Raw genomic sequence first — 72089 nt, 5'->3', positions numbered from 1 at the left:
TGTGAGTCGCTGGTATAGAGTTAACAATGGTAGCTACATCGGGCACCAAAGGAGCTAACGAAATAACCTTTATTAATCTCTCGTAAATCTTGTGTTAGCCTCCAGCATTTTTTATCTGCCTTCAACACGGGATTAATCGGTGTATTATAAGGCGAATGTGTCTCGTTTAAAACACCTTGTGACAATAAATTGTCAATAACTGGAGCAATGCCAACATTCTTCTCTTTCGACAATGGATACTGTTTAACAAAAATCGGATAGTGTGTTTTCATTAATGCATGATACGGTTTTACCTGGATTAAACCTGCCTTGTCTTTGTGAGTGGCCCATAATTTAGGGTTAACTTCACCTAAATTTGGTTCATCAGGCAGGACCTCTGTACTACCCTGGAAGAAATTTTCCGGATGTGGCTGTGGCTCGGTTAAGAGCATGAGGACAGAAGGAAAAGACAGTGAAACATTGGCTTAAAAAAACAGAATTTCCATTCCCATTGTATGCATCATATCTCTTCCTAAAAGGTTTAAAGGCGAGTTTGGAATTATTGTAAAGCTATGATAAAAATTTGTACCAGTCGGTGTCAGCACAGGCGAAAGGTGAGTTACAGGTCATGAAATTGGAACTCTATCTATTCCCTAATAGATGAACTTCCCCTTTTTCCTAGGACCTCCTCATTGAGTTTTGTGCTGAGGCTGGAATGCACCACTTCCTGTTGCAGTGAAGAGCATAACGGGTTAACTAAACCTGGAACATAGTAGAAACCTCTAGCAGCATCTAAATCTCTAGAAAAAATCTAGATGTGACACAATTTCACTACATAATGCCAAATAATCTAAATAAGGATTAATCCAATAACCATCACTATTCCTATACATCCAATCTTTGGGATTTTCTTCCGGCAGTAAGCGAGAGATGTTATGACCCAACTTCTTAACACAGAACAAAGAACAGACACACAACACTTAATACTCAGACAATACACACAACACTAGGCACCAGGGGGATTGCAGTCTTCAAACAAAAGAAGTATCAATATCGCCTATATTAGACAGACCATAAAAAATGTTTTCTAATCTTGCATTTTACGTCTAAGGTGAGGAAAAAAATGTTGCGACGGAATCATCCCACAAAGGAAATTGTTATCATTAATTAAACAATTAATGCATAACCAAGACACGAACACACATGCAGCCCTATTGGCTGGCAAATGGAACAATCCCCGCAAACAAGGATGTATCCTAAAACTATCCCACTTCTGACACCAAAACTGTTTGATTTTTATCATGTCCAAACGAAACTTAATTCTTGGAGAGGTTTTCCATACAACCTGCGATGCCCGTAGGTCTTTCTAAATTCAGGGAAGAATCACACCGCACACAGCAAATGTTCTTCTTCAGTTTATTGCAGGCAGCAGACATGTATATATACACACAGAGGGGAGAAAGCTGACCTAAAGTTGTTTCCTGTTTAGACAAGAGGATATACTAGCCGGAAACTGCACTACGAGACAAAACATCAGGATAAGCTGAAAAACCTACATGCAGAGCAGAAGATACAGAAAGTAGAAGTGTTAAAGAAGAATCTGACATTTCAGCAGATGTTTTTCACCAGAGCAAAATCACAAAGTGAAGCTGCTATAAAAAAGCAAGTTTTATTGTGGCAGAGGGGAAATCAGAAACAAATCAGCCCAGCCATTTACAAAGGGAGAGTTTCTGAAGAGCTGCATGATTAGGTTTGCGACATCTTGTGTTTGACAGGAGATATGTTTATGGAGAGCAAAATATTTTAAGTTATTTAAAGTTAAAGTTTTTTTAATGGCATAAAAGCAAAGAAATCTGATTGTTTTGATTTGCACCATGTTCATATTTCTAACTTGTATAATTTTGACAGGATATATTTTTTTAAGTTTAAATTGATTTATTCTGGAATAATATTCCTGTCTTTTTTTTATTCATATTTATGTTCAAAAACTATTGTTTTAATGCGTTCAATAAATGTTTATCCTGTTCAGCCCGCTACCTAAAGTGTGCTTTCAGTTTTGGCCCCCTGTGCAATCGAGTTTGACAACCCTGATCTATAGGATCTTTACGAAGGGAGTGTGTAATGTACACAAAATGTCTTTGTGAAAATATATATATATATATATATATATATATATATATATATATATATATATATATATATATATATATATATTTGCCTGTTATATGCATCAACCTGAAAAAGAATATATGCACCATTCTGTGTGCTGTTATTCTTGATCAAAAAAGACCATAATTGTCCCATCTAACCATGTTTTCTTTTGAATTTCATGCAGTTTCAGCTACCTCTCCAATCAACCTTTTCATCATTGTCATCTACCGGCCTCCTGGTCCTCTTGAAGACTTCCTAGAAGAGATGGACACACTCCTCAGTACTTTCCCCTCTGACAGCACCCCTCTGACAGTTCTTTGTGACTTCAACCTCCCATCCGACAAACTTCAGTCATCTTGCCTTTTCTGAATACCTTCTCCTTGACATATAAGAGCTGCCCTCAAACACACAAGGGGGAAATGTCCTGGACCTGGTTTTCACCCGCCCTACTCCAGCTACAGACATGACTGCCACTCCACTTCCAATCTCTGATCATCACCTGGTTTCCTTTTTAATCACTCTTCCTATTCAACCTAAAAATAATTTACGTCTCTTTTATCCGTCCTAACCTTCACTCTTTCTCTCCCCCCTCAGTAGCTTTCTGTACTCCTTCATCTCTTCCTGACCCTGACTCCTTCTGACTCCTTCCCTGACTCTTCTCTACCCTTAGACGTTGCTACGGACTCCTTCCTCATCTCTTTCCTCAACCATGGACCTCCTTTGCCCCTTGACTACAAAACCCAACAAGACTTCTTGTCCCACACCGTGGCTGTCAGACGTTTTGTGCAGCAATCGACGAGAACTCAGATCTGCAGAGAGGAAGTGGAAAAAATCACAACTCGATGTAGACCTCACATCTTACCGCGCACTCCTGACCAAATTTTCTTTGGAGGTAACTTCTGCCAAAACTGCCTTCTACAAGGAAAAGCTTGAGGCCTCTGCACAAAATCCTCGTAAGCTTCACAACATCTTCTCTTCACTACTTAACCCCCCTGCTGCACCTGCTCCATCCTCACTGACTGCTAATTACTTTGCCTCCTTCTATAATGAGAAGATTGAGAAAATCTGCCAGACTATCACTTCCTCCCCAACAATGACCACACAACACAGCCAACAATCCACTACTTCTCTGTCAAGCTTTTCAACCTTAACAGAAGATGAGATAATGCAAGTCATCCAATCTTGCAATCCCACCACCTGTCCTCTGGATCCAATCCCTTCAACTATGCTTCAGACCATCACACAAGATCTCCTGCCCTTCATCTCCACAATCATCTATAAGTCATTAACATCTGGCTATGTACCAACTACCTTCAAGCAAGCAAGGGTCAACACATCTTGAAGAAACCTGCTCTGGATCCATCAGACATACAGATAATGACAGACCGGTATCACTTCTCTCCTTTCTTTCTAAATCTCTGGAACGCACTGTTTTTAACCAACTGTCTGTCTATCTCTCACAGAACAACCTCCATGATCCGAACCAGTCTGGGTTCAAAGCGGCACATTCCACAGAGACGGCCCTTTTGGCTGTGTCTGAGAAACTGCATGTTGCTCGGTCAGCCAAGCTGTCATCTGTACTTATCTTCCTGGACCTTTTTGCAGCATTTAACATAGTCAACCACAAGACACTTTTGTCAACCCTCAAGAGCCTCCGTATCTGCGGAACAGCATGGGAATGGTTTGCTTCCTACCTGGAAGGTCGCTCATACCAGGTAACATGGAGGGGATCCACATCTGCCCCATGCAGACACCACTGGTGTCCCACAAGGCTCGGTACTTGGTCCCCTCTTTTTCTCCCTCTATACCCACTCCATTGGTGAAGTCATATCTTCACATGGGTTTTCTTATCACTGCTATGCAGATGACACTCAACTAATCTTTTCTTTCCCTCCATCAGATACCACAGCTTCTGCTCAAATATCAGCATGCTTGACAGACATGTCTTCATGGATGAGTGCTCACCAACTAAAACTCAACCCCAGCAAAACAGAACTGCTGGTCATCCCAGGTGATTCATCTCCATGTCAAGATCTCCAAATAAAACTTCATGACTCTCTGCTCTCCCCTTCAGCCACTGCTCATAACTTTGGGGTTACTATGGACAATGAACTGTCCTTCTTCCCACATGTTGCTAATGTTGCTCGTTCTTGTCGATTTCTTCTCTATAACATCCGAAGGATTCGACCATTTCTGTCCATACAGGCTGCCCAGGTGCTTGTTCAGTCTCTTGTCATTTCAAGACTTAATTACTGCAACTCTCTGCTGGCAGGTCTTCCCCTGAACGCTTTCAGTCCTCTGCAAATGATCCAAAACGCAGCTGCACGACTTGTGTTCAATCAGCCCAAGTTCTCTTACACCAGTCAAATCAGATTCAAAACACTGATGCTTGCCTACAAGGCCAAAAATTGACTTCATCACATCTCGCACTGCACCATGCTGTCTGAGATCCTCCAGCACTGTTCGACTGGTACCACCTTCTCTCAGAATAAAAGGTAAGTACACTTCAAGGCTCTTCTCTGTTCTGGCACCGAGGTGGTGGAATAAACTTCCCCTAGATGTCCGTACAGCAGAGTTCCTGACTATCTTCAAGCGACGCCTGAAGACCTACCTCTTCCTGAAATACTTAAATTAGCACTTTCCAAGTTTGTAGAATTCAAGAGTTATATTTATATTAAGTTTGTAATCTTGCGTACCAGTGTAGATTTATTCATTACTAGAGACTCAAAGCACAGCAGAGTTCCTGACTATCTTCAAGCGACGCCTAAAGACCTACCTCTTCCTGAAATACTTGAATTAGCACTTTCCAAGTTTGCTTTGTAGAATTCAAGAGTTATATTTATATTAAGTTTGTAATCTTGTGTACCAGTGTAGATTTATTCATTACTAGAGACTCAAAGCACTTTTGTATGTCGCTCTGGATAAGGGCGTCTGCTAAATGCCACAAATGTAAATGTAATAACTTACAGTAATGTTGCCACAAACATAATCTCATAAGTCCCATCTCTCTTACTATCTTTAATGTCTCTTCCTGTATTAAAATAACTACACACACATGCATTCACAAAGCACCTTCACTTCTCTTCCTTTCCTCCTTCTTTCTTTCACACTCTTCTTTACTTACATATCCCTTTCTCTCCTACCCAGCCAACATTTTCATGTGGGCCCCATGCAGGTTTTTGATGGGCTGTCACTTGGGCCCTGCATGGGCAACCCAAATGGGGCCCAAAGAAATTTGTCCATTGGCTCCACATAGGCCCCATGTGTGTTAGCCCAGAGGGGCCACTGATGGGTCCATGGTGGGCTCTAAGTGGGACCCGTATAGGTGTTTTTTATATGGGCTCATTTGGGTCCCTAATAGGTGTTAAAAATGGAGCCAAAGTGGGCTACAAAAAGAACTCTTATGGGGCCCACATGACTCAATCATGGGTCAACCCACAAATGGCCCCTTTATGGGGTTATTGTGGGACCACATTGGGTGAGATTTTGGTCCCATTTATTAATTTCATCATTGATTTCTGTGGGTGAACTTAATGTGCTAATCCACTGTCAAACCATTTCAAACCTCAGTTACAATGTAAAACTGTGCCTGACCAAACAAAGAACTAATATTAGTTGATTTTATGTGCTGCTTACGGTGGGCGAGAAGTGCAAAACACATTAACAAATCCGAAAACAGATAACAAATGCAAAACCAAAACAACAAATGCAAAACCAAAACAACAAATCCGAAAACAAATGAACAAATTCCAGGTTAACAAATCCGAAAATAAATTAACAAATCCAAAAAAACAAAAACAAAATTCAGACAACCTGGAAAAGGCAGGTCTAGTTTGTGAATGAAAACGTACCGATCATTGGACAAGTTACCTGTCATTCAAAATATACAGGAAGTATGAAATCTTGTAACTTTGTTTCTTGTACATGTGTAAAGTTCTCCTGTTAAACTTTTTTTAATTATTTCGATTAGTGCACCTTTAAATATAAAAAATAACAGAAGTAAACATTGGCAAGGAGAAGATGGAAATAATTTAAAGCTACTTTGAGGAACGACATTCATATGCAGTGATGTTGGCGATGCTGCAGTATATCATGACAAAGATTAATTTCTACACTTTTACACATGTTCCAACTTTCTCCTGCCGCAGACCATTACTTCAGACGCTTTATGGTCTGATATCCATAAATGGCTTTATCCAATGGTTTCCCATCTAAGAAATTTCACTGTGAAGGACATTATTTTTGGTGACTTTCTTGTTAATAATATACTTCTGATGGAAAAATTTTATATACAAAATTAAAATACCAAGGTTTTTTTTTTTTTTTTGCATTTTGAAATGAGTTTATTTCTTTCACAAAAGCCCTAAAAGTGATTAAAAAGAAAAATGCAATGAATCTTTTGTCCTTCATAGAAAAATATGATTTACAGAATAATCCATTGCCCTGTTAAATTTTTTTTTTTTTTAACTTTAATTTTATTGTTATAAATTGTATTTATTTATCAATTTTTTCCCTCTTTCCCATAAATGTGTATATATTTGTATTTTCATGCACCTGTTCTGTGTATTGTAATGTAAATTGTACCTATTATTGCCATGTTGTTTGTATATGTTTAATTACATAATAAAAACATAAATAAAGAAATAAAAAACAAAACTGTTGTACTTCCTGTATATTTTGAATGACAGGTGTCTCGTCCAATAATCGTTAAGTTTCGATTCACAAACTATACTTGCCTTTTCCGGTTTGTCTAAATGTTGTCGTTGTGTTTTTGGATTTGTTAACGTGTTTCGTGCAACAATTCAGACAAACCGGAAAAGGTAGGTATAGTGAATAAACACAGATTATTGACGAGACACCTGTCATTCAAGATATACAGGTAAATGACAGGTGTCTCGTCCAATGATCGGTAAGTTTCTATTCACCAAATATACCTACCTTTTCCAGTCGTCTGAATTTTGTCGTTGTGTTTTTTCGGATTTGTTAATTTGTTTTCAGAATTGTAATTTTGTTTTTGAATTTGTTAATTTGTTTTCGGATTTGTTATTTTGGTTTCGCATTTGTTATCTGTTTTCGGATTTGTTAATGTGTTTTGCACTTCTCGACCACCGTAGCTGCTCTAAGTTTAAAATTACATGGTTGATTATTTGAACTGTGAAAAATAAATGACCAACTCAGAATGTGTAAATCACATTTCATTCAAATTAATTCAAGTAAACAACAGAGGTGGCAAAAGTACACACATCCTTTACTTAAGTAGAAGTACAGATACTCATGTTTTAAAATAAACTTTTTTACTCAAGTGAACGTAAAGAAGTATTGGTTCTGACATGTACTTAAGTAAAAAGTAGTTATTACTTCTACCTTTTAGCTGTTAACTGGACCTCACATCATATTAATTAGATAGATAGCTAGATAGATAGATAGATAGAGCGGGGAAAATAAGTATTTGACACATCAGCATTTTTATCAGTAAGGGGATTTCTAAGTGGGCTATTGATACAAAATTTCCACCAGATGTAGCTATCAAGCCAAATATTAAATTCATACAAAGAAATCAGAAAGTCATCTGCATTGCTCAGGAGTGATTCTGGTCTATTCTTTTACACAAATGGTCTTTAAATCTTGAAGGTTCCTTGGGCCTCTTTTATGAACTTTGATCTTCAGTTCTCTCTATAGATTTTCTATGGGATTTAGGTCAGGTGATTGACTGAGCCATTCAAACAACTTGATTTTCTTTCTTTGAAACCACTTCATTGTTTCCTTGGCCTTGTGTTTGGGATCATTGTCTTGCTGAAATGTCCACCCTCTTTTCATTTTCAGCTTTCTGGTAGATAGCAGCAGATTTTTATCCAGAATGTCCCGGTACATTTCTCCATTCATCCTGCCTTCAATGATATGAAGTCTGCCAGTACCCCTTGCTGAGAAGCAGCCCCAAACCATGATGCGTCCACCTCCAAACTTAACTGTTGGTATGGTGTTCTTGGGGTGGTGGGCAGTGCCATTGCTTCTCCAAACATGGTGTGTAGAATGACTACCAAAAAGTTTAATTGTGCTTTCATCTGACCATACTATAGTCTCCCAATAATCCACAGGCTTCTCCAAATGCTCTTTTGCAAACTTTAACCAAGCCTCAACATGCTTTTTGTTCAGCAATGGAATCTTGCGTGGTAAGCGTGCATGGATGCCATGGCGGTTCAGTGCATTGCTTATAGTTTTCTTTGAAACAACAGTACCTGCCGATGCAAGGTCTTCCTGAAGTTCTGCCCGAGTGGTTCTTGGCTCGTGGCGATCTCTCCTGATTATTCCTTAGACTCCTCAGACAGGGCTCTTACGTGGAGCACTTGATCGCGGCCGGTTTATGGTGAACTGATGCTCTTTCCATTTCCGGATAATGGCCCCCACAGTGCTAACAGGAACATTCAGCATTCTGGAAATACACCTATAACCATTCCCATCAAAATGCTTTGCAACGATAAGATTACAAAGATCTTGAGAGAGTTCTTTGCCTTTACCCATCATGAAGTCTTTCCTGTGTGCCCTCTGGGTAATGAGAAGCTTTTATAGGCCATCAATTAGGACTAATGCAGCTAATATCAATTAGTACTGATAGGGGGCAGGGTTTCTCTCCCAATATTGACAGATTTCAGGTGATCTCCTGGCTTTCTATGCCATTTTGCACCTTGTTATCTTCATGTGTTCAATACTTATTCCCTGTGTCATTTCACTTTATTTATTATGACTCAACTTGTATACTTAAATGTTTTAATTTCTTTGTATGTACACAATATTTGGCTTGATGGCTACATATGGTGTTTGATTTGAGACTTGGCGCAGAAATTAAACAAAGGTTTACTGATCTAAGTAAAGAAAGGATGTCGTGGATAAATTTTTTTAAAAGGTTTTAATTTCGCCTCTTTTATATTGATATTTATTTGTGTTAACATTTTTTATGAAAAAGGTAAAAACAGAAATGCACGCTAAATCGATAGCGCGTTAATAAAATGTAGTGCCGTTTACAATAATTTAAATGTTGACAGGCAAATATATATATATATATATATATATATATATATATATATATATATATATATATATATATATATATATATATATATAAATATATAAATAAATATATAAAATACAAAATGAATTAAAAATGTTTTTACCAAATGAATGTGTCCAGGTGGAACATACACATATAGAACACAAGCAGAGAAAAGATGATGATGATCAGGAATGTGTCTGTTCTCAGTCATGTTTACATCACTGACTCACCACTGTCTCATCCTCGTTAACCCCAAACTTCTTACTGCCTTCTGCTTACTGATTCTTATCTTCGTAAACTAGTCTACATCTGTGGTGTGTGAGAGTCAGGACTTTATACACCAGTGGATTGAAAAAGACGCACAATGACAGGAAATCGGTTGTTCGGCTGAAATCGGCACGCAGTGAAAATAAAAAAATATATATTTCACCAAATCAATGGATTAAACCTAAAGTAACGAGCCGGTTTTGAAAATGTAAGAAGAAAAAAGTACAGATATTTGTGTAAAAATGTAATGAGTAAAAGTAAAAAGTTGTCTGAAAAAAAAAATAGTGGAGTAAAGTACTGATACCAAAAAGATCTGCTTAAGTACAGTAACGAAGTATTTGTACTTCGTTACTTCCCACCTCTGGTAAACAAGATACAGGCATAACAGAATTACTGAGTAAAATAGTTCACTGGTGGGTCTATGCAGATTCATCAGCTGCACACCTACAAAACAGTAAAGAAAGAGATGACAGAAATGGCAATTTAATACATTTTAAAACATTTTAAAATACTACTATTCACAGCAGCATCTAAAAAAACATGCATCAATATAATTAAGACATATCCTAGAATCTCATCAGTGAATTGTTCCCACCTCTGCCTCGCACAGTAATAACCTATTGTAACACTGCAGGGGCCTAGCCATCATTTCAAAAGTGTTACCTGGGTTTTTTTGTTGTTTTTTTTCAGTTAACCCTTGCGTAATTGACAGGTTTTATTTTTTTTTTATGTTTTAATATTTATGTACAAAATACAAAAATGTACTTGTGAATTGTGTAAGAAATAGGAAAAATCTTTTGCATTTAAACAAAATATCCCTGGTTGCCAAAATAATTCTGTAAAAAATGCATTACAATTTAAAACTGTACATTTTAATATAAAATTTTGCAAGCACTTTTAAACTGCACCACCTTATAGACCATTGACTTTGAAAAACTGCAACCCAGTGTACACAGATTAGGGATGTAAAAACTGAAACACCAAAGTAGATATCCCTTAAAATATAAAGTAAAGAAAGCGAAAAAAAAATAAAAAATAAATAAATAAAAGTGCATTAAAGGATTTATTAACCACAAAGCAGCAAACATACATCTCTAATTTCTTAACATAAATTCGTAATGTGTACTACTGTTTATACACAATACAATCAAGAGAATGCGACAGATTAATGATTCTCTCATTTGAGCTGAAACAGGGTATGCAAACAAGTGGGTAAAATTTAGATACAGGAATGCTACTTAAAAATCACAAAAGCAATAATGTTCTGTAGCAGCTGTATACAAACTGAATGCATCTTTAACAATATTATTTGAAACATTTACTTGCCTCTTAATCTGAAATAACTGGGCATAAAAGGTGAAACTGTCCTTCAAGTTGAGTGTGTCTCAAGTCAGAAAACTGACTGACATTAGTCCATATTCAGACATCACGCCACTCATGATCTGAAAGTTCCTGAATCAATGTAAGAACTCTTGGGTTGACGGGAAGACAGGCTGTGTTTGTCTTCTCAACTTTGGTGCCCTTCTCCGGGTTAATGGAGAAAAAACACCTTGGTAAAGCAGAAAAAAGGTGATCAAAAACAACTTCACAATCTTTAATTTATTTGATGATTAATCTTTTAACAAAGGTCAATAAATTATGTAAAATGTACTACTCATAGTTTGTTTACATTAATGAATTAACATTAACTAATGACACATTAGTTGTTAATGCATTAACCTAAACAAATTATGAATATTAATTCTATTACAACTGAATTAGAAATGCAATTGTTCATTGTTCAATTTAGTTCACAGTGGATTAACTAATGTTAACAGATACAACATTATGAAACATAAGTACATTTAGAAATGAATATTAAGATTTATAAATGTTATAAAAGTATTATTGATTGTTAGTTCATGCTAACATAGTTAACTATTGTTACCAAAGAAATCGTATTGTAAAGTGAAATAAGTGAAAAATAGTAAAGTTTTATATTGGTAAACAGTCAAAGTGACAAGGGCCCTAGCCCCCAAGCCACTGCAGGAGCTACCTTAAATTTGTTTCAAATCAATAAAGTGAAAATGTTACATTTCACTGTAACAGCAAAATAATTCAGTGTTCCCCTATGACAAACCTCTTAGGGTACCTGTAACGATGCTGATAAAGTCAATAAACAATAAACAAAATCATATAAAGTTTATCCAAAAAGACCTACCTCAGCAAAAACTCCAGAGTTGATGCCAGTTCTGATGGGTAATGAATATTTAAGCAATAATAGCTCCCAAACATCAAGCAGAAGGCAGTGATGAAAGAGGTGATGTTTTGAAGTACAATGTTCCGATCCACACACAACATAAACCTCTTCGAAGAAAAGCAGGACTGACCTAAGAAGAAAACTTTTTTAAATTAAATTATAAAAAGAAATTACAGATAAAAAGAAATACCAGATAAACTGAAAGAAATGGGCGAAAAACATTAACTTAACACACAGAACAATGGTGGGATGGTGGGGTCAAATAAACGTGGTTCATCTCTACTTCCCCTGCCAGGCATATGTCCTCCACGTAGCAGAACTCTGCATCTTCTTTCTCGTTAAAGTAAGACAGCAAAAGCAGCAACATTTGTTTTACATCTTCAGAGCAACCAATTAGCTCTCCCCTCATCACTTCAAACTTTGTCACTGCCTGTAAGAACTTTTTGTTTTTCTTCACACCAACAGTATTTAAGTAGTTTATGAGTCGTTTGCCCTTCAAATCCAGATTTCGTGTGAACGTTACTTGAAGACCAATTCCAGTAAGTTCCTTGAAGTGAACTGCCATGCCAAGTTCACTGAACCAAAACGGCCACTCTTCCAAAAGGCTTTTTATATTTTGCCCCTGGTTGACTTGTTTACGCTGTGTGTAGAAAGTCAATTTCATTAGACGTTTGATTCTTGTAGATTTACAGTAGGATGCTGAGACATCACCTTCAGGTTTTCTTTCTCTTCCTGCTGGCTCTCAGGGGTCTCTCTCCAAGGGGCATAAATTTTACATCCCAGTTAATGCACCCGTAAGTATCCTGGATTGTTGCTCTCTTCTCTGGAGGTATTTCGTCTGTGTCAGACTCATCAACACGATGCTTTCGTTTTCTTATTTTAGGGGTTGTAGATTGCGTCACATTTATAATCCTATATTGCAACTGCTTAACTAAAGAATGGTATCCTGGCCCAACCACATTTTCCTCTATTACATTTTGCAGAGATTTAGGATATTTTGACACCATCTTTTTGGCAACTTCAGTAGAATGCCTTCTACTTTGGGCAGAACCTTTTCGCATCATCTCAGTCACCACAATCCGGACCATTTCTCTTCTCATTCTTGAACTTCTCAGCTTCTCAGAATCTCAGTTTCCAAGCAGCAATGACATTTCAGGCTTGAACTAGCCTCAACGCTGATAGCAAATCATCTTCCTCTATAAAGTTGAAATCCTCATAAGTCTCCACGCCTAGAGAATGCAAAGTCTCTTCTAAAATATCTTTAGTCACCTCTGGAAGGTCAGGCAAGACCTAATTGATGGCAGAGCTTAGAAATGTTCTCTCCGAGTCAGTCATTTCTGGAATCAAGTTAGAAGTGAATATAAGAGAGAAGTAATACTACATTTATGACAAGTCTTAAATTTTGAGAATAGAATATGTTTGCGGATTTAATTGCCTGCACATCTAAAAGTACAAAAAAAAACACGTTCATATTTTCAATATGCAAAGTGCAAAAGTTTAAGGCACCTTAGTTTTTTTTACCCAAAAAATTTTTTTTAAGCCAGTTATTTATATATTTTGCTGTAGTGTGTCAGTAGGAAATCAGTTTAAATTTCCAAACATTTCTTTTGACATTAATAATCCAGTAAGATTTTTGTATGCACAAAAAGTTACAGAATCTTATGCTCTACAAAGTGATCTGATCGTACATAATTGAGTCCATCTGCAATTGCACAAAGAAACAGAAAAAGAGACATACTAAATACAGAAGAACCGTGGCAAAAATCGGGAAGATGCTTGAAGAAACGCACCTGCAAAGCTACAGTACTGTGAAGACTGTATTTTGTGCAGCAACTGATGCCAGACTCTTTGTTCATACAAAAGTTTCACTGGATTATTAAAATTTGTTCAAAGAATTGTTTGGAAATGCAAACTGATATTTCCTACTGATACACTACAGCAAAATATATAAATAACTGTCTCAAAACCATTTTTGAAGGTTAAAATAGCAAGGTTCTTGAGACTTTTGCACAGTCCTGCATATGTTCACATTTTATTCGCTATATTTATATAGCATTTTAGTATTGTTTTTTCACCACTGTGCCTAAAACATTTTTATATCGACAGCACACTGTGTTTTAGTGGAATGACTTGGTGCCCATTAACAATGTATGATGACAATGGATAAAAATCCACCAAGTCATTACTGCTGACATTGCACCCTGGTACTTTGTTTTGTCACAGAGTACAGGTGGTATTCAGAATGATAGTCAGCTTTGTGCATTTCCATCACAAAATACACAGCTGCATCATTTTGAATTAAAATAATAAGTAGTTCTCCAAACTCAGTGGACTCACCACTTTTCAACACAAGGAAAAGACCCTTTTTATATGATGTACCTCTGTACATTATGTCTGTGGATACACAAGTATTAACTTCTGAAAAGCTAAACTCTCACACTGCATGTTTAATTGATTCACTGTAAAGGTTGGGGTAAAAAGTGCAACCGTCTTTGACATGCAGAAGCTGACTGCATCCTGGTCCAGCTGAAAGATATGCTTGAAACATCTGATGTCTTTCAGATAATGTTTGGCAGATGTTTTTGAAGTTTTTCAAATGTCTGGCACATCTCTTGAAGTAGCTGTGTTTGCTTTCGAATCGCATTGTCCACAATCTAATCAAAGGGCCAAATTTAAAATTAGTGCTGGGTAGTGCCTCAAAAAGTGATGTTTTGGTTTTAGTGGACACTCCGGAAATAAAGACTTTCTTGATTCCAAGTATTCTTGGATTAGAATGTCAAGATAGGCTACCTGTGCTGATGAAATCTTTTGTGCACAAATCAAATCAACAATATCTTTAAGCTGGAGCGTTAGCTGCCACACATCATCATCTGGATTTTGCACTTTGTCACCAATTAAAACAGGAAGCAACCTTAAGAAATTCCAATTCTGAACAGCTTGTCCGGAAAGCTTGGGCACCTCTGAGTTGACAGCACATGGCTTTGGGAGAGCATCAGTTCCTTTGTATTTGAACTGCTTGATGCATCTGTTCAAAATTGAATATGTAAGCCATTGCCTATTTTTAATGAAATACTTCAAGTACAATGCAATATCATAGGCTAAGACACCCTCAAAAATGTCATGGCCTAAACAAGGTGGGAGACCAGGCTGGCAAACATGAAAAGATTTCAGAGTATTAAAAACAGAGTTTACCTTTATTCCTTTGCTGCCTTGACTGTTTTTAGTATGTTGATCACAAACAGCAGAATCTTAACTTTCAGAGGTGCGCTGTGGACCACAAACACTTGGGTCATCACTTTGAAATTCACTTTGTGATTTCACAGTATCGGCAAAAGTATTGAGAATGACTGAAATTTTCAGTAAATCCACCAATGCTGTGTGAACCCAAATTATCACCCGCGATAGAATACAGAGCACCTTTGACTGTTTCAATACCTACAGTTATTCCGTTTTTCTCCAAATCTTTTAAATCCATTAATAACTCTGAGAAAACCTTCACACTTCCAAACTGTTTAAGATCTTTCTCTGCACATAACAAGACAAGTGACGTGATCAGTATTGGACCGTACATGCGGAGGTAAATTTACTACTGAAAGATACACTGCAACTACTTTGTGCTTTTCCTTAGCAGAACCAAATAGATTGACAATTTCAAAGGCATCCTGGTAAAGAATTACTTTTAGGCATTTTGAATTTTCAAGGAAGAAATGGTTGCACTCAAAGTTTTTGCCATCACTTATGTCACCAAAATCAGTCACAAGATGTTTCTGACACTGAATACGTCCATAATTCTGATTTCAATAGATTGCTTAAAGTTTGTATCACAGGTATGTAGTATGCAAACCTTTGTGTCATATTTTCATCATTGCCTAATAACACTTTCTTAGGCTCTATGTATTGGAACATTTTCTTAAATGTTTGAGCCCTTGAATATGTTGTTCTCAGTGGTCCCTGATGACAGAAAGAGAACAGATCTGAATTTTTTACACATACACAGACTTTCCTAACAATATCATCTGTTAGACATATTTCATCATTCAAAAGTGAATGTAGTTTACTTAAGGTGTAATCCTGTCCCAACTCGTGTACATTCTGCATCTCTTCAACAATTGTCTGTATTGTTGAAGCTGGAAGCAGGAGCTGCCCTTGCAATTTTAGGTAGAATAAACACACAGTCCTTAGAAATTTTTTATTGAAATTCTGTGGTTATTCACTGGCTTCAGGTGTTGCATCATTCGGGCTCTGGGAAGCATCTTCACATGCAGTGGCGGAGGAAGACTGAAAAATAGCTTCCCTGTAAATCTCACTTATGCTATCAATCGAACATGCTCTATGTTTCCTGGACATATGAGTAGTAAACGATGATTTAACAGTGAACATTTTTTTTACAACCTGTTACAGGACACACCACAGGTCGCCTCTCCACTATATGCTCTATTAAGTGGTGTTTAAGTTCTTTAACGGTGTGAAACTTGCGGTCACACAGCGACATGGTGCATTTACATACATACATACATTACAACTGAGCAGGGGAGGGCTTTTTGCTCAAGGGCCCAGCAGTGGCAGCTTGGTGGTGGTGGGATTTGAACCTGTGATCTTCTGATCCACCTCCCCCCCATATTCAGCTCTTAGGGAGCTCATTCAAAACAGCACATACACGGCTTGACCAAACATGTAGAATTGATGTGTTTTTGATGATTTATGACTTTCTAAAACTATTATTTTTGTTAAACTTGTTTTATCTTTAAATATTACATGCATTTGTAAAATGTGCAAACTCGATTCCAAAAAGTTGGGACACTGTAAAAATTTTGTATAAAAAAGGAATGCAATAATTTACAAATCCCATAAACATATATTTTATTCGCAATAGAATATAGATAACAAATCATATGTTGAAAGTGAGACATTTTGAAATGTCATGCCAAATATTAGTTCATTTTGGATTTCATGAGAGCTCCACATTCCAAAAAAGTTGGGACAGGTAGCAATAAGAGGCCGGAAAAGTTAAAAGTACATATAAGGAACAGCTGGAGGACCAATTTGCAACTTATTAGGTCAATTGACAAAATGATTGGGTATAAAAAGAGTCTCTCAGAGTGGCAGTGTCTCTCAGAAGTCAAGATGGGCTCAGCAATTCCCCCAATAGATAGTGGAGCAATATCAGAGAGGAGTTTCTCAGAGAAAAATTGCAAAGAGTTTGAAGTTATCATCATCTACAGTGCATAATATCATCCAAAGATTCATAGAATCTGGAACAATCTCTGTGCGTAAGGGTCAAGGCCAGAAAACCATACTGGATGCCCGAGATCTTAGGGCCCTTAGACGGCACTGCATCACATACAGGAATGCTAATGTACTGGAAATCACAACATGGGCTCAGGAATACATCCAGAAAACATTGTCGGTGAACACAATCCACTCTGCCATTCGCCGTTGCCGGCTACAACTCTATACGTCAAAAAATAAGCCATATCTAAACATGATCCAGAAGCTCAGGCGTTTCTCTGGGACAAGGCTCATTTAAAATAAACTATGACAAAGTGGAAAACTGTTCTGTGGTCAGACGAATCAAAATTTGAAGTTCTTCTTGGAAAACTGGGACGCCATGTCATCCGGACTAAAGAGGTTAAGGACAACCCAAGTTGTTATCAGCGCTCAGTTCAGCAGCCTGCATCTCTGATCTTATAGTGTTGCATGTGTGCATGTGGCATGGGCAGCTTACACATCTGGAAAGGCACCATCAATGCTGAAAGGTATATCTAAGTTCTAGAACAACATATGCTCCCATCCAGATGTCGTCTCTTTCAAGGAAGACCTTGCATTTTCCAACATGACAATGCCAGACCACATACTGCATCAATTACAACATCATGGCTGAGTAGAAGAAGGATCCGGGTACTGAAATGGCCAGCCTGCATTCCAGATCTTTCGCCCATAGAAAACATTTGGCGCATCATAAAGAGGAAGATGCGACAAAGAAGACCTGATACAGTTGAGCAACTAGAAGCCTGTATTAGACAAGAATGGGTCAACATTCCTATTCCTAAACTTGAGCAACTTGTCTCCTCAGTCCCCAGACATGTACAGACTGTTATAAAGAGAAGAGGGGATACGACACAGTGGTAAACATGGCCTTGTCCCAACTTTGTTTGAGATGTGTAGATGCCATGAAATTTGTAATCAACTTATTTTTTCCTTAAAATGACAAATTTTCTCAGTTTAAACATTTGATATGTCATCTATGTTGTATTCTGAATAAAATATTGAAATTTAAAACTTACACATCATTGCATTGTGTTTTTATTCACAATTTGTACAGTGTACCAACTTTTTTGGAATCGGTTTGTAATAATTTTAGTATTTTAACACTGTCTTTTTGTAGTTTTAACTGCATTCTGCTGCTTTCTGAAATACTGAATTTTTTTCTATTTAATTTTTAAAAAGCTGTACATTTTCCCCAAAATATATTTTGGGTATAATTGTTTTAATGCATACTTTTTGTAAAATGTACTGGTTTGTTTGGTTGAGTACTTCACTTATCATTACTGTGAATTTAACACAGGTTAATTATTTTTCACTTTACAAAAATTCGATGTTGTTGTTTTACACAAATTCAGTTATTATTATTAATTTCACAGACATTTTTTACAGTGTACATTAAGGTACACATTGGTACTCTAAGGTAGTAATGTGTACCTTTTTCAGTATAAAGTACAAAAATGGCCTTATAATGGTACTAAAAGTATATTGTTTACATATTTCAAATTGTATTTTGTGTATGCACAGTACATGGCACACAGTAATGGATACTTGCACATTCAAATAATACTTAATTTTGTTCTATTCTACAGTCCATGTTTCAGGAATAAAACAAGTCATTCAAAACAAACATTTGAAAGAAAATATGTATTGAACTCAACTGACAAACATGTCAAGACCCAATATCAATTATACAATGAGATGAAAAAAACATTTAGTGTCACTTTTAAGCTTCCTGGCTGGTTTGTTTAAAAGTAGTAGCTTTTTACGCAGTGTTAACGCTAACATATATCTCAATATATAGAGCTACTTAAAACTGCCAAAACGAAAAATTAGTGCAATAATGAAAGCGCACCCCATAAAATAAAAAAAGTTCCTATCAGCCTACTGTAACGTTTCCCTTGTCATCCACCCTCATTCACCGGACTACATTACCCATCATCCTTTGCACCCCGTCATCCACCATGTTTGTTTCCCGTCTTCACCTGTCTGTTCACCCGGACTCTATTTATACTCACCACTGTCTTTACTACGTTGTACAGTATGTATGTGTAATTTACCTGCTCCTTATTATTAAAATTACATCTTTAATGTTACTCTCTGTCGTCCTCGTCTCTCCGTGTACATACTGTGACACATACTTGATGATATGTAAAATTAGCAAAGTTAAACATGCTGAAAAATCTCAGTTCAACATTATCTTTATTCTTATTTGAAGGGTTTTGACAACACATTAGTTAAAACAAAAGACGTTATAAAAGAGTTTAAGGAAAATACACAGAAAAAAGTGAACGTTTGTCCAAGCAGCTATTTTTCCTTATAATCCTTTAAAACTTGCTAATTATTCAACAAGAGCAACAGGCAGAGCTACTAAACATTGTGCAACACAATTCGGATACCATATGCCAACTTACACTGCGTGACTTTTTTGTAAAAAATGAGTGAAGCGGTTTTTGCCGTTTTGAGCTCATCGCAACCGAATGTTGGATCGCGCGCGGGACCGCGGATGCGACTCCAGCTACTGTACTGTTGCGCGTGATGATGACGTGACAAGTGAGTGACTGATTGCAATGGATACGTGAACGTCATGTATAGACTATCTTGTCTCTTCGGATTTAAAATCACTCTGCATTTGTATACATTGCTCCATTAAAACCTCAACATGTCGTGAACACACTACTAAAAAGTGAGGGGGACGAATTTACTTTTTATTAAAAGTGCGGGGGACATGTCCCCGTCATCTACGCCCCTGGTTTAAATAACAATGATTTTTATACATTTATTAAATGACCACGGACAGACGTTACTGAACTTTTTAAAAATCCTGAGAAAAAAAAATTGAACAGAATGTGAGGGTGTCAAGACATGATTCAATAGCTGTTTCGGTGAACAGATTAAAAAGGTTTAAAGACATTACAACACGATGTTCTTTAATGATTATTTAAAACAATATGTATTGTGAAAAATGCAATACAAATAAAAATACCTAGACAAAATGCATTGCTGCAGTGATATGCTGGCAAAGTAAAACAAAAAGCATACAATTTTGACATTTAAAGCAATTTTTACCTAGCATATAATGTCTATTCAATGCTTTTCTGCAACAGTGTAATGTCATTTACCAAGACAGTTTTAATCAACATAGTATTTTTCAACACATTGTCAATAGTTTTTACTTTCTCAAAGAGCCTCATGCCAAATATGCCTACTTCCCAACTATATAGTATGCAAAAAGTACACAGATTACCTACTACTTCTATCTAAATTCTGAGGTAAACATCCAAAACATCCAATTGTAGATCTGAGGTCACTTCAGCTTTCCGTATCTTTGTCCTGGCAGTGGGATAATCAGCTAGAGAAATGTGATTTAGTGTACATTCAGAATTTACATAAATTGATTAATTCTTTAAAAAAAATTTTTTTACCACATGAACAATCTTTTAATAAAATTTTACCCTCACCAGCTTTTTCCAAAACCCGCACTTGGAATTTTAACCATCTTCTATCTTCTTGTGGGCCTCTTCCCTTTTGAACAAATCGGTCTATGTTGACAGTGGAGGAAGGTGGCCAGTAACACGCCTCTTTCTCTGGCCCAGTAAACCAGTTTTTTGGGATAATGGCAACAGTCCAAGAATCCAGAAATTCCATTATAGCAAAGAACAGCATTTTGCTATATAAAATAATTGCATTATGTCAGCAATCATGTAGTAGAGGCAAAAAGCTACAAAAGCTCCATTATATGGAAGAAGCAGCATTTTCTTTGTTATTTCAGTTACAGGTACAATTTGAAATTGTCCATTTAATTCATGCACAACTCTGATTCCCAGAGCTGAAGAGTCAATAGGATAATTAGAAAATGTTTCTATGTTTGTAAAAAAAATCATACACAAAATACATGTCCCCAGATGAACTGTACAAAATATTGTTTACAAGGCATATTTGTCCATTCAAGTCAAAACAATTGTCACCTGTTTTACATGAAAGAAACATTTGTTTCCCATAGTACTGTTTGTACTGTTTGCATCCTTCAAATCCCTGAGGAACAGGTCCAGAAAGCTAAAGTTTTTTATGCTTAGGTACACTAGCCACCTGTTTTTTTGCCTTGACTTTGTGATTCTCATGTACAAGTTTTACTACCATCTTTTTTATTTTACCTAAAAGGTTTTTAAAAGAAAAACATGAAATTTGATCTAGAGGTCCATATTTACTTGCATCCTGTGCTATATAAATTAAACTATGTACATTATTCACAATAAACTCAGGCCCATATATTTCTGCAAAATTTTCAACAAAAACATTCAGTAACTGACTTGCATAATGAGAAAATTCTGGGCTAAGAAGGATTCTCATTGCTCATGAAGTATTGGGATAAACTATGTGATAAATTGTTATGCAATACAACAGGTCCAGTATATAAGAGGAACAATCTGAATTCTGTGGCTTTCCATATGGCCACTTCAAACAGGGATCTGGGCAGTGTTGTGCTAGTTACTAAGAAATAGTAACTAGTTACAGTTACTAGTTTCTTCATTCAAAAAGTAACTCAATTACTTTGTTGATTACTTACACCAAAAGTAATGCGTTACTGTTTAAAGTAACTTTTTAGTTACATTTTTAAAGAACTTTCTTTAATGTTCCCATTAATGCCCTTTTATGCGTTATGGTCTATACAAACACAAAACTGACTTAAACACAAAGTAATTGGCTTCTGCATCATAAAAGCTGTTGTGTTGAGCCCTTAAAAATGTTCCTTTCACAGCTTAAATATGAAAACTATCAACAATGTACAACATAACACCAGGTTATCTTCTAGCTTCGTTGAGGCAAGTCTTTTCTGGAGGTGCTTCGACAGATTGGAGTTGCTGCTATCATAGTAGATACGACCTTTGAATCTGAAAGACACAGCTTACATTTAACTAAAAAGTTAAACACACAAAAAACCCACACCCCTGACCTCATATTAAAAGCATGTTTACCTTAGTAAAAGTGCGAGAGAGTAGCTACATTATGAGGTGTTCAGCATGCCTGGTATGAAATGTGTGTGTGTGTTTCCTTTTGTTGTTCTGTCACTGGACACACACACACACACACACACACACACACACACACACACACACACACACACACACACACACACACACACACACACACACACAGTTTATGGGAATTTATGGGCTGCCTCATTCTAGTTCTGCCTGGTAAAAAAAGTATAAAAGTTTGGAAATTTGTGTTACTTGTGCTTATTTCTTTTTTATTTTATTATTATTTTATTTATTAAGTACTTGATTTTACCTGAATTATTTTAATTTAAGCTATTTTGTAATCAATTAATTTTAATTTATTTTTATTGATTGGATGAGCCATAATTTGCCTAAAGATTATTTTGTATTTTTGTCTGTCTGATTGTTGTCTTGTGTTAAAAAATAAATCAGAGGTTACTCAACAGTTACTCAGTACTTTTTTCACCAAGTACTTTTTTACTCTTACTCAAGTAATTATTTGGATGTCTACTTTTTACTTTTACTTGAGTCATATTATTCTGAAGTAACGGTACTTTTACTTGAGTACAATTTTTGGCTACTCTACCCACCTCTGGTTGATGTTATAAAACACGCAAACAACATATCAATTTAATTTATCATCAATTGAATAATTGAATGATAGATTTCTTTTGACAAATAAAGATAAATATAGCCCAAATGTGGCCCATACAGGGCCCTTGAATAAACAAAATGGGCAGCCTAACTGGGGCCCACATTCAGCCCATCAAAGTGCCCACTCTGACCCCATGCCCACATGATGCCCATATACCCCAGATAAAACCCATATGGGGCCCACATGGACATGTTGGCTGGGTATGTTCCAGCACCCTCTAACGACGGATACTGGTAACAACCACAGTAATCCTAATACGACACTATCGACCAAATGAGACAAACCTGGAATGTTTTTCAGAGGGCACTTGAAAAATTGAATAAAATTTTTTCAATTACAGAAATACCAAGAAATACCAAATACTCGAGATTTTTTTTTTAATTATGGATTTATTAGAGAGGTACGTTACATGTACGATTTTGAAGTGTGTTTCTTTTGTTTTTGGGGAGGAGGACATTTTAATCACGCTGTTCTAATATTTAACGGAGTACAAGCACGTTCGACGCGCTCTATAACGTCATCAGTAAGCGCCACGAGAAGGTCTTTCTTGTACGACGCTTGTCCCACGCGTCGTTTCTTGCAGTAGTAGGTCAAATCGCAAGACTTGAAAGATGTCCCGGTGTTTAACTCTACTTAGGTTTGGTCTGCGCACTTCTAGTCTTTCTTCGTTTAGCCGAAGCCGTAGTGTCTCAACGACTTTCTGTGGAGGTAACGGTGTAAATGAAAGCTTGGAGAACTGACATTCATTACATGATTTTAGGCTGGCAACGAGAGATGCCAAGATACACTCCACCACAAGCCACTACATTTGCCATGATTTATTTTTTAAGTGATCTATAATGTGGGTGTTTGTGTATATGTGTATGTGTATGTATATGTATATGTATTTGTTTGTTTGTGTGTGTGTGTGTGTGTGTGTGTGTGTGTGTGTGTGTGTGTGTTTATACACACACACACACACACACACAGTGTTGGGGAAAGTTACTTTTAAAAGTACTGCTTTACAATATTGAGTTACTCCCCAAAAAAGTAACAAATTGCGTTACTTAGTTACTTTTTATGGAAAGTAATACGTTACCTGGTTAAGGCTTGATCTCTTTTAGGCCTTACAGGTTTAAAAGGTGAGAAGTTCTTGCACTAGTGTTTAATGCAGTAATGCATTAAAACAGTGTAATACAGATAATTGCCATCAAGAAATGTTATATTAGGGCAAAAGACATGTCTTAAACGATTAAAATGTTTTCTAACTTTTTAGAGAACAATAAGTTGATCGACTAACATTTGACCACAAGGCTGAACACTTGCCAATCGCACTTCTGTACACTGCTTTGCAATCTGCCTTAAAAATTTTTACTATGTCGTTCGTGCATATAAGGTTAAGGGTGTGGGCTGCACACTGGTGATGTGGAGGGTGAACATACCTTTAGCTGTCATCTCGTAAAACTTCGTGCAATTCCGTAAATATGTCCTCGTCTACATCATTCTCTGCTTCATCATCAGCTGGAAACATTCTGAATGCTTTTACAAAGTTTGCGCCATCGTCCGTGACCGTAGCAGTTTATCTTACCACAAATGAGCTGTGAATTTGCTCTCTCTCTGCTGTGATGGAATCGTACGTGTGTCTCCCATGAAATCGTCTGCAGGCGATTGCAGATTTTTGGCAATGCAGAGTAACAGGATCGATCCAGTGTACAGTAATGCCCAATAAACTTTTATTCTGAGCAGTCCATAGATCTGCAGTGGTGGAAACATATTCCAAGTCTTTGGAATATGTTTTTAGTTCTGTCTCCATTTCTATATATGCCTTGTCCAAAAAGTCACCAACACATTTTTATATATATAATATAAAATCCATATAAAGGTCATCTAAATTTGATAGTGACAAAACCTGTATCTGTTTTATAGTCGGTGCACCAACATGGATGGAGCAGTATAGCATTGGTCTTAGACTCTGGAAGCCAAGCCATATTGGTGTGAAGTTAAACTGTCGTTCCTTTACCGTTCGAGCAGAAACGGCTGAAGATGAAGTTCTCCATAACATTATTAGTGACACAGAAGACGTTCAAGGTAACAGTCCATTTACTGCTCTGGTCTATTTATTCACTTACGAAATACAGCTGCACAAACTACATTTTGATTGCCATCCATAGCCTGAAGAAACAGTACTGTTCTTAGTAATAATTGTTTCACAAGATCACAAGTTGCAGAATTGTCAGTTTGACAGTTCAATTTAAAATAAAAAAATTTAATTTATATATTTTTTATTTGTTTTTTGTGATTTTTGAGCATACTTTGACTTTAAAAACGGTACCATAATTACTATATACATTTACTGCTCATCTACAAATTCATGCCATTATTTAAATACAAATTTGCTATGTGAAATAGCTTATTCAGAGCAGTACTAAATGCCTCAACTGTGTACATATGTACAGTGGGTACGGAAAGTATCTTTTTGGGAAAGATGCAACAAGTTTTTTACACCTGGATTTGGGGATCCTCTGCCATTCCTCCTTGCAGATCCTCTCCAGTTCTGTCAGGTTAAATATGAGTGTCACAGCAAAGGGTCTGAATACTTAGGACCATGTGATATTTCAGTTTTTCTTTTTTTAATAAATCTGCAAAAATGTCAAAAATTCTGTGTTTTTCTGTCAATATGGGGTGCTATGTGTACATTAATGAGGAAAATAAATGAACTTAAATGATTTTTGCAAATGGCTGCAAAATATGAGTGAAATTTTAAGGAGGGCTGAATAATTTCTGTACCCACTGTATGTGTATGCATATGTATGTATACTGTACACACAGTACACAAGCTGCGTATAGGTTTACATGGGGCACGGAAACTTCAGAATTGGACCAGAAAGTGGCCTCTTCTAAAGAATCACATAATGATTCTTTAGATAGATAGATAGATACATAGATACATACATAAACTTTGTCATATCACTCTATAGGTACACAGCAATGAAATTAGGGCTGCTTCTATCAATTATTTTAGTAATCGAGAATTTTAATGACTATTCCATCGATTAATCAATCAGATAAGAAGTACTTTTTCTTTATTAAAGAGCAATACAAAATAAAAGAGAGAAAATAAGACAGGTCTCTTAAAATTGAAAATTGTAATTTTCTTTTTAGAAAAATTTGAATTTTTATTGCTTAATTTGCATACAATAGTTTGGTGAAAACAACCCATTTAGTGCATTTAATAGCCATATTACATCAAACTATGAATATAATTGTGTTCAAAAAGTCAGCAGTCCGCAGTGGCTGTCTAGAGTAGGTTATGGGAAATTATTAGTTTAATGAAACTCATGTACAGTATTATAATGTGGTATTCTTGTCTCCATAGAAGCTGCTTGAAATTTCACCAAAAAATAATACAAAAGTAAAAATATAAAAATCTTTCAAATTACTTTAAAAACGGTAACCACACCATACAGTTTTTTCTTTGTTATAGTTTTAAATTATCCCAAAATTTGTAAACATTTTTGCCGTTTGCTTTGGTCTGAATCTTCTCCTCGCCCCTCGCTGTTTTCTCCCTGTTCCTTCATTTTAAATTCTACAACGTCTTCTGTACTACCTGTCCAGCGTGCTCCAGTGTTTAGTGGTTGTGCATCAATAATAATGGTCCGTGGGAAACACAGTGCTCAGTGTTTAGGTAAATAGACTAAACAAAGCATCAAGGCAAATGAATTTGCCTCTGTTAATTTTTGTAATCAAATTACTCGAGTTACTTGAGGAATCTTTACATCCCTATATAAAAGTATATAAAGTTTTGCATCTACCAGAAGTGCAAACAGAAGCATTGTGCAAATTTACAAAGTGCATTTAACAGTGTAAATATTTACAATAGATTCATTAAAAAACTATGGCAGGGAATATGTGCAGAAACTGTTGAGCAAATAACCGTGAGCATGTAAGGCACATTTATAAAAAAAAAGAAAGAAAAAAGGTATGCACACTACATTTGAGATGTACCCAAGATAATACACAGGACACATACAGATAGTATACAGATAGATAAACTGGGATAAACTAAAACTAGCTTGCTAGCATATGAATTTACAATTGTATTATTATATAGCGATGTATAAAGACATCAGTAACCTTACAGAGTAGTTTGAAGTTGATGGTTGTAGGGGAAAAAACAATAGCTGTATAATAATAAAGTTGACAAATAGTCTGTCTTTGTGTGATTGTGTATGTTTGTATATTCTTTTAGGGATTTTCTTAGTGTTTCCACAACACAATATTTAGTATCTTTATCTTTTTTTTTTTTTTCTTTTTTTTTTCAGGGTCTTACTCCAAGCATGAATTTCAGGCAGAAACAAAAAAGTTGCTGGACATTGTGGCCAGATCTTTGTATTCAGAGAAAGAGGTAATGACAATGTATTCATTTTTTTAAATAATAGTATTTTTACACAGTTTAAATAGCTCATTCAAACCGATTTTTTAATATTAAATATAATAAAGTTATACAATAAAAATAATTTGTAATTTTTTTTTTAATGTCTGATTTAACAATAACAAATAATCACTTTAATGGAATTTTTAGAAGCCTGGAGGAATAATATGATGAAAAATATGCACTAATAATAAATAAAATATTGCACACAAACTTATTCATTTGTTTATTCATGTACAATTCTTTTGAATTGATTTTAATACCTGTATAGCTGTATTACTATCCTGTATTTACTGTCCTGCCTCGACCAGTTCAATCTTCAATTCGTCAGATCATTGGGTCACATCTAAATTTAATAAATGCTGTGCATACAAGCATGAGAAAGAAATTAGGCTTGGCCTGTATTTACACTTCAGTTTTGTTTTTTGGTATTGCTTTATATATCAATTTTATATTTGTCTGTAGATCATTGATTAATTGTGCTTGCACCAGGTATTGTTAGTATTCAGTCAGTGTTATAATTAAAAAAAAAAAAACGGTTGGCATACTTAACCGCAGTTATTTTTTTTGTACATTTTTTGTACAGCTTAAGGTGCACAGAAACACATTCCTTAGAAATGTACTGGCTCACATAAATTGCAAAACATTCAAGCACCAATTTTCTAATGATTTATATTTCAAGAGCCCTAAAAGTACAAAGCACTTTGTGTTAGTGTTATTTGTAATAATTTAATTATCAAGAAATCAGCTACTTTCTGAAGTATATAATTGCTGTCCTCATCATTATATAAAATTAGGTTTTAACATTAGGCTGGTTCATTTGTAATCACTTCAGAGTAAGAGTTTGAAATATCATGTTTAGGACTTTAAACATCAGATTCGTAACATATATCTTAATGACTGATTGGTTTCAGGTGTTCATAAGGGAGCTCATCTCAAATGCAAGTGATGCCCTAGAAAAGTTGCGACATAAGCTAATTACAGGAGGAGGAAATTCTGAAGCCCTGGAAATCCACCTAAAGACTGATGCAACAAGAGGCATTTTAACTATTCAGGTGTGTTCAGCCTTGAAGATGTTTTTCCTACGGGAAGTGTTATTATAGTGCTTATTGCATTATATACAAATATGGTTATCTAAATGTTCATTTAGGACACTGGCATTGGGATGAATCAAGAGGAACTTATTACCAACCTGGGCACTATTGCTTCTTCAGGCTCTAAGGTCACATTACACACAGTTGTTTTTAAAAGGATATCTCTCAAAACCTCTTTCACAATATGATGTTTATTTTTTACATAGGTTTTTATTTATTAATTTTTCTTTAGGTGTTTTTGGACACTCTTCAGAGTCAAGCTGAGGCCAAAAGCTCCATCATCGGGCAGTTTGGTGTTGGCTTTTACTCTGCTTTTATGGTTGCAGATAAACTGGATGTTTACTCTCAGAGTGCAGAGCCTGGTGTTCCTGGATACAAGTGGTCATCAGACGGGTACAGTACAGAACAATAATCTATGGTCTTGAGTAACAGCAGTAGGGTTTTGTTTTTATTTTATTTTTATGAATGTATTCACTTTTCAGTGACTGGGATTAGACTGGGGAGGGATATGAGGGGGAAAAGTACTCTGGATAGTTTTTAAGGAAAAATTGTCTGTAGCTCAGGAGTGTTTCAGATTGCTGAGGCCAGTGGGGTGAGACAGGGGACTAAAATTGTCTTGCACCTGAAAGACGAATGCAAGGAATTTTCTTCTGAGGACCGTGTTAAAGGTAACATTTATAAACAAAATAATTTACGTTATATGTTGCCTATATGATTGTTTCACTTATTTGTTTTTAAACATATGCCCTACAGAGGTTGTAAATAAATACAGCAACTTTGTCAGTTTTCCTGTGTTCCTGAATGGCAGAAGATTGAACACGCTACAGGTAAGTAAAGTCTTTATGCTCTTAATGTAAACAATGTCCTAGTAAGATAATTTACATTTATTGCATAAAAAGTTTTTTTTTTTTATTATTGCACAGTTAAAAACACCAATGTGTATTATGGTTTCTGGTTTACTGGGAGCAGCTCTGATTGTAAAGTCTAATAGCAGCAGGGAGAAAAGATCTGTATCGCTCCTTCAGACACTTAGGATGTAACAGTCTGTCATTGAAGGAGCTGCTCAGAGATGAAAATGTTTCATACAGGGGGTAAGAGTCGTTCTCCAGTAATGATGATAGTTTTGTAATGTCCATCCCTTAAATTATTTAGTAACGATATTATCATAGCTGGATTGAATTGGTTTTTTTTTTTTTTTGAGAGAGAGAAAGGGGTGGCATTATTATTTGATATATTGATTATTGTTGATGTTGGATGCAATACATACAAAGGCCATTATTTTTATACAACTTGCACCACAGTCTGTAGTGCGTTATGTTTTATTATAGCACAGCATTCCTGTAGATAAACGAAAAGCAGAACTAACTCGTCTTTTTTTTCATCCAATCATAGGAAAAATGTAGCCAGTCAATCGTAAAAAGCAATAAACACTTATAATGAGAGTTTTATAGGTTGCTTCCTTAGAAGCCTGTGTATGTTCTAGGGATGTCAATTTCGACAAATTCTCATGATCGATCGTCGTTTAAATTAACGATCAATTAATCGATTAATCGTTAACCTTCATACTGCAAGATGCGTCTACAGTAGTTATCGCATGAATTGTTGTGCAATGCAACGCAAGCGTCCTCCCACAAAGGAAAGGGTTTTTTACTGTAAATAAAAGGCTAGTAGGATTATAAAATGAATCGATTGATCATTTCATATAATTATTTAATTCAAATACAATGACTAATATAACGCAGTCTCAGATGCACTCTGGCATATGAGCTGAGCGAAGCGGAGTGGTAATATTTCCTTAAGAGCGCAGAGCGCCTTTCTGAAGATTCCACTCCGCTCGCTCAACCCAGTTCATAATCCAAGCGTTCTAAGTGCATTTTATCTTGTGTGCTTTTCACATGCTTTATAATCCATGTGTATTTTGTAAAGATCTCGCACATTTCATCTCGTGTGAGTGTGTGCGTTTGTGTTTTAATGAGCCTATTTTGAATATTCTATTGAACAACAACGGCAGCTATTTTCACGGAAATAAAGTGAATGAAAATCAAATACACTTTTTCAGTTTTTGCATTTTAGGAATGTTTGCTAAGGATAGATTAATATATTTAATACATTTTAATTAATACAATTAATACAATTAAGAAGAATTAAAAAAATTAGTTTGGAAACATAATTGCTATTCATCAGCATGCATAATTTTAGACAATTATAAAATAATTTTGGTACAAACAGTAAACAATTAGGCCTACTAGAAAAACTTTATGTCGGAGCTGGAACTGGTTTACGGCGAGCGTCAGCGGAATATTAACGGAGCGCTTGCTCGGGCGGTTAGCGACTGAGTGGAGCGCACTTCCATAGAGCGGAAATCGTAGCGAGCGTGCGTCCATGTCGGCAAGTTTTTGTTATGGTGTTATTTTCTTTCCAAATGTGCATAGGATATTGTGCATATCAAGGAAAATCCGGAAAATGCGAAAAAGCCCATCTACTCGTGAATGCCCATTACGTGTTAAAGGCCTATATGCCATTAGTTATTAAGCCAATTGAGCGGTCTTCTAGATTTACTTACCTCACATGGATAACATTTTAATACTTATATATTACTTGTTAATGAGCTAAATGTACCAGTTAAGTTAAATTATATGCTAATCTATTTCGAAAAATTAACGATCTGGTATTAATTTTCTTGTCCTCTAATGTTAATTGAATGGCAAAACAGACTGGTTTCTTTTTCAAATAAAACTTTTTATTTGCTGTCATTTTCCGAAAAAAAAACAAAAAAACATTTGACAGTTTGTAATGTTACTTCTAAAACACAGTTCCAACATATTTATTTTGTGCCCATTTACACTTTAAAGACATTTGATGCATTCAAATAATTAAATTTCCCCATTCCATCACATTTATTGTGTGAACGTTTCAACACTTTTGTTTAAAAAAATATGTAAAACAACCCATGTCATTCCGTGAACTTTGCGACATTAATGTGGAGTTTTATTTACATTTTTTGGTTTAAACATTATAAAAAATAAACATTTGATGCATTCAACGTGAAACATCTATTTATTTTTTTTTATTCATTTAAAATGCCTAGACATTTGTGTAACTCTGAAACATTTTCCTTAAAAAAAAACAAAACGTTTGTTGCATCAATTTTGGAACTTTTTAAACATATTCAGAAATGTCAGAAATCGTCTTCATTTCTATATTCAAGCACATTTAATGTGTTAACTGTGCAACACTTTTAGCTTTAAACATTTAAAAGAACACATTTTAATTTATTAACAATTTTATGTAGCACACAGCATTAATATGAATGTTAACTTTAACGCAATTATACAAACTTCGTGTGCACAAAAAGGATACAGCGCAACATAGCTACCTGAAGTGCACATCACTGGTTTTTGTTAAAAAAGATCAGCATGTTAACATGTTCCGGAGTTAGTCTTGTGCGAAGTCTGTTGACCGTGAGGCCAGCTGCTGAGAACACGCGTTCTGATGGTACAGATGTTCCTGTTATGCATAAATAGCCCTTTGCCAGCTGAGACAACCTGGGAAACCTGGTGGCATTCGCTTTCCACCAATCTAGTGGACTTGTGTCAAGGGAAGGATGCTGTTCTCTAAGAAAGTTGTTCACCTCACTTTCCGAGTCGTTGATATCCCGTTCATTGTAATTACTTCCAAGAAGCAACTGAAGGGCTCTTTTCCCGTCATCACCCCCAGCTTGGGCCTGCTGCACACTTTGAGTAACCCTACTATTTGGATTTTCTGTCTGTGATTCGTTCAGAATTACTGCGGATGCCATTTCGTGCAGCTTTGCGTTGGCAGCCAGCCTCTCTGATGTGGTTAGAAAACCTAGATGTTTGTGTCTGGCATCCAGCATCGTCGCTATCATCGATGGCTTTGGTAGGAGTGCACTAGATTGAACCTAAAGTAACGAATTTAAGCGATTAGGTGGCGCAACACCTATGACATTATTTTGTATAGAATGGATAATTCTCAATCAAGGTCTCAAAACGTCTCTTACCTGCATTCGTTGCGCCAATGAGGCATGCTCTTTTGCTTTGAACTCCAAAACCCGAGCACTGTCCTCTTCGTTTCTCTTAAGATGTGAATGTAAGAGGCCGTAAGTGATGGGATATATATTTGAGATGGACACATCAGATTCGGTAGACATTACAGTCGTGGCACACTTTAATGCTGTCAACACAGGTGCCACGTCCTCCATCAGCTGCCAGTATTCATCTTTGAGCTCAAGAATTCTGGCGTCCGCTAGTTTGGTGACAGTGCGGTCAGACAGTACGGCAGTCACTGCCCACCTTTGTTCCACGAGCCGGGCAAACATGTCACTGACCGAGTTCCACCTTGTCTTGCAGGACTTTATCAGGCGATGCGGTGGAAGTTTCAACTGTGCCTGTTTGTCATGGAGTGCTCTGGTAGCTACAGTACTGTGATTGAAGTGCTGAACAAGTCTTCCAGCAGCTGCGATGACCCTGTTTATGTATATGTTGAAGCCATCATTTATGGCGAGTTGTAATGTGTGGGCAAAGCACGGCACGGAATCCCAGCTGACACGAGTTTGATCGTTTGCTGCCACGATATTTTTTGCGTTGTCTTGAACACATGATACTATTTTTCCTGTGATGTCCCATGAAGCTACGGCCTCACTTCACTTTTCGGCCAGCTTGTCAGCAGTGTGTTTATCAGACAAACTCTCTGTAAGCAGGACCGCGCACTTCATCTGCCATTCAGAGTCTATGTAATGACATGTGACGGTTATGTAGCTTTCCCTTGTTAGAGCGGTCCAGCAGTCAGTTGTAAGGGCCATTTTTTCAACTGAAATCAGCGCCATCTTTAGCTCTTCTTTTTTCTTTTCATAACGATCTTCTAGTCGGCTGGTTTTCACGGCTCATTGTTTGAATTTTATTTTATCCTGTGCATTGTTGCAATGTGCTATAAATAAATATTTTCATAATTTGTAATTGATTTATTCTTTGAAACTTTAATATTAATTTATGCAGTTGAAAAAATAATAATTAATAATAATTGGCATTATTTCTTTCGGTGTTTCGGTTTTCTGCCTTGCTTTCCCCTTTTTCGGTTTTGGCCAAGAATTTTCATTTCGGTGCATCCCTACTGTAAACACTGGAGGTGAACCGATTAAAAATAAAGAAAACTGGAGGTTTATTCTTTTTGGTATCTCTTGCAACTGATGTAGTACTTACAAACTTATCCCCATTTGCAATTCAAAAGGCAATCACAAGAATTGCAGGATGTAAAAAGTTGAGATCTGGCCAGATTTTGGTACATATATTCTAATTTTAAACTTTCAATCACCGCCACCAAAATGGACCGTCCAGGACATATGTGTCAATCTCAAAGCCCGCGGGCACAATGAACACAATGGCCCGATGAACAATTATATCTGGCCAGCAAGATCGTTTTATATAGATCTATTATTATTGTTATTAATGGAACATTCCAGAGTCAATCAAGTTAATCTTCTGTTGATGTATATACTGACATTGGCGATAATTCTTGTTTTATTTGTAGAGCTAATGTGGCTGTAATTAGGGAATTTAATCTAAGACACATCAGAATAAGCTGAAAAACCTGAATGCAGAGCAAAAGATACAGAAAGTAGAAGAGTTAAAGAAGAACCTGTCATTTCAGCAGACGCTTTTCACTAGAGCGAAATCAAAAATTAAAGCTGCTGTTAAAGTAAGTTTTATTGTGGCAGAGGAGAAATCGGAGGCAAATCAGCCCAGCCATTTACCGAGGGAGAGTTTCTGAAGAGCTGCATGATTTTAGATGTGCGACGTCTTATGTTTGACAGGAGATGTTTTTATGGAGAGCACAATATTTTAGTGTGTTCAATAAATGTTTATCCTGTTTGACCCACAACCTAAAGTGTGATTTGAGTTTTGGCCCCCTGTGTAATTGAGTTTAACACCTGGTCTAGGATGAGTCATTGTTAACCTCTACATTCCTAATCCTATGGGGTGCTTTAACTGTCAGAGGTTTGGTTATGGATGTAGTGAGGGAAGACATGCAGGTAGTTGGTTTGATAGAGGCAGATGTAGAGGACAGGGGGTGTGAAGATGGATGATCCGCTGTGGCGAACCCCTAATGGGAGAAGCTGAACAAAGAAGTAAAGCTGAAATATCTTGTATAGTAATTTAAATGTAATGGATTTGATGATGACCCATGTTTGTCATGTGTATAGTCCTGATGCTAACATTAATATAAAGGTTAAAACATTAAATGTTGACGTTAAAGCTTAATAAACAAAAAAACATTCTCTCTAGGCTATCTGGATGATGGATCCCAAAGAGATCAGTGAGTGGCAGCATGAGGAGTTTTACCGATATGCATCTAAGGCATATGATAAACCTCGCTACACATTGCATTACCGTGCTGATGCTCCCCTCAACATACGCAGCATTTTCTATGTGCCTGAAATGGTGAGATTGTATGATGTCTAGAATTGGCAGAAGCATAGCATGCTTTATATGTTTATTATTTTACAGTTGCCTGACATTGTTTGTTTGTTTATATCTGAATTGTAGAAGCCAACCATGTTTGACGTCAACAGGGAGATGGGCTCCAGAGTGGCTTTGTACAGTAGAAAAGTCTTGATTCAGACCAAGTCTACAGACATTTTGCCTAAGTGGCTGCGCTTTTTACAAGGTTGGGCCAGTTAAAAATTTTGGTTTTGCTGATTTAGCAAAGTTTTAGTCATTATAATATAGATAGGTTTTTCTATATATTTACTTGTATGACTGTCTATTTTTAGTACCAAAATAAAGAAATTACCTCTGTGAATTAACACATTTAGGAATTAACTTGGAGAGAGAATACAAAATGACACTGCATTCTGGTTTTTAAGTTGCATGGGTGTGTGTGTATATTGTAGGAGTGGTGGACAGTGAGGACATCCCCTTAAATCTCAGCCGAGAGTTACTCCAGGAAAGTGCTCTCATAAGGTAAACCGGGTCATCTTATTTAATACATATACCCCTTAGTTTGTGCAAGAAGCAGTCATGCTTTTTAGCATTTATTGCTCATTAATTGCATTTTTCTCTGTTTCATAGAAAACTGCGGGATGTGTTGCAGCAGAGAATCATTCGTTTCCTGTTGGACCAGAGTAAGAAGGAACCAGAGAAATATGCTCGCTTCTTTGAGGACTATGGTCTTTTTATGAGAGAAGGCATCGTAACCAGCAATGAACAGGAGATAAAGGTTAGAGAGAACACTGTATACTGACCTCAATAATTGAAAATAATTGCTTATTGTGTAGTTGCATGGTGCCCCAGGCATAATGTTTAAAAAAATTATATTTGGGATCCATTAAGCCTGACCACTCATACTGTCATGGACATACCAGTAAGTTAAAAAAAAGATACACTAATTAGTCTAATGTTCTTGCAATATGCATAAGCAGCAAGTTTTTTGTGTCTGGTTTAATGAAGTTGTCAGCTTAATTAGATAATCATTATAGCGCAGTAAAGGTAGTCAGTTAAATAAAATATTAAAACCATTTAGTCATTATGTTTTATGTGGTTGCGCCTTTATGTTACAGCAGTTGCGGTTAACAATATAGGTTTTTATTTAGTACAGCTCCTCCAAATTTGAACCAGCCACACATGCTAATAATTGAGTGATATGTGATGAGAGCAGACTTTTATAAAATCACTTGTTTAGAGTTATATACTTTATTAACTAATATTTAAAATAACATCCACATTTTCTTCAAAAATAAATGTAACCAAAATAGCTAGCGCAAAGTTTCAATTGCTAAATACTACTAGGTATTATTTTATATTCTAATGATTGGTAAAAAGTTCAACATTTTATGTGTATTAAACAACAGATTATTTTATTATATAATGTGCATGTTACATTTATATAATACGTTTTTAATTAGTTTAATTACCATCCCTCAGGAAGACATAGCCAAGCTGCTCCGCTTTGAATCATCAGCATTGCCTGCTGGGCAGCAAACCAGCCTCCTGGACTATGCTTCACGCATGAAGGCAGGCACCAGAAACATCTACTACTTGTGTGCGCCCAACCGCCATTTGGCCGAACATTCTCCATACTATGAGGCTATGAAAATGAAGGATATGGAGGTAAGCTCAAATTCTTCCAAGTAAGAAGATATATCCAGATGAAATAAAATAATGTTATGGTTCATTTTACGATTTTTTAATTTTTTTTGTCTTACATTGGTGATAAAGATAAGGACAGTGCAGAACAAATACACAAAATAGTGCTGACCAGTATACTATACCTTCTGTATATTGTTATACTGTGTAAATACTGTTATACAGTTTGATGTGCAAAAAGAACTGTAAACAAGAGTGTACTAGTAAACTTACACAAAATGTAAAAAACAGCAACAATGGAGTAGCTGCATGCAAACAGTTTTAATATAAAAAAGGGTGGTGCAATATACATTAAATTGAATTCATTGTTTGTATACCTCTTTTAACAATAGACATTGTCTCAAAGCAGCTTTACACAGACAGTGTGGATCTATACATATACAGTGGAACCCGGTTATCTCGCCCTCGGTTACCTCGACAACCCTATTAAGTCGATGTTTTTGAAGTGGAACCGCCAAATTCTCGCTTTTTCTAAGCATTTTTTATCGGTTATGTCGACTTTTTTTATGTCGCCGAACCCTAATATCTCGAGCACAAGGGGGGAGAAATTTGCCATTTAACGTCGGTTATCCCGATGCAGCCGCAGAAGAACTCGCGGAAGTGGCGGAAAAATCAAGGTTTACAGCTGCTACAGGTGTTGTATTGTATACTGGTGAATCTCTGCTGTTAGTTAGTGCTAGTGTTCGTAGTGTTAGTAGGGGCGCGGCGCGGCTTTGGGAAGAAAAGCGCAGCCACAGAGAGAGTGCCGGTGGGAAGACACGTACCGGGGTACGCATGCGCGATAACAACGACTGCCGTGAACCAACATATACCAACAATAACGGACAGTGAGAGTGTGGAAGTTTAAATAGGAGCTGGTGATGATGATAAACGAGCACCATATGTGCACGATTGAAGCAAAGCTTCAGAGAAAGCGGCCGAGAAAGCACCTGCCACGCCGTGCTTGGCAGGTGGATTCCTGACAGATAAACATGTACTGTACGTATTTTTATAGCATGCCTTCATCAAACAAATTGCGGCAACGCTGTTGTGTAAAAAACCCCTTCAAAAACACATGCATGCACATTCTCATTTATTAACGCACATCATGTACATAAAGAAATTTCAAGCACGTTAATATATTGCCGCCATTTTGATTTTCGTTTATCTCGATCATCGGTTATCTCGATGCTTTTTGGCACCCCCCCCTAGGACATCGACATAACCGGGTTCCACTGTACATGAATTGTACTCCATACAATTCATGTATATGTGGATCTATACATATGCTTGAATTGTATAGAGTACTTAACTGTGTGTTTAAGTTTAAGTTTGTAACAGTTCAGTAACACACAGTTGAGTGAAAAATTTGTGTGAGAGTTTGGTACAGTTCAGTTCTGTGTGTTGAGCCTGATGACTTGAGGAAAGAAACTGTTACACATTCTTGATGTGAGGGCATGAATGCTTTGGTACCTCTTTCCTGAAAGTAGGAGTGGGTGTGTGGGGTCATCCACAATGCTGTTGGCTTTGCGGATGCAGCATGTGGTGTAAATGTCTGTGATCGAGGGAAACGAGGCTCCAATTATTTTGATTGTCCTCACTATCCATTGTAGGGTATTGTTTTGGTCTTTGTCAACGTTCAGAGACAAGTTGTTGGATCTACCTCAGGCTGTTGGTTGTTGCACCTCTATGTATGCTGAATCATTGTTCTTGATGATGAGACCCACTACAGTTGTGTCATTAGCAAACTTGATTATATGGTTCGAGCTTTGCTTTGCTACACAGTCGTGAGTCAGCAGGGTGAACAACCTGAGGGGCCCCAGTGCTCAGTGTGGTGGTGCTAAAGATGTTCCCAATTTAGACTGACTGGGGTCTCCAAGTCAGGAAGTCCAGGATCTATTTGCAGAGGGATGTCATTTTATAAGTAGCTCGCATGTTGAAAAAGTGTGTGCACCCCTGCTGTAAACTGACAATGTCACTACCGTCAAACACGTGCAATGCTTTCCTAACGAGAGAAGTACTTTGAGGTCCATCTCCTGCTCAAAGCAATAGGCAAAGGACTACAACAGAGCCAGGGCCAACCTGAAAAGGGGTATTAGAAGAGCCAAACACGCATACAAACTCCATATAGAAGAGCACTTCCACAACTATGACCCAAGAATGTGGATTTAGACCATCACAATCTACAAACCTACACCACAATCTCTACCAACCTCCCTACTAATCACTTTTTTGCTTGTTTCAATCAGGGCTTAAGACATTTCACCTTAATTGCTGACTCTTTTTCTGCTCACAGTCCACTATCATTCTCAACAACAGATGTCTATTCAGCATTTAGCAGAGTGGATGGGTATACCAGACGTGTTTTCAGAGCATGTGCTGGACAACTGGCACAGGTATTTACTGACATTTCCAACCTGTCACTGGCCCACCCACGGTTCCTACATGCCTGAAGACTACAACCATCATATCATTGCCTAAGCATTCAACTGCAGAACGCCTCAATTATTTTCACCCAGTTGCATTGCTATGAAATGTTTTGAGAAACTGGTTCCTGATCTCCTCACTGTGGGCCTACCACCGACACTGCACCCAAACAGAACAGGTTCAATAAGCCCTCACCCACCTGGATAAAAACAACACTTTTCTCAGAATGCTGTTCATTGACTTTAGTTCTGCATTCAATACAGTCATCCCCACTGTACTTACTCAGCTTAGTGACCTGGGTATCTGCACATCCAGATACCCAGGTATCTTTAACCCTCATTCTGATCACCAGCATCCGACAGGGTTGTGTTCTTAGCCCACTACTCTATTCCCTGTTCACTTATGACTGTGCTCCTCTAAATAAAGCCAACATCATCATCAAGCATGCAGATGACACCACCGTGGTTGGCCATATCAGCAATGACGACAAATTGGCCTACAGGAAAGCGATGCCTGACAGCGTGGTGTGCCACCAACAACCTGACCATTAACGCCATGAAGACTAAAGAGCTTGTTGTGGACTTTAGGAAATCTAACACAGTCAATAGAACTGAGGTAGGTGTGGCCTGGGTGTGGCTAAACTAATTGAACTCGGGTGTGATAAACCAGTTTTAACATGGGGCAAACACTTTTTTACACGGGCCATGTAGTTTTGGATTTTTTTTTCCCCTCAATAATAAAAACCGCATGTTGTGTTCACTTATCATTTACTAATATTTTAATTAGTTTGATGATCTGAAATTTTAAAGTTTTAAAGACAAACATGCAAAAAAACAGGATAACAGGAAAAAGAAATCAGGAAGGGGCAAACACTTTCACATCATTGTATATATGTGACCAATCTTACTAGTTCCACACAGGAAGAAAGAGAGACATCCTTTCATTTTCACCCTGGAGTTTCCACGCAGATCGCCATGCCTTTCCCTGGCGTCCGGCTAAGTGCACTTGCTGGCCGCCACGTCTTTCTCTGGTGCCCGCCTGTGCTCTGGCACTGTTCAGTGACCCTTCCGCTCATCTCTGCTTTGTGGTGCTCTTTCTGAGGCCAGTGTCTAACTGCAGGTATTTCTTACCATTCATTACATCTGGCTCGGCCCTCCACTCACGCACCGCTGGCACATACCCCAACGCCCGACTCAGGCCAGAGAACCGCAGAAGGTGGAGGAAAGTGCTTCCAGGAGCGGGTGGGTGGGCGTTGATGGCCAGTGAAGAAGGAGAGGGGATTAAGAGGGGGGTACACGGCCATCTGGACTTCCCTGGAGAGGCATGGCAGATAATGGAGTGGCCATTTCCGCCACCAGTCCCATCACACTGAATAGGATGCATGTGGTGGCCACGGCAGCTGCAGCACTCCTCCTTGGCCTGGTCCTGCTCCCTCGGTTCAGGACGCCTTTCCAGCTTGACATCCGCCTGTCTCCCTCGCAGTTCAGCACGCTTTCACCTTCTGCCTGCCCCTGGGTACGCTGCCATCTAGACTTTCCTGGAGAGGCGTGGCCTGTTTTCGCCGTCTGCAGCACTCCTCATTGGCCTGGTCCTGCTTCCTCTTCCTCTTAACCCTTGGCATCATGCCTCTTCTGCAGCTCTTTTGGCACTACTGTACCAAATTCACTGGTTCCACACTGAAAGAAAGACAGGCAAACGTTCACCAAGCCGAGCTTTCCCATTCAGTACTCACAGGCTCATGGTTCAGGATCCTTTTCAGCTTGACGTCCAGCTCTGCCCTCCTCTTGCGCACTGCTGCCACAATATACATTTAGTGCGTTTGTCAAATTACATCAAAAAGCAAATACAAATATATGAATAAAAAGAAATTATTATTCTAAAAAATAAAAAACAAACGGCACTGTACATCGTTTTCGTTTGAAATGATCCCAAACTTTGGAAACTTTATAGCGTTTTCTTTGGCCCGAATCCTATTAAAGCTCGTTTCCGCCACATAATTTTTTTTTGCCTAATTCTGGGTTTTTTTCCTCGCAATTCCGACTTTATTTCTCGTTAACAACCAACATTTCTGGTGCGTCATTGGTGTATGACCGAGGCAACCTCTGCTTCATCTGTCTTTGTTCCATCTCCTCCAGAGCTGATTGTGAGGGTTCTCTCCAGAGATTGAAGGCTTAGTTTGATTCAATGTACCGTAATTTCCGGACTATAAAGCGCACCCTTATATAAGCCACTGGATTTGACACATTTTTTTTTTTAACATAAATAAGCCGCACCTGTCTATAAGCCGCAGTAAATAAGCCGCAGTCTACACTAATCTACTTTACACAGGCTTTAACGAAAGACACATTACACACGGTGTAACGGGTAAAATATGTTGCGCTTCTAAATCTAAACAGATATGTTGCGCTTCTATCTAAACAGTAGCCGACCATGTAAGTCATTGTTCACTGTCTTCCTTCTTCCTTTCACAACTACAGTGTTACCTTGACTTACGAGTGCATTAATGTACGAGTTTTCCGAGGTACGAGCGGTCACTCGGTGGTTTTTTTTTTTTTTGCTTTGTTACGCGAGCAAAAAATTGAGATACGAGCTCGAGACGCCGCTGCTAGATGGCGAAGCGAAGCCAGAATTCGAAGATTGTGACGAAAATTAAGATAAGCAAAGAAGAAAATGTAAAAATTTTAAAGTTTAGGGATACGTAGTGTACAGGAGTGATAGTAAAAAACAAGTTTTCCCTCCGCCTCCGCTTATCGCCTCTACCCCCAATCCACACACCCCACCGCCTTTTTCGTTAGCTTAAGTCATCTCATCTCCAAGGAAAAAACACTGAATAAAACCTTATTATATCTTTACATACTCTTTCTATTATGTTTTTATACAAGATTTGTTATTTAGAAATGTATTTTCCAATTTAATAACATGAAACATAAAAACGGGGTGTCATTTCGAGGGTTGGAACTTAAAATGCCATTTCAAGTATTTTCAATATAGAAAACTCATTTGATGTGCGAGCAATTTGAGATACAAACTCGTCCACGGAACGAATTAAACTCGTAGGTCAAAGTACCACTGTATTTCTCTCTGGAGTTTTTCTTTTGGCATCGTCGTGCGTTTAAAAAAAAAAAGTTTTTCTCCCGATGCCGTGCAGCTCAGAACACAGGTGTGGTTTTTTTTTTTTTGTTTCCGTTCGTAAATTTCATTGGTCTAATGTTATGGGGTTCAGCTTTTTGGCTTGAAGATTGTGAAACCGGGAAAAACCCAGGAAAAATCCATATATTAGCCGCTTCGTTGTTTAAGCCGCAGGGTTCAAAATGTGGGAAAAATGTAGCGGCTTATAGTCCGAAAAATTCGGTATTTCCATTGATTGTGCCTATTTCGTTTTTAATGCGTAAAGCTTTCTGCCATTAAAGAGGGGGTGATTTTGCCCTATTTGCTAAAATAAAAAATAAATAAATAAATAAAGGAATTGTGAGGATAAAAAGTCGGAATTAGGCAAACTTTTTTTTTTATGTGGCAGAAACGGGCTTTCATATGAATCTTCTCCCTGTTTTCTCTCTGTTCCTCCATTTTTTTTTTTTTTTTTTTTTTCTCTCATTCTGCAGTTTCTTCTGTGTTTACCTGTCCAGTGTGCTCCAGAGTTTAGCAGGTGGTGTGTCGGTAATAATGGGAAACAAGCAGGGAAACAATGCTCAGTGTGTAGTTAAATGGACTGAATGAAGCATCAAGGTGAATTATATTTATCTTATATTAAATTATTTTTTGTATTAGAATTATTTGAGAGATAGTTAACCCCTAATTGAAATGCATCTGCATTGTATTTCAGGAACTACCGGTGTTTATATATTGTACTTCACATATACGCTGGTTAACCATAACATTAAAATCATTGAGGAGTAAAGTGAATAACATTGATTATTTTGTAACAGTGGTTATGAATCTTAACAACTTTCTCTTGGTCAAAGAAGGAGAAGAGGTCTACAGGGACAGCTGGGAAAGGAGAAGTGTAGTAAGTGGAGGTTAGGGTTGGTATTTTAAATGCTGGGACCAGAGGTGGGAAGTAACGAAGTACAAATACTTCGTTACTGTACTTAAGTAGATTTTTCTGGTATCAGTATTTTACTCCACTATTTATTTTTCAGACAACTTTTTACTTTTACTCATTACATTTTTACACAAATATCTGTACTTTCTACTTCTTACATTTTCAAAACAGACTCGTTACTTGAGTTTTAATCCACTGATTTGGTGAAATATCAAATTTTTCTTTTCACTGCGTGCTCATTTCAGCCGAACAACTGATTTCCTGTTCCTGTCTTTTTCAATCCGCTGGTGTATAAAGTCCTGACTCTCACTCTTTAAGAAGATAAGAATCAGCAGGCAGAAGGCAGTAAGAAGTTTGGGGTTAACGTGGATGAGACAGAGGGAGTCAGTGATGAGAACATGACTGAGAAACAGACACATTCCTGATCATCATCTTTTCTCTGCTTGTGTTCTATATGTGGATCTTCAGCCTGAATACGTTCATTAGGTAACAACATTTTTAATTAGTTTTGTATTCATATATATATTTGGCTGTCAAAATTCTAATTATTTTAAACGGCAGTAATTTTTATTAACGCGCTATTAATTCAGCGCTTATTTCTGTTTTTACCATTTTTACAAAAAAAAATTAATACATAAATATCTAAATATTAAAGAGGCGATATTAAAACCTCCAGCAAAACATACACTTATTCACGACGTCCCTTCTTTACTTAGATATAAAACAAATAAATAAACCCCAGATAAAAATATTTTTTAATCAGTAAACTTTTGTTTACTGTCTCAAATCAAACACCAAATCCGCCATGATTCACACAATTAACCCTCTAGGGTGGGTTTTGTGGGTTTTTCCCTCTTAATGGCGAAACTAACTTAAATTACTGTCTTTATTGATCGTACAGATAAAAACAATACATCATTCGAATCTGTAAAATGTCTATGATTATTTTATATATATATATATATATATATATATATATATATATATATATATATATATATATATATATATATATATATATATATATATATATATATATATATATATATATATATATATATATATATATAAAAAATTCTTCTTGACTGGAAGAGGTGCAGCTTCTCCGGTATCACCTCATTAACTGTCCATGTGGAAACATAGCAAGGGCTCTTAATGATGTCCACACATCTCTGCACTGCTATAGCCTTTATATGTAATTACTGTACATATGCTTACATAAATATCACATGCTGTAAATATGCTACATATTTATCTGCACTATTTGCACGATTGCTACTTTTTGCACTTATGGTAGATGCCAAAATGCATTTTATTTCTGTGTACCTGTACTATGCAATGAGAATAAAGATCGATCGATCGATCGATCTATCTATCAATCATTAATATGATGTGAGGTCCAGTTAACAGCTAAAACAGGTAGAAGTTATAACTACTTTTTACTTAAGTACATGTCGGAGCAAAGACTGCTTTACTTTCACATACAGTGTGGAAAATAAGTATTTGAACACCCTGCTATTTTGCAAGTTCTCCCACTTAGAAATCATGGAGGGGTCTGAAATTGTCATCGTAGGTGCATGTCCACTGTGAGAGACATAATCTAAAAAAAAAAATATCCAGAAATCACAATATATGATTTTTAAACTATTTATTTGTATGATACAGCTGCAAATAAGTGTTTATTAAGTAATAAATACTTATTTTATAAGTAATACTTATTCTGAGGGTCAGAATAAGTATTCTGACCCTCAAAGACCTGTTAGTCTGCCTTTAAAATGTCCATGCACCTGTTTGAGGTCGTTAGTTGCATAAAGACACCTGTCCACCCCATACAATCAGTAAGAATCCAACTACTAACATGGCCAAGACCAAAGAGCTGTCCAAAGACACAAGGCTGGAAAGGGCTACGGGGAAATTGCCAAGCAGCTTGGTGAAAAAAGGTCCACTGTTGGAGCAATCATTAGAAAATGGAAGAAGCTAAACAGGACTGTCAATCTCCCTCGGACTGGGGCTCCATGCAAGATCTAACCTCGTGGGGTCTCTATGATCCTAAGGAAGGTGAGAAATCAGCCCAGAACTACACGGGAGGAGCTGGTCAATGAGATCGGGATAATCCGGCAAAAGGCAGTCCATAAATAATATCCACGGTGCTTTATGGAGGAAGCCCGATTGCAATGAGCTCAATGTGGGCGGGGCACGCATGAGCGAAGGAACAGGGCATTCCCTGAAGCACAGAGGTATGACAGCCACCGAAGGGTCGTGGCAGGGGGATTCCTGACAGTATTAATACGGCTAAAAACAGGAAAAAATAGTTAATTATTGGGTACTGGTTCGGGAGTTCGGGAACGGATTAATTGGTTTTCCGTTATTTCTTATGGGATAATTAGATCCGGTTTTCAAACATTTCGGATTTTGAACGTTTTTAAGGGACGAATTAAGTTCGATAACCGGGGGACCACTGTATGTATGTGTGTGTGTGTGTGTGTGTGTGTGTGTGTGTGTGTATTAGGGATGCACCGAATATTCGGCCAGCGAAAATTTGTGCATTTTCGGTTTTTGGCCGAAAGACTTTGATCACCGAAACAACACGGCCGAAACAGTTTGTTGTGATGACGGAAACAGAAACCGCGGCCCGCACGTGCCTGTCTAAAACAACATGTCTGCGGTGTGGACGTGTTTCAGTATATCTGAGAAAGACCCATGGATAGCGATTTGCAAAACATGTAATGCCAAAAATTCATCTGCAAAAACTTTCTCCACGTCGGGTTTAATTTGAAATCCAAACATCCGATCGCTATGCTGAATATCAGAGGAACGCAAACGCACAGAAAAGCAAAACCCCTCCGAGCATGCGCACTCCGTCTGTGGTGGACGTTTTTGAAAAGGCAGGAAGTTTCCCAGTGATAGTGTTGTATTGTATCTTTAAACAGTTGCACTTGTTCTAAATGCACTTTGTTTTTATGAAAGAACATATTTAATTTTACAACCTTTCAGCAGGCCAGAGGGCCTGTACATTATTATTTAATGTACACATGAGTGCATTAAAGTTAAACATTTAAGACTAAATTTTAATTAATTTTATCCTGTGCATTGTTGCAATGTGCTATAAATAAATATTTTCATAATTTGTAATTGATTAATTCTTTGAGACTTTAATATTAATTTATGCAATTGAAATGCCTTGATTTTAGTAAGGTTAGTACACAGTCAAAGACATAAATGCAATGGTAATAATAATTGCCATAATTTCTTTCGGTGTTTCGGTTTTTCGGTTTTCGGCCTTGCTTTCCTCCTTTTTCGGTTTCGGCCAAGAATTTTCATTTCGGTGCATCCCTTATATATATATATATATATATATATATATATATATATATATATATATATATATATATATATGTATGTGTGTGTATATATGTGTGTGTATATGTGTGTGTGTGTGTGTGTGTATAATATATGTTTACATAAATTGTCATGCTGATGGCTGGCTGGTGTGCATTTCTTATTTTGGGATAATATCAGGTACTAGCATTCATGTAAATGTTACTTTGGAAGTGGAATCCACTTACCTAAAACATTTGCAGACCTAGTAGCATTGGTATTTGATATTGGCAGCGTCTTCTTTCAGCAGGATGTTTCCTGCCACACTGCAAATATTGTTCAGGAATAGTTTGAGGGAAAATAGTTCAAGGTATTGACTTCTTCAAATTTTTCAGATCTGTCTTTTTGACCATCTGTGAGATGTACAGGACTAATAAATCTGGTTCATGGAGGTCTACCAGATTACATGATATAAAGGATCTAATGCTAATGACTTGATTACAGATTTCACAGCAGGTCACAGAGGTCTTGTATAGTCTATGCCTGGATGTCAGTTGTTTGGAGGAAAACTATTAAGCATGTAGTTTTAAATGTCATAGCTAATGATGTGGTGTGTGTTTAGTGTAATCATTAAACATTGTCATACTGGTACTCATTGATTTTAAATGTAACTAGATTTTAGGTGAGAGAGAAAAAAGCCATTGATGCCCTGATATTATTATTAATTTTCGGCTCACCTTGCAGGTGCTTTTCTGTTATGAGCAGTTTGATGAGCTAACACTGCTCCATCTACGACAGTTCGACAAGAAGCAGCTCATATCTGTGGAAACCGACATTGTAGTTGACCACTACAAGGAAGAAAAGTTTGAAGCCAGCAAGCCAGGTAAGATGAGATCTATTGTATGGCTTGATGATAGATTTGTAACTTTTTTATTCTGTAATAAATTAATAATTTTGATCTAATTCAACAAGACATTAGTACTAAAGACATTGCAATTATGACAGGTCAAAAAAGAAATTATTATTTTTTTAAATACCACTGAATATGTTTTATACTTTTCGATTTAAAGTCGCAACCTTTTGCTTTGACAGGTTTGCACACTCTTGGCATTCTCTCAATATGCTTATAAGGTAGTCACCTGAGAATATTTTTCCAACAATCTTGCATGAGTTCCCAGAGGTGTTGAGTAATTATTGGCTGCTTTTCCTTGTTTTTCCCTGGTCAAACTCATCCCAAACCATCTTTGCTGGATTTTGGAACAATCACCCAATCTAAATCCAGCAAAGATGGTTTGGGATGAGTTTGGAATGTGGAATCATCTGATGCAGCACCCAATCACTCTCCTTCTTGGATAAATAGCTGTTACATAATCTAGAGGTAGGTTTGGGGTGATGAAAACAAAAACATTTTTTTTTAAAAAGGTTGATTTGAAAACAAATGATGGTCCCACTAAGTGCAAAACAGATGTGATAGCACGTCTCTGCAATGCTGTTTAATTGTGCCCTCAATTTTGACTAAATCATCAACAGTGTCCCCAGCAAAGCACCCCCACACCTTTAAAGCTCCTTCCCACAGATTCACCGTGGGAACCACACATTCAGGAACCATCTATTCACCCGATGTACATCTTGAAAAGACACAGCGGTTAGAACCAAAAATCTCAAATTTGTATTCATCAAAACAAAGGATAGTTTTTCAATGAACTAATGTCCATTCCTTGTATTTCTTGGCCTAAGCAAGTCTTTTCTGCTTTTTGTTCTACCAAGTAATGGTTTCATTCCTGCAGTTTGATTATAATAGCCTGACTCCTTTAAACAGTGAATGTTGAAATATGTCTGCCACTTGAACCCTGTGAATCATTTATGTAAGTTTGCAGTTTCTAAAGCTTATTCTCTGCAGCAGAGGTACCTCTTGGTTTTTATTTTCCTTTGTATGGTTTCACGGGAGTCTGTTTCATAATAGCTTTTGATAAATGTTGTCAATTGCACTTGGGAATACATTTAAAGTTATTTAGAATTTTTGGGCTGACTGACCTTAATTTCTTACAAGTCACACCTATGAATTGTAAAACATTCCAGCTGACTGCTTCATAAATCTGAGGAGAGAATGCCATGAGTGTGGTAAGCTGTCATCAAAGCTAAATGTAGCTATTTTGCACTAAAATACAAAACACATTCTGTGTTAACTTTTTTTTTGTTCACTAAATAATTCCATACATAATAGTTTGTATGTCTTCAGTATGTACAATGTTGAAAATAGTGCTATATCTTGAAAATTTGTGATATAGTTTGCCTGCATTACAATCCTTTTAATAGTTATGTGTATAGTTTTACTGCAGAGACACTATTGCGGGAGTGGTAGCTCAGTGGTTAAGGTACTGGGTTACTGATCAGAAGGTCGGGGGTTCAAGCCCTGGTATCGCCAAGCTGCCACTCTTGGGCCCCTGAGCAAGGCCCTCAACCTCTGTGCATATCATGGCCGACCCTGCACTCTGACCCCAGCTTCTAAGCATGCTGGGATATGCAAAGACCAAATTTCACTGTGCTGTAATGTATATGCGACAAATAAAGGCTATTCTATTAAAGGCAAAAGTTTACATTTACCTAGGCTATATATTCAACATTAGTTTTCCACAACACTAAATATTTGAACATCACATTTATTTCAGTAAGTTATTTAGGCTATATACCTCCTTCATATTGGGAGTCATTTCTAAACTGGAGATTTATTATTTAATTTGAATAGAGTGGGTCAAAAGTGTATATCGGTTAGAGGAAAGGATTAAAGAAGGCCCGGAAAGGGTCTAGAAGCCTGGAAATTAGTTTTAAAAGGTTTAAACACTAAGACAACAAAGGAACAAAAGAACTGGTGAAGGAGATATAGGATGACTATAATTTGTTAAATGGTATATTAAAACAGAAGTGTAGAAAAGAAACTTCTACTGCAAAAAAAGATGCATAAAATGCTGTCTCATTGCTAGGGCTGCAACAACAAATCGATCTAATCTATAATGATATTCATTTTCAACGAATGCCGTTATTGATTAGTTGGGCTGCTCAAGTTACTGGTTATAATAACACAGCTGCTTGGGAAAATGGGGACAGTACAGGGTCAACCCGGCAGCATGTAAAAGTGTGCGTCCCAAGTCATCCAAGGCATGAGTCAAGTGCGAACCCATCCTCATCTGGGTTGCACCGAATGTCTATTTATTGCAGATATACGATGTGGTGGGGTACAATGATGGTAATCAGATGCAAACTTTAGTCCTGAGTTAATGTAGCAGACTGTTGACATTAACTGCAGTCCAAATCCATCCTCAAAGCTCTCGTTCTTAGAAACCGTCCCCAGCTGCACAGAGTGGCCTCCAAACGAAGAGAACACTATCCAGAGGCAGGCCTGGACGAAGTGGGAAGATCCACGGAGGGAAAAGGGGCAGGAACAGGGGTCACTAGAACCTTAGAAGAATGTTTAACTCAACATACAGAGAGAGAGAGAGAGAGAGAGAAGAGGGGTGCCAGGAAGAGAAGGATATGGATTATTATGTGTCCTTATTGTTGTATGAAATTTAATGTTACTGTGCAGTTGGGCCCCCGGCAAGACTCGCTATGGCAGCATAGCTTAAAAGGGACAACCCGAGGGTAACACTGACATGAGGGATCTCTGGGATATAAGAGATGACCCACCACACCACAGTCAACCAACCTGACTGCAGCAAAAAACTGGACAACAGCATACAAATATCCCAGTTCACCGAACACTTTATATCCACGAGGAAGAAAAATCTACTGATAAAAGACTTGACTAAATAAATGCGTTTTCAACCTTGACTTGAACACTGAGACTGTGTCCCAAACACTGATTGGAAGGTTGTTCCGTAACTGTGGGGCGTTTATAAGAGAAATATATGCCCCCTGCTGTAGTCTTCATTATTTGAGGTACCAACAAATAGCCTGCACCTTTTGATCCAAGTATGCATGGAGGATCATATTGGTACAGAAGTTCAATTAGATACTGCGGCGCGAGACCGTTAAGTGCTTTTTACATCAGTAGTAGTATTTTATAATCAATGTGAGATTTAATTGGGAGCCAGTGTAGACTGATTAAAACAGGGGTGATGTGGTCATATTTTCTAGATCTAGTGAAGACTCTTGCTGCTGCATTCTGAACTAACTAAAACTTATTTATGCACTTACTCGAAAACCCAGACAGTAAAGCATTACAGTAGTCTAATTTAGTTGTAACAAAAGCATGAACTTTTTTGCTGCATCCTGCAACAGCGACATATTTCTAATTTTAGCAATATTTCTAAGGTGAAAGAAGGCGATCCTGGTAATATTATTCATGTGAGCATTGAAGGAAAGACTAGGGTCAATAATCACACCAAGGTCTTTGACTGCTGTACACACTGAGACAGAAACACCATCCAGAGATACTGTGTAATCGGAAAGTTTGCTTCTAGGTGCATGTGGTCCTAGTAAAAGTACTTCCGTCTTATCTGAGTTGAGCAGAAGAAAGTTATCAAGCATCCACTGTCTAATGTCCTTTACACACTCCAACATTGTTAAGCTGATCTTTCTCATCTTGCTCATCTGGCTAATGATTATGCATTTTTACACCAGTGCATATTTATTTCCTATCTTATTTAATTTTTTTATAAAGCCTGTTAGATGCTGCGATTCTCCGTTCTATTCTTTTTAATAGCATTTTTCTGCTACTACATTTAACTGGTTTTCAAATGTAATTTACTGTGACTTGTTTTTTAATGTTTGTATATTTAATGTATGCAATTGCAGAATCTATATATGTTATATAGATTTTTCAAGCATGGTTTTCAACTTACAACAAATTACCCAAATTGCTTGCATTCTCAAATGCTCTTTTTCTTTTTTTACAGAAATGAACAACCCAGCATGATTTAATTTGTTCAAGGAGAAATCCCCCATGCACTCCTAAACAAGCAGCCACTATAAGCTTTAAAATATCTAAATTAAAGTTAAACTCAATGTCAATAAAAAAAGCAAAACATCTCAATTAAAAGAATAATTTTGTAATCTGAATAATCAAAATAATCGTCCGATTAACTGATTATCAAACTAATCGTTAGTTGCAGCCCTAATCATGGATGACCATGTGCTCTGACACCAGCTTCGTAACACTGCTGGCATATGCAGAGAAATAATTTTACTGACAAGTGACAAGTAAAGTGACAAGTAAACCTCCTTGTAAGCACCTTTTATCTAAAAATTCTAATACAAGACATCAGCCAGAAAGTTAAACGTGGTCTCAACTGGATCATTCTAACCACATCTCTATTGTGACAAAATGGCTTAAATAACGGAGTGAGAGTCACAAAGTTCTAGCCATTGTGAGGAAGAATTGTCAGAAATTTTTGTAATGTGTGAAGCTTGTAAAGACCTGTTAAAAAATCTTAAATACATTTTTTTGCATTTAAAAGGGTCACAGAAACAAAGGTTCCTTGTTCATACATTTTAAACAGTTTAGGTAATCAGTAAAATAATTACTTAATTCAAAAACAAAATGAAAAGATTGCTGCTTTGGGACAATGTTGTTGTTAAAAGCAGTATACAAATGAATCTGAACTGAATTAAATCAAATCACAATTTCATACCACTGTTTCTACACACAGAAAAATCAAGGTACAGTAATGTACCTAAAAGAGTACAAATGCTTTGTCGCCCCAGCTGTACCCTAGCAGGGTACAGAAATGTACCTCTAAACACTGGTACATTTTTGTACCTTCTTGTTTGTACCTCTAAAAGAACAATTTTGCACCTTAAGTGATAGAAATGTACCTTTATGTTACGGTTTAAAATTACATCCTGGTATTCTCCCAGGGCCCTTCACTAATATCCAGCTGAACTGATTTGTCCTAAAAAAAAAACAAAACAAAAAAAAAACACTTGCATGGGTGGGAAAAGCATTAGGCTTTGAGCATTTTGTTACTTGTTTAAATACAAAACAGAGGCAGTGCATTTTTCACATTTTTTTTTAATCACAAAAGTAGCACATTTCTTAGTATAAAAGTACAGACCATTCTCAATTCAGTTTACGACTCATACTGGATATTCTGTACTACACGTTAACAATAAATTGAGGATCGGAGAAATTGGATCAGATGAATTTTGCTGATCAGGGTTCAAGCTGAGTTGCTGTACTATTCACTCTTCTTCACTGGGACAGTCATTTTTGTCATCAGATTGTCCAAAAACAAAGGATCTGTGCTTCCTGTAAACGTTTTTTATAAGAATGATAACACCAAAAAGTTGACTGGCATTTATTTATACTACAGGTGATATTAAAATTTGATTGATGTGCATGAACGATTCCAACATGTTGGATTAATTTAACGAGACTGAATGTCCTCCATGTGCACTTTGGGCACAGCTTGTCTCCCTCATCCACGATGTTGCCAATGCGCCTCTGAAGGAAAGTGAGTGTGTTCTTCAGGTGTGGTGGATATGTGATGTTAAAAGTAAAATACATACAGAAGGCAGTCACGAAGGCCTCGTCTAGGCTGGTGCACTGGCACACAACTATGCTATTCACCTTAACCACGCTGTGCCCTCTTCCAATGATTGCAATCTTCCAATTATTCTCCATCAGTTAAATGGTTGGAAAGGGGGTAGCACGGTCCTCCTACATAAGAGAAAACAAAAAGAAACATTTTCAAATGTAAATAAACAAGTCAGTCATTTTAGCCTTTTATTATATTTTAAAAATTCTGTGTATATATTGTAGATGGTTTTACAGGTACACTCTAGAATTTTCATACTAAAGCTGGAGACGTCTTAAATAAAAAATAAAAAATAAAAGTTATGGCAAAAATGAAGCACATCTCCCGGAGACAGAAAAGTCCCAAATCCAAGCTTTTTCTGTTCATGTACTAACATGAGGTCCACCAGCCAGCATTGCAGGATAATTCAGAAGCCTACCTCTTTCATAGTAATCAATCTTTTCTCTGAAAATGGATGGCAAAAAGATAAGCACAGCCCTTAAGTCAATTCCTGCAATGTGGAAAAATATCCTACTTTCTCAATCACATATTTTGCAATGTGGTAAAGCAAATTACATATATTGTGAGTTTCACTAGCAAAGTGACTGTCTCTACCTGGTAGATCTTCAGCCAGGGCATCCTGTCTTGTTTCAGTGTACTGTTTTGCTAGGGGGGATTTTGCTGTGGCAAGTTTCAGCACATTTGGCAGAACTCTAGCAAAGTCCTCTGTAGAATGTGAAGACATGATTAACATTCAGTGCATCACTGAAAGCAAATTTATTTTAATTAAATGTTTTATTTAATTAAATGTTTATTTTCCATGACAGCAATCAACATGTCTGCAATTTCACAATGTTCAAAATCGTAATTGCATCCCTGTATCATTCAGATGTTTTCAATACTCACTCCATCAGGAGTTCTTAAGTATGGGTACGTTTTGACTACATCCTCCACAGACATTCCTTCCATGATTTATCGACGTCTCCAGGAGAATGTTTGTGCCATGCGGTCTTTGACAGTCAAGATGTCTGGATGTTTCTTCTGATACTCACTTTGTAGAACGTTTACATGGGCCTCAACAGACGCTGAATCCTCCCCAACACAAGTTTCCTTTGTCAGAACAACAAACAGAGAATGCTTAAACTGTGACAGATAATTGCAGAGACAGATATGTGAAAAGTGAATCCGGGCCCTAATGTTCAGTCAGTGAAAGAGTTAGGTGTATGCAAAAAATATTTAAATGTCTAATATTTGCCTTAAATTGTCCTGCACTAAGTGAAATGTAAAAGTCATTAAAAGTAAATATAAAAAAAAAATAAAAAATGGAAAATAAGATATGCATATGGCAGTGGGCTTACATATGCTATACTAGCTGGCTATACTGGCTGCGACACAAACTCGCAGATGCACTGGTGGATCTGGACTGCTTTGTATGGCCAAACTTCTCCTTCAGCTTTCTTACTTCACTGTCGCTGACAAGTGGTGCACATTCTGCTTTAAATTTTCCCTTTTCTCCATCTACGTCATTTTCTGATCACACAGAAAATTACAACAGTTACAGACATTACCATTCAGCTGCCACTGAAGCTTCAGCCTCCGGTTGCTATAGAAACAGTCAGTGTCCTGAGACACACGCTTAATTATGCTGCCTTCACGTGCTACCGGAAACTTCCTACTTCCCACTTTTGAATTCATGGTTATACGCAAACCCGCACATGACATGGAAGAAAAAGAAAATATTAAATCGTGCGCACGTCTTAGCCTACTTGTCATGTCCGTGGCTCCGTATGATTACGAGCTCATCACATTTAAATTTTAACTTGAGAGTGTGTTCATGACCAATAGTATTTAACTAGTTACTAATATTTACCCTAGTTCCGATAGCACGTGAATGCAACATAAAAATGCTGAGCTGTTGTGCAAGACGCAAGACGTAATAGTCTAGCCTGAAAAAAAATTCTAAACGCTGTTTGAGCATAAGAAACAACATTTATAGGATAGGTTATGTAAGTTTTTGTTGTAAAATCCAAAAAAGAAAAAGCTTAATTCGAGCAGATTTCGATATTCCACAGCAGACGGCGCGAAGCGGGAAAAATGGGTTGCGCTGCCCAGTTCTGCAGGGGCTAAATGGCGATGTTAAGTTGAAGCATTTTACACGGCTTACTTGACTAAATTAACAAAATAACAGTGTGTAACCCAACTAGCAACAAGCCATAACGTGCTGAGTGTAGTTAACGATAGTTTAAGTTATGCTTGTAAATGTTATTGAGAGCTAACAGTAGCATGCTATTTTCTTGAACAGAAAAGAAAAATCAAGATTCGGTTACTTACCCCTGAGTTTCCTTTCCTCTTCTTCGTTAATCTGTATTCCAGCTTCAATTACTTTCTGAATTAGTCGACAGGGATGGACAATTAATCAACATTTTCGCTCATTTCACGCACTCCTATTGCAAGTGTGAGAGAAAGTGCACTCACTGTGCAACGCGCAAAGAAGAAATCCCGCCTTCTGAATAGACGAGCCAATGGCTTTTAAATTATGATTTTGTGATCTCTGATTTGCTGCATAATGTACCTTAAGCTTATTAAAAGTACAATTATGTACCCTTGCTGTCAGAACTAATTTTGTACCTTTAAATTAAAACAAAGGTTCACAGTTGTCACCTTAAGGACCATTTCCTGTACCTTACAGGGTACTTTCATGGCAAATGTACCTTTAGGTACAGAAATGATACCCCTATTTTTCTGTGTGTAGCAACCACCTAAACAGTTCTTATAGTTAGTTCTTTCTGTTATTCTTATTTTTATTCACTTTTTCTCTTTTTCTCTTTAGCATCAGAACAATTAAGCGAGCAGCATGCTGAGGCTCTAATGGCCTGGATGAGGAACTGTCTTGGTCAAAAAGTCACAAATATCAAGGTAAGACGAACAGAACTCAGAACCTCTTGTGAACATGAACTGTAACTGAAATGTCACATTTAAAAATTCTAAAACTTTTCCAGGTGACCCCTCGTCTGAACACACATCCTGCAATGATCACAGTGCTGGAGATGGGAGCAGCGCGCCATTTTCTTCGCACTCAGCAGCTAGCACATAGTGTAGAGGAGAGGGCGCAGATCCTGCAGCCCACACTGGAGATCAACCCTGGGTAAGAGAAAATGAATATGTGGAGAAAGAAGCATTGTTCATATCTAATTTTGTGCTACTGTGAGTTAGACAGCCTATGCAGATTTTTAACAGATTCTTCTTTGGGTAGGTGATATAAAAAAATATTGATCGATAGCATTTACCAGAAGTACAAATACTATAAGACAATATTACAGACAATATGCAAAGTGCAAATAAATATGAAATTATATGTACAACATGTAATATATATGTAGATATATGCACAGCAAATAAATATAAAGGCTATGACAGTAAGAAATATGCAGGAGCTGCTAAACAACTACACAAAAAATATGCATAACACATATGTTATGAGGAGCTTTCATAATTTCTGGAGACTTCACCACTCCAACCTGAGATCTGTACTAACAAGATTTCACCATAATGTCTCCTGCTCTACCAGAGGGGACAACACACTGGATCAGGTATACACAAACATACCTGAGGCATACACGGCCATTTCCCTCCCCAATTTGTGTCAGTCTGATCACCTCTCTTTGTTCATGCTACCCAAATACACACCACTGATCAAAAGGGCAAAACTAGCTGTGACCTGGCACCTCGACTTGCAGATGGATTCTGGACTTTCTCACCAGCAGACCTCAGTCTGTTAGTCTGGGCAAACAGGCATCCTCAACCCTCACTCTAAACACTGGCATCTGACAGGACTGTTTTTTGAGCCCAGTACTCTACTCTCTGTTCACCTATGATTGTGTTCCTCTGCATAACTCCAACATGTTCATTAAATATGCAGATGACACCACTGTGGTCGGCCAGATCAGCATCAATGACGAATTGGCCTACAGGAAAGATATCCGAAGCCTGACAGTGTGGTGTGCCACCAACAACCCGACCCTCAATGCCATGAAGAATAAATAGCTCATTGTGGACTTTCAGAAATCTAATAGCAAGAGACATTCCAAAGTCTACATCAATTCAACTGAGGTAGAGATGTTCTCCAGCTTTAAGTTCTTGGGAGTTCACATCTCTGAGTATCTGTCCTGGTACCAAAACACTTCCGCTCTGTTTAGGAAGGCACAAAAGAGCCTGTACTTCTTGGTAGTTTTAAGAAAGCCCCCAGGGATTCTAAGGATTTTTTACTGCTGCATCATTGAGAGAATCCTGACCAACCTATCACTGTATGATAAAGAGGCTCCACTGTGTGTGAACATAAAGCCCTGCAAAAAGTGATCAAAACCGCACAACGCATCACTGGTAACCAACTTCCTGCCATTGAGCACCATTACCACAGCAGATGTCTGCTGTGGTAATATACCTCTTTCCTGCCTACTTTTTTTTTATCTCTCTGCCGATCCAATTCTGTTTTGCCAACCTCTTTCTCCTTATGCTTTTCTTTACTTTCTCATTCCACCACCATGTCTTTGTCTTCCTTTCTTTTTTCCAGATGTCACATCAAGTACATTTCTAGTGTCTCCCCTTATCACTTCTGCAGTAGTTGCCCAATCATCCAGCACCTCTTAACCACCACCGAACCCCTGTCTGACCTCTACCATGAATCTCACACTGCAGTCTTCCTGCTTCTGTTTTCAGTCCTCAAGCTCCTCCTCTTCTTCTTCACCGCTAAAGCCATCCTACAGACAACCATACGATGCCAACACCTTACACTCTCCAATCTCCTTCAGGTTGCATCTCCTTCATAGAACATGGTCCACCTGTGTGCACCTTCCTTCACTCTTGTCACAATATGCTCCTTCTTCTTAAAATAAGCTTTTACCATTGCCATTTCCATTCATTTAAAAGAAACATTCCACCATCTGCCCTTTCAGATTCGTCTCAGTAAGGCCATACCTACCTATCACCTCTATTCCCTTCACCTACATGGCCATTGGCATCTGCCCCAATGACCAAATGTTCTTTCCTAGGTATACCTTCTACCACTTCATCTAACTCACTCAAATTTTTCCTCCTCCTCCATCTCATAGCCCACTTGTGGAGCATAAGCACTGATAATTAGGGATGCACTGAATATTCGGCCACCGAAAATTTTCGGCCGAAAATGGCCCAAAAGTGCATTTTCGGTTTTCGGACGAAAGACTTTGATCACCGAAACAACATGGCCGAAACAGTTTGATGTGATGACGGAAACAGAAACCGCGGCCCGCACGTGCCTGTCTAAAACATGTCTGCAGTGTGGACGTGTTTCAGTATATCTGAGAAAGACCCATGGATAGCGATTTGCAAAACATGTAATGCCGAAAATTCGTCTGCAAAAACTTTCTCCACATCGGGTTTAATTTGAAATCCAAACATCTGATCACTATGCTGAATATGAGAGAAATGCAGCACAGAAAAGTAAAACCCCTCCTAGCATGCGCACTCCGTCTGTGGTGGACGTTTTTAAAAAGGCAGGAAGTTTCCCAGTGATAGTGTTGTATTGTATCTTTAAACAGTTGCACTTGTTCTGAATGCACTTTGTTTTTTTGAAAGAACATATTTAATTTTACAACCTTTCAGCAGGCCAGAGGGCCTGTACATTATTATTTAATGTACACATGAGTGCATTAAAGTTAAACATTTAAGACTAAATTTTAATTAATTTTATCCTGTGCATTGTTACAATGTGCTATAAATAAATATTTTCATAATTTGTAATTGATTAATTCTTTGAGACTTTAATATTAATTTATGCAATTGAAATGCCTTGATTTTAGTAAGGTTAGTACACAGTCATAGACATAAATGCAATGGTAATAATAATTGGCATAATTTCTTTCGGTGTTTCGGTTTTTCGTTTTTCGGCCTTGCTTTCCTCCTTTTTCGGTTTCGGCCAAGAATTTTCATTTCGGTGCATCCCTACTGATAATATTTATCATCACTCCTTCAACTTCCAGCTTCACATTCATCACTTTATCAGAAACTCTCTTCACCTCCACCACACTCTTACTGTACTGTTACTTCAGGATCACCCCTACACCATTTCTCTTTCCATCCACATCATAAAAGAACAGTTTAAATCCACCTCCAATGTTCCTGGCCTTACTCCCTTTCCACTTGGTCTCCTGAACACACAACATCTCTACCTTTCTCCGCTCCACCAGTTTACCTATCTCTCTTCATTTGCTAGTCATAGTACCAACCCAGACCTCCACTCTCCTACATTTCGCCTTTTCCTGCTGTCTCTGTAGACGTTTTCCTACTCCTTCGGCCAACAGTAGCCCAATTTTCGGTACCGTGTTGGCTAACAATACATGTGGCGGTCTTTGGTTACCCAGGCCTCGACCGATCCGGTATGAAATTTTGATTCGTGATCCACATATTTGATTTGGTACATTTTACGCTGGATGCCTTTTCTAACACAACCCTCCCCATTTATCTGGGCTTGGGACCGGCATTAAGGGCTTGGGACCTGGTGTGTGCAACCCTAAAGACTGGGTTATACTTCATATTTATCTGCACTTTTTTTTTTTTTTTTACACAATTGCTACTATTTGCACTTCTAGTAGACACTAAACTGCATTTTGTTGCTGTTTGCCTGTACTATGCAATGCCAAAGTATCGATCTATCTATCTATATGAACATATTTGTGAAGTTATTATTAGTGTAGAATGTGTGGTACGGTACAATATGTGTAGAGAATGTGGGAGATATATATATATATATATATATATATATATATATATATATATATATATATATATATATATATATATATATATACAGATAATATATAATTGCAAGGATAATTTTGGATAAACAATGAATACAATATAATATACCAAAATAATTGTCCAGATTAATATAGAATGTACAGAGTGGAACAGAACTGCATGATTAATACTGCATTATGATTACTGCCATATTACTTGGTTGGTTTCTAAGCATGTATTTCTAATAAATGTATCCTCTGGAGCAGAGGCAGCTCTTGACCATCCCAGGAAAGGGAGGCTATTATGAAAGCCTATTTTATAGCATTTCATGGTTTCAACATACATTTAAAGTTCTTGAAATTTTTTTGGATTGACTGACCTGCATTAAAAGCAGGGGTGTCAAACTCAAATTCACAGTGGGCCAAAATTAAAAACTGGGACAAAGTCGCAGGCCAAACTCAATATTTATTAAAAAATTGACTGCAATTGTGCCTTCTTTCCAGATTTGTAATGTTGAACCTTTTCATATAGAAACAAACTTTAGTTTTGCATAAACATTGAATCTGGAACAATCAAAGTTTAATATTATAAACACATGAAAAATTTAATTTGAAATAAAACATCAGTGTTGTTCGTTTCTTATTATGTCTCTATCTATAGCCTTTCAAATTCCTTTTTAATGTAAATCTTTTTTTTACAGGACAACAACACAACCAAAAATAATAATAATTTTCTTCAATTAAAAAAGCAATATTTTAACCATTACCAGTTCATGACTTGGAGTAGCAAAAGTGCATAAAGACAACATTCATTCAAGCTCAGTTTGCTACAAACTGATTTACTCCGATTGGTTGAAGCCAGATACCTGGCATCTCCTCTTAGATACAACATGTGTAGAGAATGGGCAAACATTTTGACTCACGGGCCACAATGGGTTCTAAAATTTGACAGAGGGGCCTTTGCTACATGTTACAGGCCAAATCTCTAATGTAATACAGTGGAACCCGGTTATGTCGATGTCCTAGGGGGTCGCCAAAAAGCATCAAGGTAACCGATGATCGAGATAAATGAAAATCAAAATGGCGGCAATATATTAACGTGCTTGAAATTTCTTTATGTACATGATGTGCGTTAATAAATGAGAATGTGCATGCACGTGTTTTTGGAGAGGTTTTTGTTGGTATATGTTGGTTCACGGCGGTCGTTGTTATCGCGCACGCGTATCCCGGTACGTGCCTTTCCACCGGCACTCTCTCAACGGCTGCTCTTTTCTTCCCAAAGCGCACCGCGGATTCCCCCACCCAAACCCCCATCCTGCCAGTGTTCATTCTATGCTTTTGCTGCTCATCCCACGTTCTCCCGTGTGCTGTTCAGCGCCGCGCTTCTACTTTCGCCTCCCGTTCATCGCATAACATTTAACAACAAAAGGCATATGTGCAGTAACTAACAGCAGAGATTCACCAGTATACAATACAACACCTGTAGCAGCTGTAAGCCTTGATTTTTCCGCCACTTTCGCGAGTTCTTCTGCGGCTGCACCGAGATAACCGACGTTAAATGTCGGATTTTTCCCCCCCTTGTGCTCGAGATATCAGGGTTTGGCGGCATAAAAAAAGTCGACATAACCGATAAAAAAATGCTTAGAAAAAGCGAGAATTTGGCGGTTCCACTTCAAAAACGTCGACTTAATAGGGTTGTCGTGGTAACCGAGGGTGAGAAACCCGGGTTCCACTGTACGTACATACATGCATATACATATATACACACACACACACACACACACACACACATATATATATATATATATATATATATATATATATATATATATATATATATAATGTATGTGTGTGTGTGTGTGTGTGTGTGTGTGTGTGTGTGTGTGTGTGTGTGTATATGTATTACATTAGAGATTTGGCCTGTAACATGTAGCAAAGCATGAATATGCAAGGCTCATTGTACAAATTGTTTTCCAAATGCATTAATTAAATTAATGATTCATTCATGATAGCAGTAAAACACAAAGATCAACAACCAAACAAAGTCCGGAGGTTTGGAAACTTGGCTTCGTTAAGTGAAGCATAAAAGTCATTTGGTTTTGAAGAGAGCTGAACAACTTCTTTAAGACGGAGTCAGACTGAAGACCGATCAGTTCCAATCGCACTTCTTGTGGCGTTGTGACAGGGGACAGGACACCAGTTGAAAAATGCAAAGTGAAGGCTGATATTGTTTTCTTTGAAAACCGTGACAGTTTCTTGGCATATTAGGCATACAGCCTTTGATCAGACTTCAGCGAAATTCTGAAAAAACTTTGTTGTCCAATCCGTATTATTTTTTTTCTTTGATAAGCTCATTTTTGCAGAAGGGCTCATAAGAGAAGAGAGTAATACATGCGAACAAGGTCAATGTAGCTGAAGTGCGACATCTTTTGGGAACCGTGGACATTGCAGGGAAAAGGTAAATTGAACAAGGTTTACCCGGACCTATTTTAATAGAATTTGGTAACGTTCGGCGGGCCGGATTAATAAACCCAACCTGTGAGTGGCCCGCGGGCTGTAGTTTGCCCATGTCTGTCTTAGATGCAAGTGCATCGATGTCTGGGGTTAGGCTCTGAGCTGAGGAAATCCCCTAGATGTCCGTACAGCAGAGTCCCTGATTATCTTCAAGCGACGACTGAAGACATACCTCTTCCTGAAATACCTAAATTAGCACTTTATAAGTTTGTAGAATTCGATTTATATTTATATTAAGTTTGTAATCTTGCGTACCAGTGTAGATTTATTCATTACTAGAGATTTAAAGCACTTTTGTACGTCGCCCTGGATAAGGGGCGTCTGCTAAATGCCGTAAATGCAAATGAAATACTCAGGATTGAGTGTAGGTGTTCATCAGTGAGACTCCTGAGTGGTGTTTTGTTTATCTTCATCAAAGAGAACAGTTGCTTACAAAGATAAATTTTTTGCCGAACATAGAGAGCGTTTGAGCAGCTTGGGCACAGAGTTGGGGCAGTGTGACGGGGAGGAAACATGGAAACTTTGCAGCACTTTGCAAGAGTCGTACTTTGACTTGAGCGTGTCACTACACTGTAGGGCAATCAGCTCCATTTGGAGGTTGGCTGGTGCGCTTTTCACGTCAAACACAAACGGATTACTGAGCAGTTCAAATCTGTATTTCTGGGCTTCAAAGTCGGCAAATCGCCGGGTAAATTCAGCGCTGAGTACGCGGAGTTTTTCAGCGGTCTCGACTGACGCGCCAATGCAATAACAAAGCATTTTGGGATTTGTAGTATTAGCGGTGTATGTGCTATATACTGGCGGGCCAACACTAAATAACATTTGATATGACCAAATATAATTACACCCCTGATTTGAAGTAATGATAGACTGTCTTTTTTCTTTACTTAATTGAGTCTTTTCAAATCAAATCAAATTTTATTTGTCGAATACACATACATAGAGTATGACATGCAGTTAAATGCTTTTTACGACTGTCCGGCATGAGGGAATAGAATGAGGAGAAAAATAAAACAAGAAAAAAAGAAGGTAGATAAATAAAAAGTATGAACTATAGAAAATGTAAAATATATAAAGATATATGTGAAAGTGTATATACAAGGATGCGTATGACAGTAAACAGTAAAATTTAAGGTGATTGACCCTAAGGTGACTGTGTTAAGTATGGTGTGGTATAAAGTGCACTGTGCTGTAAGTCCAGAGATTAAAGTGTCATAGTGAGAGAGATAACACAGTGAGAGAGAGCACCAGTTCTAGATCCTGGGTGTTTCCTGGTTTAAACTTTAAATGGCCTGCAGGAAGAAGCTCCTCCTCATTCTCTCTATGCTCGTTTTCAAGGAACGGAAGCGGTTCCCTGAACGCAACAAAGAAAAGAGTCCGTTGTTGGGATGGCTGAGGTCCTTCACAGTTTTTCTGGCACTGGTCTGGCACCGTGTGTTGTAGATGTCCTGCTCGGTGTGAATGGTACGTTCAGCTGAATGCACCACCCTCTGGAGGGTTCGCCTGTCCTGCATTTTTTTTTTTTTTTTTTTTTTTTTTTATTTAACCTTTATTTTTACAGGCAAGTCATTAAGAACAGGTTCTTATTTACAATGGCGGCCTGACAAGTGGAATAACCACTTAGGGAAAGGGAAGTAGGGCTAAAATAAATACAAAACATAAAAAAATACATACAAAATTAACAATTACATAAATACATTTTAAAACAAAATTATGGAGAAAAACAACTGCATATATCCGTGAACAAATATATCATATTTTTAAAGGTTGAAATTGGAATGAATTTATCCAGTTTGAGGGTATTTTGCAAAGCATTCCAGTCGCGAGGGGCAGCAGATTGAAAAGATGCAAGACCAAACGCAGAGTTGGTTTTAGGAATGCTTAATTGAAAGTGAAGTGAGGACCGGGTGTTATATGTGACAGGCTTTAGCTGCAGCAAGTGACCTAAGTAAGGAGGTGAGTGGCCGAGAAGGGTCTTTATAAATGAACGTGAACCAGTGAATTTTACGGCGATTGTGAAGGGAGGGCCAGTTAACAGATGAATATAAAGCACAGTGGTGTGTATTGAAAGGAGCATTTGTGGCAAACCTGATAGCAGAATGGTAAAGAGCATCAAGTTTTGATAGGGTGGACTTGCAAGCAACCCTATATATAGTGTCTCCATAATCTAACATGGGTAGAATGGTCATTTGAATAAGAATAAGTTTGGCAGAAGTGGTGAAGGAAGAGCGGTTTCTGTAAAAGAAACCAAGCTTGGCTTTGACCTTAGATTGCAGCTTTGATATGTGGATAGAGAAAGAAAGTGAAGTTTCCAACCAGATGCCCAAGTAGTTATAAGCAGTGACTTGTTCTAAAATATCCCCCTTGCAGGTGGTGATGTTAAGGGCAGGAGGAGACGTAGTACCCCTACGGCAAAACCACATGCTTTTTGTTTTAGAGGTATTGAGAGTGAGTTTGAGTTGTGTAAAAGACTGCTGTAGTTGGTGAAAGCTATGTTGCAGGGTAGCTTGAACAGCATCAGGGGAGGGACCCATGGCATAAAGGATTGTATCATCGGCATATAAGTGAATGAGTGAAATACCAACTGCCTGGGGAATGTTATTAATATAAATTGAGAAAAGTGTGGGACCAAGGATGGAGCCTTGTGGGACACCCCTGGTGACCGGGAGAGAATGGGAGAAAAGGTTTTCAAATCTAACACATTGAACACGTTGAGAAAGATCATTTGAGAACCAAACAAGTGAGTAATCAGTGACACCAATGCTGCGGAGTCTGTGGATAAGTGTGTTGTGGTCCACCGAGTCAAAAGCTTTTGCAAGATCAATGAATATAGCAGCACAGTTTTGTTTTATTTAATGCAGATGTAATGTCATTAAGCACTTGGTAGCTGTAACACAACCATACCCTGATCGGAAGCTAGACTGTGCCCCGGAGATGATACCGTTCACATTAAGATAATTTATTAATTGTTTATTGACAAAGTTTTCCAGAATTTTAGACACACATGGTAAGATGGAAATTGGCCTGTAATTATTCAGGTCAGCCTGATCACCGCCCTTATAGAGAGGAAGCACAACTGCTTCTTTCCAAGCAGGTGGAATCTCGGCTGTATAGAGGGAGAGGTTAATGGGGGCTGTTAATGGAGCCGCAATGACAGGGGCAGCAATTTGAATAAAAAAAGCAGCAAGATCATCTGACCCAGCTGCTTTATTGGGGTCCAGAGCAGTCAGTTCCTTCAAGACTTCCCCCACTAAAACAGGCCGGATGGAAAAACTGTGAGGAGGTGCTAAAAGGTTGCAGGTATTAGAGGCTGCAGGGGCTGTAGAAATAGGGTTTAATGTCTTTGAAACAAAGCCAGCATTTATGAAGTGGTGATTGAAAGCTTTAGCTATGGAGTTTTTATTAGTAAGAACTATGTCATCCAATTTTAGGGACAATGGTATGGTCCGGAGTTTATTTTCAAGTTTTTTTACCGTATTCCAAAATGCTTTTGGATTCGCACCACAAAGTGTGAGCTGTTTTTTAAAAAAGCCAGCTTTAGCCTCCCTCACTGCTTGTGTGGCCTTGTTCCTGATTTGACAAAATAAAATGTTGTCTTTAACAGAATGTGTCTTGCGTGCTGCGCCAGGCTGTATTTTTGCTGAAGCAGAACCACTAGATCACGATTTATCCACGGGCTGTTGCGGTTTTTTATACGCATCTTTTTGTTTGGGGCATGTTTGTTGATTACAGCAGTTAAAATATCTTTAAACAACAACCATGCATCATGCACTGTAGGAATCAGACTAACTCTATACCAATTTACATGATTCAAATCATGTAAGAAGGCTTGAGCATCAAAATTTTTCAGAATACTTTTAGTAGCGACTACGACAGGTTGTTTGACAGAAAGTTGTTTTCTAACACAGGCAATGAAACAGTGGTCGCTGAGATCATTGCAAAAAACATCCGATAGGTACATGTGTGGGGCGTTTGTAAACACAACATCTATCAAAGTGGCGTTGTCACAACCTTTTGGGTTATATCTATTGGGTAGGTTTATGATTTGATGAAGGTTTAAGCAACCAAATTGTTGTACAACTTTCTCAGGGGGTTTAAGTATGTCCCAGTTTAGATCACCAAGTATGATCAACTCGGACCTAGTGAAAGGTGCAAGAGCATTGCTCAAGGCTTCTATGGTACATGCTGGTGCAGATGGAGGGCGATAGCAGCCAGCCACAGATAAAGAAAAGCTGTTTGATAATTTCATGTTAAGAACAAGAAGATCATACTGTTTGGGTATAGACTTTGCCAGGGCTATACTACATTGAAGGTATTCTTTAGTGAAAATTGCCACCCCCCCACCCTTAGATGACCTATCCTGCCGAAACAGGTTGTAACCAGATAGATACAGGTCAGGATAGAGAATAGAGTTACGCAACCATGTCTCAGTAATTACTAAAACGTCAGGGTTAGAACTCTCAACCCATACTTTAAGCTGGTCCAGTTTAGGTAATATGCTTCTTGCTTTTACATGCAAAAACCCAAGGTTATGATGATTACAAAAATCATCAAAGCATATGTTTTTTGAGGCCACATGATCTGTAGGGAAAACAACACCAGAAAGAACATCAGAAGAAGGGCCAGGGTGGACATGAACATTACCAGAGATCATAAGCAATAATATAATTAAGACCCGACAGAGCACAGCTGAGGAACTACAGTAATGTTGTTTTAACAATACAGTTGTATGCAGTTTGTTGGGTAATGCAATAATATTAATGAGCTTTCTCATAATAAAACATGACAGCAGAGCCGGAGTGATGGAAAATTTGTCAGGCATTAACCCAAAAGTCCGTAATATCATTATAGAGGCAGAGTCTCGATCATTTGAATAGACTTTGTTTGTTTTACTGCCTAAATGAGAAAGGCCATTTTGTTTGATTGCACAAGTAACGCAAGGAACTGAGAGACATGAAAAAAGTGTGGAGAGAATGCAAAATAGTTTGAGTATATCCATGGTTCAACAGAGAACAGAGAAAGACAAAAAGCCTATGAAAAGACCTTATTCCAGAGTGGCATGCACTTACTTCGATGCAATGAACTGTCAATTTTCCAGGTAGAGCGACACAGCTAACCAGCTAGGCATCCATATTTGCATGCAGCTAGCTAATGTCCTTAGCTCCCGAATATTGGCCTCAAACCAGGTGGAGTAGGCCGAGATCCTCACCCAGCAAACAGGTAGACAACAGACCAGGTGGAGTAGGCCGAGATCCTCACCCAGCAAACAGGTAGACAACAGACCAGGTGGAGTAGGCTGAGATCCTCACCCAGCAAACAGGTAGACAACAGACCAGGTGGAGTAGACCGAGATCCTCACATAGCAAGCAGGTAAACAACAGACCAGGTGGAGTAGGCCGAGATCCTCACACAGCAAGCAGGTAGACAACAGACCAGGTGGAGTAGACCGAGATCCTCACATAGCAAGCAGGTAAACAACAGACCAGGTGGAGCAGGCCGAGATCCTCACACAGCAAGCAGGTAGACAACAGACCAGGTGGAGTAGGCCGAGATCCTCACACAGCAAGCAGGTAGACAACAGACCAGGTGGAGCAGGCCGAGATCCTCACACAGCAAGCAGGTAGACAACAGACCAGGTGGAGCAGGCCGAGATCCTCACACAGCAAGCAGGTAGACAACATACCAGGTGGAGTAGGCCGAGATCCTCACACAGCAAGCAGGTAGACAACAGACCAGGTGGAGTAGGCCGAGATCCTCACTCTGAGCTGCTCAGTGCTCAGCACTAAATTGGAGCCTGTGGTGAAACTGATTCATTGCTCTCAGCTGTTCTTGAGACATTTTTCAAGATTTTTAGTCAAATAAAAATATAAAACAAAAAAAAGTTACGTTTTTGCTGTACTGAACAACGAGAGCGACTGAGTGATACGTCGTCAACTAAACGACTGATGTTTCCCTCCGCCGAAAACGGGGAACCGGCAGCGTGGGTTTCCTTGTGCCCTCGAAATTTGCTCGTGAAATAGGGTAAAATTTTGCGAGCAAGGTCACTTGTATCTCCGTTTGCTCGTACTATAGGTTGCTCGTACAACGGAGTTTTACTGTAATCATATTAGTAGCACTAATGGGGCTAATGCTCCCCACCCTTTCTCTGTACAAGACAATAGATCGTCTAAAGCACATTAAGAAAGCAAGAAACGACACAAATTAACTCTTGACAAGGCACAATATAAACTAAATACGTTCTGCCATGGAATCATTTTTAATAAAGTATTCATCACTGTCGAATAAAAAAGTGTTAAAGGTGGAACAATTTACCTGTTTTGCAGGCATGACCTCATCAAAAAGCTTAATGTGCTGAAAGACTCTAATCCTGATCTTGCACAGTTGCTTCTTGAACAGGTTTGTCAATCTTCTAGTTTCATAATTTGTAACTGTATTAACGTATGAGCCACCACTCTAACACCCTGTTGCATAATTGACATGCCTATGTATAATCATTTATCAATGTTTGATGTTTCAGATTTTTGAAAATGCTATGATCACAGCAGGTCTGAATGATGACCCTCGGCCAATGATCTCTCGTTTAAATGATCTACTGACCAAAGCCCTTGAGAAACACTGAGACCCAGACTGGAGATTGGATGCAATTAACTGTCCTAACTGTCATTAATTTTGCATAATCACAGCCATTTATAGATGTAAGCATTTTCTCTTTTAGAATATCTATACAGGCTCTGTCCTCTGCTATCCAGTATTCCTATACAAGATATCCAGGCTAATTCCTAATAAATTTCATTTTAATTTCATTTCAGAGTTTATTCTTTTAGTGGGTCAGAGTCAGATGTTTACGGAAGAATGTTTGAAGTGCACAATTGATTAGAATAAAACAAATGCTTGGTTGTAGGGATGTGCATCTCTATTATGCAATTTGATGCATAGTCAACAATATGATACAATAAAGATGCATATGAAGCAGCTACTAATGTGTTTCATAGAACTTAACTGTCAACTTAATGTGAAAGGCAATAAGGGATGGTTATATTACCACAATATATTAGCAATCAGCTATACAACCACCTGTCTGGCCAAGTACTGGCACACTGCTTTACTTAATGGGTATTAAGTAAAGCAGTGTGCCAGTACTTGGCCAGACAGGTGGTTGTATAGCTGATTGCTAATATATTGTGGTAATATAACAGTTTATTCATTATACTTTTACTTTAACTCTCATTTCACACTTGTAAAGGGAACATCTTTTTGTGAGTAACTTTTTTTTTTATAACAATTACAACTGTGGTTATAATTTTACACATTTTGACACCAAGTACATTTAAAAATGCAACCAAAGTTTATATAAATACTGAAGATATTTAAAAAAAAATTTCCACCACATGCAAAAAATCTTGTAAATAAATAGTATTTCTGGTTTATTGTCCAGGGAATGGTTCTCCTGAACTCTTCCTCTGAGTCCTCTAGCCATATTAACTGTATGCTTTATCATGCTTTTATACATTTATTTATTAAGATCTAACTAAAGTAAACAGACAAAACCTTAAAAACGAAATATTAATTCCACACATTTTATTACTTTCATAAATTATAATCGCAGTAACTGTTATTGCCTGGTAATTACATGGTGGGCAGAAATGGCAAAAGTACACACATCCTTTAATCAAGTATAAGTACAGATACTTATGTTTTAAAAGACTAGTACAGACCTGGGCAAACTACGACCTGCGGGCTACATTGTGGGCCCTTTGTACGTCCCTGTCTGTGAGGTTAAATATAAATTTTAGAGATGCACCGGAAATTCGCCCACTGAAGATTTACTGACTTAATGACGCAATTAAAAAGTGCCGCCAGCACACGGTTATCTGGATAAGAGCCAACATGTCTGCGGTGTGGACTTCTCGGAGAGAGACCCATGGATAGCGATTTGCAAAACATGCAATGCTGAAATTTCAAGAGGTGGTGTATCTGCTGGCAAGAGTTTCTCCACGTCGGGTTTATCACCTGAAATCCAAACATCCTGATGGCCATTCTAAATATGAGAAGAATGCAGCGCAGAAAAGAAAAGTCAATCAGTGCATGCGCACTCCATCTCGTTTTTGAAAAGGCAAGTTTTCCAGTAATGGTGCCAAGGCAAAAGGCATAACACAAAAAAAAAAAATATGCAATTCATTGCCTTGGATCAGTGGTCGCCAATTATTATTATTTTCGGGATCTACAGGGAATGTTTTAAAGATCAACCCGTCTATCGTGATCGATGGGTTGATCTTTGAAACACTTCCTGTAGATCCCGTAAATAATCATTATTATAATGTAATATTATTTATTGCACGGCTCTTCTTAATAATGTAGATTAGAACGTTCCATTCACTTGAATGGTCTTCCAAACGTATTGTCGGTCAATTATTTCCGTATAACAGACTGTTGCTAATAATAATTGACTGCTGTCTGTCAATACTATGAATAGTGACAAATAATAATTTATTAAGGTGAAGGTATTAAGGAAAAAGGGGCGCATTTGAGAATGTGTCGCTCTCCCGACGCACTGTAACAAGGCGGGTTGAGGACATCACTGGAAACTTGGAGCTTCAGCTGAAGAACAGTGCGGCCAACTTTGACTGTTTTTCTCTGGCGTTGGATGAGATCTGTGATATACATGACACCGCCCAGCTACTCATCTTCTTACATCTTCTATATATATATAATTATAGACATTTTACAGATTCAAATGATGTATTGTTTTTATCTGTACAATCAATAAAGACCGTAATTTAAGTTAGTTTCGCCATTATGAGGGAAAAACCCACAAAACCCCACCCTAGAGGGTTAATTGTGTAAAACATGGCGGATTTGGTGTTTGATTTGAGACTTGGTGTATAAATATAACAAAAGTTTACTGATTAAAAATATTTTTATCTGGAGTTTATTTATTTATTATATATCTAAGTAAAAAAGGGATTTTGTGAATAAGTGTATGTTTTGCTGGAGGTTTTAATTTCGCCTCTTTAATATTTAGATATTTATGTATTTAAATTTTTTTGGTAAAAATGGTAAAAACATCTGTGGTAAATGAGAGTCAGGACTTTATACAACAGCGGATTAAAAAAGACGCACAATGACAGGAAATCGGTTGTTCGGCTGAAATGCCGATTGCAAAATAAAAAATATATATGCACAGTGAAAATAAAAAATATATATTTCACCAAATTAATGGATTAAAACTAAAGTAACGAGCCGGTTTTGAAAATTTAAGAAGTAAAAAGTACAGATAGTTGTGTAAAAATGTAATGAGTAAAAGTAAAAAGTTGTCTGACAATATAAATAGTGGAGTAAAATACTGATACCAAAAAGATCTGCTTAAGTATTTGTACTTCGTTACTTCCCACCTCTGGTTAGGAGTGAAATGGGACAAGCTGGCAGGTGTGACAACAGACGGTTGTCCAAATCTAATAGGGAAAAAATGTTGGACTTTTAAAGAGAATGAAGGATAAAGTGACAGTAATGAACCCTGTGCAGAAATTTACATTTTTGCATTGTATTACACATCAGCAAGTGTTATGTTAGACAGTGTTAAAATGAAACCATGTTGCTTGCAATGAAATGATCTTCTGGTTCTTTTGTTGCATTTAGTAGTAGACTCTTTACATACACCTTTATGCCACTGTATTTTTGGTCAATTCGTAATATTCAGGCCTCTATTTTTAACAGCAAACTTTGGTTCATTTATAAACACTGCATGTAAATGATCATTTCTGTTATCTGATAAATCTAACTAATACTCTGCCAGTCCATGTGGCATCATGTAGTGTGAACAAATGAAATATTGACATTTGAATGCCTCCTGCTAGGCACAATTCCATGCCTACAGAGTTTCCACTTATGAGGAAAAAAAGGTCAGCCGCAAGGTCATTTTTAATCTAGACCACCATCTATTGCATTGCACGTCACAAACTTAAAAGGGCTATCCAGATTTGTGTCTTAGCACTTTTTTATGTTTATAAGCTTGGTTTGTTTAGCTTTAACTAGTTTCTGTTTACAGATCTTTCTCTGTATTCAGAATGCTTAATCCACTTACTGTTCACTAGAAATAAATATACACCTGCTCATTCACAAAATTTTCCAACCCACTAATTATATGGCAGCAGTGCAAGCTATAAAATCAATGCAGATACAAGTCAAGAGCTTCAGCGGTCTACGCACAAAACAGATTTAAGAATTTACACAGAATAGTGTAAAAATGCCTCCTG

The 72089-nt window shown here is 37.6% G+C and overlaps 1 protein-coding gene and 1 long non-coding RNA gene across 3 annotated transcripts; both read left to right on the top strand.

Moving 5' to 3' along the window:
- The first annotated feature begins 23114 nt into the window (after positions 1 to 23114).
- Positions 23115 to 68639, top strand: trap1 (TNF receptor-associated protein 1). 2 transcript variants are annotated; one of them, XM_046865900.1, is made up of 18 exons: positions 23116 to 23309; positions 24507 to 24668; positions 26903 to 26985; positions 27927 to 28067; positions 28163 to 28234; positions 28339 to 28499; positions 28665 to 28774; positions 28860 to 28933; positions 34409 to 34564; positions 34670 to 34790; positions 35017 to 35086; positions 35195 to 35342; positions 36047 to 36232; positions 46779 to 46917; positions 55380 to 55465; positions 55549 to 55694; positions 68160 to 68232; positions 68354 to 68639. In XM_046865900.1, the coding sequence occupies exons 1-18, from the start codon at positions 23213 to 23215 to the stop codon at positions 68453 to 68455; spliced, it is 2127 nt and encodes a 708-aa protein (XP_046721856.1). In that variant the 5' UTR covers positions 23116 to 23212; the 3' UTR covers positions 68456 to 68639. The 2 variants fall into 2 exon arrangements, with proteins under 2 accessions (XP_046721857.1, XP_046721856.1); XM_046865901.1 differs by lacking the exons at positions 55380 to 55465; positions 55549 to 55694; positions 68160 to 68232; positions 68354 to 68639 and adding an exon at positions 50930 to 50989 and having other exon boundaries at positions 23115 to 23309.
- LOC124396689 lies at positions 65485 to 67717 on the top strand. The gene is made up of 2 exons (XR_006927825.1): positions 65485 to 67472; positions 67573 to 67717. It is a non-coding gene; the product is annotated as an uncharacterized LOC124396689 (long non-coding RNA).
- Positions 68640 to 72089: the final 3450 nt, after the last annotated feature.

The sequence above is a fragment of the Silurus meridionalis genome, chromosome 14 (assembly GCF_014805685.1).
Source record: "Silurus meridionalis isolate SWU-2019-XX chromosome 14, ASM1480568v1, whole genome shotgun sequence".
Classification (NCBI taxonomy): Eukaryota; Metazoa; Chordata; class Actinopteri; order Siluriformes; family Siluridae; genus Silurus; species Silurus meridionalis.
The sequence above is the reverse complement of the archived record's forward strand: the minus strand, read 5'-3'. Positions and strand labels throughout refer to the sequence as shown.

Coding starts and splice junctions, on each gene's coding strand:
- trap1 (XM_046865900.1), top strand. CDS start 23,213: ATGTCCCGGTGTTTAACTCTACTTAGGTTTGGTCTGCGCACTTCTAGT. Junction 28,235..28,338: donor TTGCTTCTTCAGGCTCTAAG/GTCACATTACAC, acceptor ATTTTTCTTTAG/GTGTTTTTGGACACTCTTCA. Junction 46,918..55,379: donor GTTTGAAGCCAGCAAGCCAG/GTAAGATGAGAT, acceptor TTTTCTCTTTAG/CATCAGAACAATTAAGCGAG.